This window comes from Drosophila santomea, unplaced genomic scaffold (genome assembly GCF_016746245.2).
Source record: "Drosophila santomea strain STO CAGO 1482 unplaced genomic scaffold, Prin_Dsan_1.1 Segkk10_quiver_pilon_scaf, whole genome shotgun sequence".
Lineage (NCBI taxonomy): Eukaryota > Metazoa > Arthropoda > Insecta > Diptera > Drosophilidae > Drosophila > Drosophila santomea.
Window position 1 is genome coordinate 340,799 of NW_025318941.1, and position 72,089 is coordinate 412,887.

The 72,089-nt window shown below is 39.9% G+C and overlaps 1 protein-coding gene and 3 long non-coding RNA genes across 4 annotated transcripts; 3 read left to right on the forward strand and 1 right to left on the reverse strand.

The window, feature by feature from the left end:
• Positions 1-3,643: 3,643 nt before the first annotated feature.
• Positions 3,644-4,302, reverse strand: LOC120457513. The gene is made up of 3 exons (XR_005616989.1): positions 4,086-4,302; positions 3,748-3,905; positions 3,644-3,681 (listed from the first exon to the last, which is right to left on the reverse strand). It is a non-coding gene; the product is annotated as an uncharacterized LOC120457513 (long non-coding RNA).
• Positions 4,303-14,544: 10,242 nt separating this feature from the next.
• Positions 14,545-14,957, forward strand: LOC120457512. Its single transcript, XR_005616988.1, has 3 exons — positions 14,545-14,604; positions 14,663-14,860; positions 14,922-14,957. It is a non-coding gene; the product is annotated as an uncharacterized LOC120457512 (long non-coding RNA).
• A 13,937-nt stretch (positions 14,958-28,894) lies between these two features.
• On the forward strand, positions 28,895-29,433 carry LOC120457511. Its single transcript, XR_005616987.1, has 3 exons — positions 28,895-28,953; positions 29,012-29,206; positions 29,268-29,433. It is a non-coding gene; the product is annotated as an uncharacterized LOC120457511 (long non-coding RNA).
• A 27,972-nt stretch (positions 29,434-57,405) lies between these two features.
• Positions 57,406-58,549, forward strand: LOC120457508. Its single transcript, XM_039645061.1, has 2 exons — positions 57,406-58,278; positions 58,334-58,549. The coding sequence occupies exons 1-2, from the start codon at positions 57,424-57,426 to the stop codon at positions 58,343-58,345; spliced, it is 867 nt and encodes a 288-aa protein (XP_039500995.1). The 5' UTR covers positions 57,406-57,423; the 3' UTR covers positions 58,346-58,549.
• Positions 58,550-72,089: the final 13,540 nt, after the last annotated feature.

Sequence of the window (72,089 nt, forward strand, 5' to 3'; positions counted from 1 at the left end):
ATGTTAGTCTTAATTACTTTATGTTTATTAAATTTAATGTTTAACGAAATCATGAGCAACTAAACATTTCCTTTACCGACTCTACTGATGACTCCACGGTCGTTAGGTTTCAAGGGATCATCGGAGCCATGCTCCTGCGGAAGATGATCATAGGTTGGGTGGGCCTCAAGCGAGCACAACAACATCCGTGTCCTCGCAAATGATAGTTTTCTCTCTGTCTTTTCCTCTATCTTTCGTCCTTTCTTCTAACTTTCATTTTCTAGAATTTATTTATTTATTTTTCTTCCTGTTTAGTTCTAGCTCCTATTTTTTGTCGCAAGCACGCTCAATTCTTGTCTTTATTAATAGTGATGTGTAGTCCGTGTTCGAGATCTGGGTGAGCAAGACCACCACCCCCAAAGCCGAAGAGCTAGAGCCGGAATCTAAAGCGTGCCCCGCAGCTCAGATCCTCGAAAGCCTGCCTAACGCGAGGAGTTATAATTCCTTCTTGTATTGAGAACAGTGGCGCACTACGTTACACACTACAAATAGATCTTTCCGCAACACGTTCATTTCTCAATGACACCGCAAAACCACGTTAATTCGCAAACGTATACTTATTCGTCACAGCCAAATTAACTCTCCGATTCCCCACGCTCATTTGGGACTCTGTAACGCAACAGCGGCATCGTTCGGCACATATTTACAGCCACACTATGATTTAAATCAATACAATACACATTCGTAACATCGTCAAAATATAACGAAAATCCATATACCGCGATTCCGCCAAACTTCTTATACAACCGCGGCCCAACGGTATCTGAAAAGCTTCAAGCTTCAAAGCGAACGGTCGTGTTTTTTTTCTGCGCTCCGAATTTATTTTTGTTCTGCTAAATCCAGCGGTGGAATTTAACAAATTCTTTAATAATTCAATTTCGTAATCCGTACTAGTTAAAGTGCCGTTCGCTTCGCGAGTGAATCTTTTGTGATATGTGCATTATTTTAATAAATTATTTCAATATGTTCTCTTTCTGTCTTTGCGTTTTGCTTACTCTCTGTTTCGTGCGTTGTCCGTAGTGCTGTTTGGTGTTGTTTTTGTAATTAACTGCACCACCCGCTCTCTCGCTCTCCCACACAAAATCTTAAAGTGCACACTGCGCTCTTGCGGTACATTTTCTGATTTTGTCTTTTGGTACAGTGGTCAAAACCCAATTAAACATGGAATCCAATGTTGTCTGCTTCCATAACAAATGCCGTCAGGTAATAAAGCCTGATCAGTCAAAAATGACCTGTTGGCTATGTGATAGAATGGTGCACACTAAGTGCGCTGGTTTTAACGGCCGAACAAGTGATGACCTAGCTAAAGGCCCTAATCTAAAATACTGTTGTGATACTTGCCTAGGAGTTGCGAATGAAATGCAACTCTTTATGCGCCAAACTAAAGGTGGCTTGAAAGGACTGATCAGCAGTTTTGGCGTGGCTAGAGATAGTTTTCGTCGAGCTGATGATCTTCTTTCTGCGCTTGATTCGCAATTTAATAGCCTTAAACTATTAGAAGAATCTCCAAAGCGCAAGAAAGCCGCTGGTGGTAGGCTGCCTAAGGGGAATGCCCCGCAATCTGCAGTGCCAAAACCCCTCTCGTTGGTTCCACTAAAGAAACAAATTTTTGTTTCCCGGCTTTCCCCTGATCAAACATCATCTGATGTACTTTCTTATATACAAGACAAAACAAAAGCCGACAACATAAAAGTGGAAAAATTTAACTTTTCTTATGCTAGGGACATCTCATCTTTCAAGATAACTGTCCCAAATGAGCTATTCTCAACCATATGTTCTGGTGATTTTTGGCCGGAAAGCATGATTGTGAAAGAGTTTGAAGCTAAGATTAAAAATAGAAAAAAGGGCCCGTGGGAATTAAACTTCCCACAAGTGGCCAGATCACTGCCCCATCCTCCTCTACTACTTCTACTTCTTTATCTTCAAAAAACTAAAATCTAGTCTCACTATCTGTTATCAAAATGTAAGAGGCTTGTGTAGTAAATTACTAATTTGTATTCTAATAGTCTTTCCTTTGCATCCCATATTATTGTGTTTACAGAGACTTGGTTAAAACCGGAGATACTTAACTCCGAAGTTTTCACAGGTATGTACACAGTATACAGGCATGATCGTCCCTCCAGGCGGGGAGGTGGAGTCCTAATTGCTGTTAGGTCTACCCTCACGTCAGTGGAGGTACTTTTTGACGAGTTCCGTAATTTAGAATTCTTATGCGTAAAGCTGTCATTTTCTGATAGCTATGTTTATATTACGTGCTCCGCCGTCTTCTGAATTTCCTGAATATATTAACCATTTGTCCGCTATCCAATCCGTTACAAACAGACTGTCCGATAGGGACCAACTAGTTGTCCTAGGTGACTTTAATATACCAGGCACTAAGTGGTCCACAGAGGAACAGTCGAATATTCTCCTGCCTATAGCACAGCATGACTTTATTGACGACTTGCTTGACATATCGTTGTTGCAAGTTAATTATATTCGAAATTCTCTTGGTCGTTTATTGGATCTATGTTTTGTTTCAAGTCCTGAAAGTGTGTTTCTGACTAGAGTAGCACCTTTTAGTCAACCTGAAGATCCATACCATCCAACTTTCGAGGTGACAATCGACACAGGTATCGTAATAAAAGAGAGGCCAGAAAAGTCAACCAAACGAATTCATTGTTTTCGTAAGGCAAACTTTCAGAGGCTAAATCTTTTTATATCTGGCTTTAATTGGTCCGATCTATATTCTTGCAACATAATGGCCGATGCCATAGATATTTTTTATAACAAACCTCCTTGGTTTAATAAAGAGTTGACACATCTAAGAAATGTTAAGTCCAGACTTTATATAAAATTTAAAAATACCGGTTCTCAATCTATATTTTCTAAATATGTAAGTGCTCGGTTAAATTTTACCGTGGTTAATGCTCAGTGTTATAAGAATTATTTAAACCGTTGTAAGTTCCAGTACGCACAGGATCCCAAACAGTTTTATAATTTCGTTAACACTAAGCGCAAAACAACTAGTTACCCTTCCTCGCTATTTTTTGAAAATACTTCGGTAACATCGGATCAGGCAATAGCCGATCTATTTGCCAAGTTTTTTCAAACCACATATTCTACACTCAAGGAAAAATTAACGCTTTTCGATATCAAATCAAGAACGAACCGCATCGAAAGTACGGTAAACTCGAATTTTTTTGATTCAAGGACAAAAATTTAAATTCAAGAACGAATAATTTGAGACCGAAATTATGAATTTGAGAACGAACGTTCTGGATCCAAGTACGATAAATGTACTGCTTTAAGTATGGGAAATACTTAAAATAAATATTAAAAATACTTGACCCAAACTCGTCAAATTTTAATATGTGCATTATAAATTCACGGTTTAAGTTGTACACATTTAAAACTGAAGTATGAGTATTTTTATTTTCAGAGCAAACACTTTTGTTTTAAGAACGAATCATATTTATTGTTTATTTACACGAATTTAAAAGTTTTGTTATTCTTATTTTATATATAGTAAATGTATACATAAAAACTTCCATAACTTTTTTCTTAAAAATTAAATTGTTACACTTTTCTTAAAGTTCTTACAGCTAAACATATTTAACGAAACGCGCTGTCAAGCAAAATAACAAATAGATTCCTGGGCATCTATAAAAACGAAGAAAGACAAATATAACAATAAGTAAATAGAAATTTTGTTATTAGTTACATTACCTTCATTTATTGCCGACTGTGCTTCGGTAAGATGTTGCCTGCTGAGATGGTTTTTAATCTTCCTATCGTAAAAAGGAAACACTGCGCTTCAGGTCGTCCTATTTAAAAACCAATGCATGCTCATTCTCTGGGCGTATTTCGCAGAAGTCAATTTTTAACTGTAAATATTACACATTAATTTATAGATTTATTTCTTTTAGAAGTAACATTTGGCAACACAAAAGTTTTATACACATACATGCATACGCATATACATATGCGTGCATGCAAACACGTGCATAGGCCACCGACTTTTTATGTATGTATATTACATACTTTATTTAAAGATTTCTACTTACCCTGCACACCGTGCCCATTTTCACATTATTCTTCAATTATTTCACTTAATTCATTTTGTACTTGTTACTCCAGGAACTTTTTGACACTAAATGAGCGACGTGTTGCAATCGATTATCGAAAAAACATATGTTTCTTCAACAACACAGAAATGTAATCGATATAAACAAGTGTAAGAAGTCGAATGGCTGAAGATTTTTCGATCGCATAAATTTTAGTTTAAACTTCTTATATTTTTTGTGTATATTCTTTTAAAATTGGCCGCATAAAATGATCAAGGAATATACATAAATGAGAAAAGATAAACCTTTGTTTTCCATTAGTATTAATAATATCGCTTTTGAAATGTGTAATTCGAGGACAACTAGTACTTATTCCAAGAACGGTTGTCTTAAAAATTTTAAGTACGACACAGTACATTTTTAAGAACGTTCGTTCTCAAATTATTCGTTCTTCAGTTTTCTGAGTGTACGTTACCTCATTCCGAACGACCTTACTCTTACGCGGTATCAAAGTCAAATTTAATATTCTGTCCTACTTTAAACGAAAGCTCACTGCTTTATGATCTTCAGCGAATTAAGCCTGTCTATTCGCCAGGTCCCGACGGAATTCCTGGCTGTGTGCTTAGATTCTGTGCGGAAGCCTTGTGCAAACCTCTACTAAAACTATTTAAATTATCTTTGGAATCTACTCAGTTCCCCCAAATATGGAAGGAGTCCTTTGTGATCCCTCTCCATAAAAAAGGTAGCAAATCGGATGCAAGCAATTACAGAGGAATCTCCAAATTGTCTGCTATCCCTAAGCTTTTTGAAAACGTTATCACTCCTCATTTGCAGCACCTTTGTAGGTCAATTATTTCACCATGTCAGCATGGGTTCATGAAACGCAGATCAACAACCACTAACCTTCTGGAGCTAACCTCCTTCGTAGTACAGGGTTTCAAAAATAATCTTCAAACAGATGTCATTTATACGGATTTCAGTAAAGCATTCGACTCTGTTAATCATTCACTTTTAATAAAAAAACTTGATTTATTAGGTTTCCCTGTTAATCTCCTAAATTGGATTCTAAGTTATCTGAATGGCAGGACGCAACGGGTCCTCTTTAAAAATTTTCTTTGTTGTACTCTCCGAGTCTCATCCGGCGTCCCACAATGGAGCCACCTAGGTCCGCTCCTTTTTACCATATTTATTAACGACCTTCCCTTAATAATAAATCATTCGCGTGTACTAATGTACGCTGATGATGTAAAATTATGCTTGCAATATAAGGACATTTCTCGCCATTTGGACTTACAATCTAGATTGCTTTCAAACCTGGTGCCGTGATAACGTATTAAACTTAAATGGCTCTAAGTGTAAAGTTATGACCTTTTGTCGTGCCAACTCAATGCACGCAACTTACACTTTAAGTGGCTGCTCTTTGGACAGAATAACACATGTTGATGATCTTGGTGTTCTTCTGGACCCTAAACTTAAATTTTCAGACCATATTTCGTCTATTGTCAATAAGGCCAGGGGTGTGCTTGGTTTTATAAAACGGTGGTCAAAGAAATTTGATGATCCTTACTTGACCAAAACATTATTTAATTCTCTAGTCCGTCCGATCCTCGAGTATGGATCACCTGTTTGGAGTCCACAATATGAAGTTTACTCGGACCGCATTGAATCGGTTCAAAAGAACTTCTTACTTTTTGCCTTACTGCGCCTTAATTGGGATGCAAACCGTAGATTACCTCCTTATTCGAATAGATTAATGTTAATTAACTTACCCTCCTTAGCTAACCGTAGAACGATGCTTGGAACAGTCTTTATTTTTAACCTTATTAGTGGTGAAGTGGAAAGTCCCGACTTGGTTAGTCGGCTAAACTTCACTGTTCCAAGCAGATTTACTAGAAATTACGTACCTCTAATTTTAAATCATTGTAGATCTAACTATGAGTTGCATGATCCCTACAGAGTATTATGTTCTGACTATAATAGATTCTATCCTATTATCTCTAATTCTGACTCTCTGCCGTTTTTAAAGCGATCAATACTAACGTACTTAACGAATTCTTAGATATTACTACTAGCATACATATATTTCCTCGTCCTTTACTGTCTTCTATATCGCGTCTATCTTCCCGCGATTCGAGCCGTACGATACACGGCAGCGCCCCTCGGTCGGTTGGGCGGGAGGTGTGGCCGTGGGACTCGCGCGAAAAAAAAAAAAAACAAGAGAGAACGCTATAGTCGAGTTCCCCGACTATCTGATACCCGTTACTCAGCTAGTGTAAGAGCGAAGGACAGTTTTTGGCGGTTTGTGGGCGTTAGAGTGGGCGTGGCCAAAAGTTTTTAGGCAAATCGATAGAAATTTACAAGACCAATACAAAAATGAAAAAATATTAAAACATTTTTCAAAAATGTGGGCGTGGCAGTTTTGGGCGGTTTGTGGGCGTTAGAGTGGGCGTGGCAACCTAAATCGACAAACTTGCGCTGCGTCTATGTCCCTGGAGTCTGTATACTCAATCTCAACTTTCTAGCTTTTGTAGTTCCTGAGATCTCGACGTTCATACGGACAGACGGACAGACGGACAGACGGACAGACAGACGGACGGACAGACGGACATGTCCAGATCGACTCGGCTACTGATCCTGATCAAGAATATATATACTTTATATGGTCGGAAACGCTTCCTTCTGCCTGTTACATACTTTTCAACGAATCTAGTATACCCTTTTACTCTACGAGTAACGGGTATAAAAACATTAATAGTTCGTACGGAAATATAAGTGAAATGGTATTTCTTCTCCCGGAATTCAACCCATCATCCATCAAGTCCTTAGATTCGCAACACTTCATTAGACGCGTTGACTCCCTTCAAACCGCATATCGTTGGGATGATCGATATCTAATATTTGCAGTTAAACAAAAGATGCTTGGTTCTGCTTGGTATTGGGTAGACTCAACTGAAGAAGTCTTCCAAACATGGCCAGAGTTTAAGTCAAAGTTCCTCAACGATTTTCCATTTCTCAATAATTCCGAAGACGTTCACCTTAAAATGTCAAAAATTTGTCGAGATCTCAGAGAATCACCGCAAGACTATTTCTATAAAATGCTAGCTATTGGTAAAAAGGGTGAGTTAACCGATTCAGCAATATCAACACACATCATCAACGGGATTAATGATTACGATTTTAAAAGGAAGATATCTAATAATTATATATCTTGTAACGACCTGTTAAGAGATATTCTTGCCTATTTAGCGCATAACGAAATAAAGCATAATCACTTTAATATGTCTAGCAAACGTGATCCCAACGCTCAAAAACAAAATATACAAGCGTTTCCAAAAAATGTTAGTATGCCACGACCATTAGTTTGGGCGGTACCGAAAGGTGCTGGTGAGCATCGTTTGGCAGTAGTAGTGTATAAGCATTGTTTTTTATACTTCACAGAATATACTTCTTTATAATGACAATTTAAGTGTGGTATGCCAAAAAACAGTTTCTATTGTTATTGCAGCACATATGGGTTTTTTATTTAAGGCATTTGGTGTTGCATTTTTGAACTGTCTGCAACGTCCCCTTTCTCCAAAAACCACCCAATGTTCATAATTTTATCATAACTGTAGGATTGATCCGAAATTTGTACTTATTTGTTTGAAGAAACACTGTTTGAATATACTACTGAGCTTTCTCTTTCTGCATTTGTTGGTCGACCTCTCTTTTTTTTTTTTGCAATGGAGTTTATGAGCAATTTCCGATTGAAATTTTATAAAGGGAATATGTTTTTGCTTTGGGTTTAAAAAATTCTGATGTACCACTTTATTGATCGGTTCAAATTTTGTAGAGCTCTATTGCTCCTGCCAAATCTACTTCACCCACGTATAAAGCAGCAATAACTGGCCTTGAAATATCAATGTAAGCTTTTTCTTTTTGGCTCCAAGGTTTGCATATTCCAACAGGCTGATAACCTCCATATATTAGTTAAACAGGCGTATTATCAAACCGTTTTGCACACACAAGATAATGGTTAATTTCGCATTTCATATCAAAAGAACCAGTCCCGCGCTGTTTTAATTCCGCATCTGAGAGCAGTTGGCAATTTCTTATTAACGGTACCTGTTGCAAATATTCCTATATTCTTTAACGAAATCAGAAGGCTTACTGACGCAAGGATCAATTTTATCAAAGCCATTGTCAACAACATCGCAACAGTCAGGCTCACATCCTTCAATCACTGTATTTTCCCGAAGGGCAACCTCGATACTTTCTCCCTTTCAATAATTCCATCTAAACTCTTCTCCAGTACCTTAGAAACAGAATTATTAACATTTCTTCTTTTGCTTAAGCATATCGCTGTCATTCAAGATTTACTCAATCGAGAAAGGAAAAGAAGTGTTTATCCCCAACTCTGAATTTGCGAATAGGGGGAGTGTATCAAGATCACGTTATCGAAAAATTCTAACACTGAATCGGCAATATCCTAGTGTTACGATTTCATTTCCGGTGGTGAGGTACCCCCAGGTGTCGTAATTGAATACTTGTATCATGTCTTCAAAGAGATTAAAGAGAATCTCAATAAAAACTGGGTATCTTACAATGTTACTAGGATTACGTCGTCCTTTCATGGGCCTCTTCAGTTTAGGGCACCTTTGTGCGGCAGCTTCCATTGAGATGATTGAGCTTTGGTTTCCACTTCATAACCATAAACCCACGATTCGACACCACGACGCCACAGTCAACATTCGGAATGCATCCGCCCACTTAATTTTGTTTTTTACACAAAATTGGATACAGGTTCTTTGACCCATTTTTATGAATAGGTAATAATCAAAGACATAACGCCACAAAAAAATCAAAATTCGCGAAAATTCAAAAATTCGCGATACTTTGCGAAATTCGGGAAATAATATGTATTTATTCTAAATCTACTATTAATTAGTTTGCAGGGGCGCCAAGCGTGGGCGTGGTCGCATTTTTTCACAAATTATCAATGCTATAACAATAAAATGTGTGAAGTTTAAACCATGTAACTCAATTTTTCGACTTTATGCCCAAAAATCTAATTCTGGACCATAGTGCAGTGGTTGTACGTACTAAATAGGTATTAAATGTTTCGATACTTCTACATTGCAGCCTTAATTACAATGTAACCCTAGACAAGAGCAAGTTATCGATAGGAAGGGAGCGAGTGTAGAGTCGAGAGTCAAGTGGAAAAGTTGTCAAAAGCGGTTGTTACTAAATCTAAATTTCGTCGTCATAAGTCTATATAATTAAATGTTAAGCTATATTATTTGTTTAATTAAACCATATAAGCAAAGAACTTACCCTCGTCCTTGCAGTACTTCGATTAAATGTTGGTGACTACAAACAAAATTTTGTTCTTGTTAAAGATTTTCTATAAAAAACACATTTGGATTTAGAATTGACCCTTGACCAGATCTGCTGCGTCGTTGTCGTTCTTTTGCCTAAATTGGCAGTATGATTTAAGCGCATAATTAATGAAAAGAAATAACCGAAAAAGTATTGTCGAGACCAAAAAACGTTAAGAAAACGTATAACCTGTCAAGATTATTGGGAAATAATGACCCGGGAGAAGTTCTCTATTGGTTTTGGGCTCCAACAATTTTTCTTGAAGTTAAAGTTATGCTAACGAATCGGTCGGATGCGGAAATACAGACCTTGAGGGCGCGTTTCCATCCTGGACATTGCAACAAATGCCGCATGCATATACATTGCGCACAAGAACAATTCAGAGAACGGGGCTGGTTACAAGGCCAGAAAGGCAAGGAGACAACAGAGGGCCGAGGAAAGCCTCCCTGCTGGTTGCACAAGCAATCGGCGACAAACGCCTTGGAATGGCACGGTCTATTCTCTGACTAGAGCTTCAAATTACCGCAAGCCGATATTGACGACCCAGAGAAAGCAGCTAACGGCTCGATCGGCCATTTCAAATCCAGGCGTCATCGGTGCTGTCAATCCAATATAAAAATTTTCTTTAAGTAGCCTGGGAGGCGAGAAGAGGAAGTCAGCAAGATGGTAAAACCTAAGCCACCGCTATACTCCGCGCTGAGCCCTTGTGGTAAGTTTTTGGTGTGATGAATTTCGTCGGCAGTTATTTATGTAATATTTTTATTAGGATCGGCGATTGTTAAAAAGTTTAAAAGTTAAAAATTTTACTGAATCGAAGTTGCCAGAAGCAGTAACGTAGTGTAAAGCATCGTTCGGCGATGAATTCCCTACTTTCCTCATTGACATACACCTCTATCACGATGTTGTCGCAGAACTGAGGGACCTGCCGCTCCACATCATTGCAGTCTAGGGTGAAGCGATTGACCACGGCCCACTTGTCGGTGTTTAGGCCCGGGTTCTGCGACTCCTCACGTTCTCAGGAGGCCGAAGAACTCGATTAAGGGCTGGTCGGAGTGCGGCGGGCACATACCATAGACGGCCGAGATGACCCATTGGGCTGTTTCCTCATCCTCGCAGACTACTAGCATGCTGGAGTCGAACGTCTGCGGATAGATACTCGTAAGGCCCACAGTATTAAAAAATATGTATGTACCATGTACCATGTACCATGTAGGCTGATGTATGAAGCCTATGGTGGCAAACAGCAGCGCCAGATAAAATCCCGGTTATAAGTAAGAACTATATATTGGACTTACTCATAATTTAGCATTAAGGGATAAAACTGTACAGATTCCTTTCACGCATACATAGAGATATAGGAGAGCATAAGTAAAAGGCGAAGAAGAAAAGCGCGGCATTCTGTGGCGAGTTCTTGGTTAGACGAGTCGAATAAAGGAAAATAAGAAGTTTAACCTACGCATCGGCGTCGGTTGGCGTTCACAATTAGGGCAACGGTGTCCACACCGTCCGAGTACGAACTCTGGTTTGTTATCACCAGACCGTATCGCCGGTTCTCGGGCATTGTGTTCGCATACGGCGGCCAAGTATCCCTCTTTCTGCAATTCCTATTTTCCTATTTTTGCACTCCACCACTTGCTCCACTGCGCTGCAGCTGGTTCTCATCTCCGGCTTGCACGCCATTATTTTTGGGGGAATTGGTTCGAGTAAGAATACTCGCAGTGAACTGTGGTCCAGAAATCGATTTTTATACCCGTTTCTCGTAGAGTAAAAGCAAAGACATTAGAATAATTATTCTAATGTCTTTGGTAAAAGGGTATACTAGATTCGTTGAAAAGTATGTAACAGGAAGAAGGAAGCGTTTCCGACCATATAAAGTATATATTCTTGATCAGGATCAATACCCTAGTCGATCTGGCCATGTCCGTCTGTCCGTATTTACGTCGAGATCTCAGGAACTATAAAAGCTAGAAAGTGCACACTCCATATAGAGGCAGCGCAAGTTTGTTGACCCATGATCTCACGCCCACCCTAAAGCCCACAAACCGCTCAAAACTGCCACGCCCACGGTTTGTGGGCGTTAGAGTGGGCGTGGCAACATGAATCGACAAACTTGCGCTGCTTCTCTGTCTTGGGAGTCTGTATGCTTAATCTCAACTTTCTAGATTTTGTACTTCCTTAGATCTCGACGTTCATACGGACAGACAGACAGACGAACGGACAGACGGACATGGCCAGATCGACTCGGCTATTGATCCTGATCAAGAATATATATACTTTATATTGTCGGAAATGCTACCTTCTGCCTGTTACATACTTTTCAACGAATCTAGTATACCCTTTTACTCTACGAGTAACGGTTATAAAAATGTGTTGATATTTTTCAAATTTTTGTTAGTCTTGAAAATTTCCATCGATTTGCTTAAAATCGTTTGGCCACGCTCACCCTTACTCCCACAAATTTTAAAAAATGTTTTGATCATTTTCCAGTTTTGTATTGGTCTTGTAAATTTTTATCGATCTACAAAAAAACTTTTTGCCACGCCCACTCTAACGCCCACAAACCATCAAAATCTGTCAGTGTTGCAGACTCTCATTCGCACTTCCACTAGCTGAGTAACAGGTATCAGATAGTCGGGGAACTCGACTATAGCGTTCTCTCTTGTATTTTAAATGCAATTTTCTTCTTCATCCAAATCAATATTGTAAATATCTTCATCATCATCAGAATCGCACTGCAGATCGAAATACACGTAGGGATCCGAGAAATCTATAGCTCTATGAAATATATCAGTTGCGACAATTGAATGTGACAATCTATATTTCTTGTAAGCTATGTTGCATGCTTGAGAAGCCTATGTATCCTAGTAGAACCAAGCTCGAATTATTAATATGGTAATTGTGACCCAATATTTTATGAATTATTCCATATTTTGTTTTCAAAAGAGTCTATAATTTTTATGGGTATAACAGAAGTGACAAAAATTGAGTGATCTGAAAGCTGTTTGCCAGGTGTTTCGGTAGTAAACTTCTGCTTGTATATTGAATGACCCGTTGAACCATCAAATCCATAGCTGCATATTAGTTTCAGAACTGTTTGAGAACTGATTTAAAACATCAGCCTGCATTTTAATAATTCTGTACGCAGTATGATCCAAAAGGTTTTGTAATGATACTTGGGCACAGGTTTCGGTTACGTTTATATTTACAGGACGGCATTGTAATTTAGATTCCATTACTAGACTATAATAGTTTGGATAAATGTTACTGTGGCGACTTGTATTCATAAATCTAGTGTTCATGTATTGCCGGTTTGTAAGAGAATTTTCTAGAAGGAAAGCCAAAACTTCATCGGGAGCATGTAGAATGGGTTTTTGTATACCAAATTGCTTTCTCGATTCAGATGATTATTCGGGTGTTGTTATGGTTTTCTTAAGAATAAAAGCCGTTCCTTCCTGCTTTGTTTCTGCGCAGAGAGTGCTGTAGCATGTGCAAGAAGATTTGCACCACAGTTATTTTCATCTGCAGGCTCAGATGCAAATTTCCTTTTTAATCTTGTGCCCGCATTTGTATAAGACGTCCATTGCTGTGGTGTCTTGCAGGTTTCATCGAGTGTAATTGATATTTTAGACGCCATCCAGACATAAATCGTTCAAGCATGTAGTTATATTTGGAAAGATACTTACAAATGTAACTATTAAAATTACTGATTTTTTTTTGTCTATTTCCTTTAAGATCTTGGATTCCAAAGCATTTTTATTAATCTTGGTGTACAGGGTGGGCCATCTACTTGTGACCCGTGTGATTCGTAAATAAAATTGTTAAGGAAAAGACAATTTGTTAATTTTGCACAGGCATTTATTTTAATTCAAGGAGATTAATATTATTAACATTTAAAATATTATTTGGATCATGTGCTCGCCTTTTTCCCTGATGACGAAATTGGCTCTTTGTTCGGCATTTTTCATCACTTTCTCGAGCGTAGCTTTCGGTATGGCCGCTATTTCACGTTCGATGTCCGCCTTGAGTTGAGTTAAAGTCCTTGGCTTGTTGATGTACACTTTAGAGTTCAAAAATCCCCACAAATAAAAGTCGGGTGGCGTTAGATCGGGCCATCTTGTTGGAACCAGAAGTTATGCATTCGCTTTCTACGCACAATTGGCATCAAAAAATCGGTTATCATAGCTCGATATCGGTTGCCATTGACGGTAAGTGGCTTCGATTGATCGTTGGTGGAGTGTAGTTATCCATAGTTAATGACTACTTGAAATGAAGAATCAGATGTGGTATGACGTTGGTCGATTTGACAATGTATGTCAAAGTTATTAAGAGTTGTCGTGGGTCACATTTAGATGGCCCACCCTGTATATTCAGTCCAATACACATTGAATTTTTCGATTGTTTCTGCGCCATATTTCGAAAAGTTGCCTATATATTACCAAATAGTGAGAAAAGGGGGACAAATAGGGATGAGTTTTCGATTTGTGGCGAAAGACAACACTCACAAGTACAATCTGGACAAATTAGTTGCTTTCAGCATGGAACAGCTTATTAGTTATATTCCACGAAAAAACGGAGAACGCATGTTAGTATTCTAAAAAATAATACACATAATTTGGAAGATGACTTTTCATAATTAAGTTGAATTTTCTGGACCAATTTTACACGTGTGGCACAATATAAAGCAACTAAATATTTTATTTTATTTTATTTCTTTTCAGAAATCAGCTGTTCGCTAGCACAGTTTGAAAAGCTGTCAACAAGTTTTGGTGCCGCTTTTAAAGGTTTGAATTAAAATTTTTTATTAATGTATGATTTATTTACTTTAGAATTAAAATAGATATATTAACATCGAAAACTCGACTTTACGCCAAAAAAACCGATTTCTGGACCACAGTTCACTGCGAGTATTCTTACTCAAACCAATTCCCACACAAATAATGGCGTGCAAGTCGGAGCCGAGGACCAGCAGGAGCGCAGTGGAGCAAGTGGTGGAGTGCAAAAATAGGAAAATAGGAATTGCAGAAAGAGGGATACTTGGCCGCCGTATGCGAACACAATGCCCGAGAACCGGCGATACGGTCTGGTGATAACAAACCAGAGTTCGTACTCGGACGGTGTGGACACCGTTGCCCTAATTGTGAACGCCAACCGACGCCGATGCGTAGGTTAAACTTCTTATTTTCCTTTATTCGACTCGTCTAACCAAGAACTCGCCACAGAATGCCGCGCTTTTCTTCTTCGCCTTTTACTTATGCTCTCCTATATCTCTATGTATGTGTGAGAGGAATCTGTACATTTTTATCCCTTAATGCTAAATTATGAGTAAGTCCAATATATAGTTCTTACTTATAACCGGGATTTTATCTGGCGCTGCTGTTTGCCACCATATGCTTCATACCTCAACCTTAGCTAACATGGTGCATACATGGTACATACATACTTTTTAATACTGTGGGCCTTACGAGTATCTATCCGCAGACGTTCGACTCCAGCATGCTAGTAGTCTGCGAGGATGAGGAAACAGCCCAATGGGTCATCTCAGCCGTCTATGGTATGTGCCCGCCGCACTCCTGCCAGCCCTTAATCGAGTTCTTCGGCCTCCTGAGGACGTGAGGAGTCGCAGAACCCGGGCCTAAACACCGACAAGTGGGCCGTGGTCAATCGCTTCACCCTAGACTGCAATGATGTGGAGCGGCAGGTCCCTCAGTTCTGCGACAACATCGTGATCGAGCTGTATGTCAATGAGGAAAGTGGGGAATTCATCGCCGAACGATGCTTTAAACTACGTTACTGCTTCTGGCAACTTCGATTCAGTTTTGATTGCTAGGACGTTTTTGGGTTTTCCAAATTATTTGTTAATATTTTTTGGCTATTTACTCGAAATAGTAAAATTTTATGAAGTTAGAAAATTAAACGTGAATAAAAGTTATTAAAAAAAAATATGGCGTCTTCGCGGCAACTGCATTTCTGACCGAGTAATTTCTCTGGCATTGATTAAGTTTCTTGCACATGTAAGAGATAGGAACTTCGTCACCTTCGTCATTTATCTGCATAAGCACGCCACCAACGCCGGTGTGACTGGCGTCGCAGTGGATATAATACGTAACACTGGGACATTACAAAACTGCTTCTTTTAATTCTCAAAAGCTTCGTTAGCTGCCTTGCCCCAATTAAAACGTAGTTTTTCTTTCAACGCATCCGTTAAAGGTGCTGAGACAGAAGCATAATTACGAATAAATTTCTGGTACCACCCAGTCATACCCAGGAATCGTCGCAATTGCTTAATAGACTTAGGAACAGGATAATCTACGATAGCGCTTATTTTACCCATATCCATTGTGATTGCGCCATTGCCTACAATATGGCCTAAGTAGCTGACCTCCTTTCTACAAAATTTGCTTTTGTGAACATTGATGGTTAATCCAGCTTTTCTTAGACAAGATGATATTTCTTTCAGAACTAATACATGTCGTTCAAAGGTATCGGATACGATCAAAAGGTCGTCTAGATATATAAATACTTCGTTTTTTAAAGTGCATGGAATTATTCCGCCCATTAATTTGGACATGGTTGAGAGCGCGTTGGTAAGACCAAATGGCATTACGGTGAAGTGGTAGAGAGGTCTACCTGGTACCGTAAAAGCTGTTTTATCACGCGAACTTGTCCCTAGTGGGCAACCGGCTTTGGCAACCGGCTTAGGATGCCATCTATGATGGGCATTGGATAAGCATCCTTGCGTGTCACTTGGTTCCCCTTTCGGCTATCTATACATAATCGCACTTTTCCGAGTTTGCGGACCAATACGACAGGGGAAGACCACGCACTGGTCTACTCTTCAATAACCCCTAAAGCAAGCATGCGATCCAGTTCATCATACATAAGTTTTTCGATAGCTGGGGACACAGGATAATGTCGCTGCTTGATAGGTACGGAATCGCCAACGTTAATGGAGTGGGAAAGCATGGTCGTTCTTTCTATACCCTTTTCGGCAAAAGAAGGAAAGCATTAAACTACGGCGTCAAGTTGCTGTTTTTGTTCTTCAGTCAGAAAACGAACATCGTCTAGATCTACTGCTGAGAGATTACTTTCTGGACTAGGTTTCATTTTATCCTATGGTAATAGCTGATATTCTGTCCAAAAATCGAACCCTAAATAAAGTGATTGCTTTAACGAAGGTACGATGTAAAAAGTAATATCCTTGGTCATATTGTTGTACTGAATTTCTGTGCGAATCTTGCCCACGGTGTTTTGGGATTTTCCATCGGCAGTATGAACAATACTTTGAACAGGTTTATAAGGACACTTTTCTATCAGTATTTCTTCGGCTAGTTTTCCACCTATACAACTAAAAGAGGCACCAGTATCCATTAATCCAGATACCGATCGGCCAAGAACTTTTACGTCTGCGTATGTTCGTACATCAGAGGCAATAATTGCTGATAACAGAGCCGTATTTCGATTTTTATCTGATCAAAAAAATCTTTAATACGCTGTGCAGATCGCGAAGGCTGTCTCTGATGTTTATTGAGAGATTCGCCGGGTGGACCTAATTCGGTTAAAGGATAGTCTGGTTGTTGAGACAAATCAGGGAGAGAGGGTACAGAGCAGCTATTGGTTACTCCGTATTGGCGGCTTTCGTCAACACTTGTTTGTGTGCCCCTTTCAAAGGTGCACGGCCTCGGTAGTTTTTTGAGCGACAATTAGGGCATGAAGGAAGGTAGGTGTCTGTTTTGCCACGCCCATAGCAGAACACACGACGTTCGGCTAAGCAATCCTGATATCTGTGTCCGATTTTGCTACAATTCCAGGAGGATAAGTTAATTGCGGAAATTTCAACTGTGTCTGAATCCGACTCCACTGCACAAACCTATCAGGAGCAGGAAAAGGTTTTCGCAATCCTGGCTTGACAGTAAGCATGAACGTTTCCCTTTTGCGAATAATCTTCTTTAGCTAAGAAATGCTACTGATCTCTTTATATAAAAAAGCTCATGTTGAATTTCTGGGGTACACTTTGGTGGTAACGCCAATACCAATCGCTAGCAACACCTTCAAATAAAGTGTTGACATGGCTAGTTAGAAACACAAAATTACCTTATAATGTCTGTTTGGTAAGAGCTTCGACCCTAGTAAGAAAATAGATAAGAATTAGTTTTATCCGGGGTAGAGTGTAGTTTATTCACCCACAATTCTAGATCCAACCTGAAAAGGAAACAGGAAATATAAAAATGGTTACCTGTGTCACACTCCAATTAAAACTCAAACTGGTGGCATCCTTATAAGTCCCATATGTACACATTCGGTGTTGGAAAATATAAGAAGGGAATGCCATGAGAGAGTCGAGAGAGAACCAACAATAGAAGCGGACGTGATTGCAACGAGCGGCAAAAACTTTAACATCGATTAAAACTTATTTGATTAATTAATTAAAGTATACCTAATACTATAACGTTTCGATTCATTCACATAGTTAGTCGCGCTACCCAATCGCTTAATTCCTGACAAAACTAAAAGCTTACACACATAGGCATCGCGAATCATCTAATAAGAAAGATCCCTAGAAATAATATTACGGCTGAGTCACTTGCAGAACTATCATCAGATCACTCACCAGTTTTACTTGCTCTCAGGCATCGACCACATACAACTGAGCACACCTACAGGCTGACAGGCAACAGGACCAACTGGGTAAGGTACACGAAATACGTTTGTACTCACATGGTACCAACTCAAACAGTGTCTACCTATGAGGATATTGACCGCCTGATCGAATCGATGGAGGAAAATCTTGTTGCTGCAGCCAAGGCCTCTACCCCTCCAGATACACACAAAAAGACCTACAGGCTGACAGGCAACAGGACCAACTGGGTAAGTTACACGAAATACGTTTGTACTCAAATGGTACCAACTCAAACAGTGTCTACCTATGAGGATATTGACCGCCTGATCGAATCGATGGAGGAAAATCTTGTTGCTGCAGCCAATGCCTCTACCCCTCCAGATACACACAAAATGACAAATCATACCAAGACAACTTGCGAAATCGAACAGCTAGTACTTGAAAAACGAAGACTAAGAAGAGAATGACAGAATCACAGATCCCCAAAGGCTAAGGAACAGCTAAAAATAGCAACACGTAGACTAACCAGGGCACTTAAGCTTGAGGAAGCAAACGTCCAGCATCTATATATCGAACAGCTATATACCCAGCAGCAAGAAGAACCCTTTGTGGAAAGCACACAAAAATATTCAGCCACCAGCAGAAACAGTCGTTCCACTGCGAGGCCCCTCAGGAAGCTGGATACGCAGCGAACAAGATAGAGCAAGTGCATTCGCTGATCACCTTCAAGGCGTATTCCAACCAAATACTGCTAGCAACTCATTTGTCCTACCTGTAGCAATTAAAATCCAGCCACCAATAAATCCAATTACATTTAGTCAACGTGAGATAGCATCTATAATAAAAGATCTTGAGCCCAAAAAATCACCTGGACACGACTTGGTGACACCAAAAATGATCATAGAACTCCCACCGTGTGCGGTTCTGACCTTATGCAATCTCTTTAACGCTATTACGAAACTTGGATACTATCCCCAAAGGTGGAAAAAGGGGGTCATAGTGATGATTCCCAAACCAGGCAAAGACAAAACGCAACCCTCATCCTACAGACCAATCAGTCTCCTATCGTGTCTCTCGAAACTGTTTGAAAAGGCATTCTTAAAACACCTAGCTCCCTACTTAAGAATGCGAAACACAATACCATCCCATCAATTTGGTTTTCGCAAAAATCATGGAACGATCGAACAGGTCAATCGCATCACAAACGAAATTCGTACTGCTTTTGAGAGCCGGGAATACTGCTCAGCAATATTCTTAGATGTCGCACAAGCATTTGACCGAGTCTGGCTGGAAGGACTAATGTACAAGACAACAAAACTGCTTTCGCAGAATACCCACAAAGTGTTCGAATCTTATCTCTTCAAAAGAGTGTTCTCAATCAGGTGTAACAGTTCGACTTCACACGACCGCGTCATCAATGCTGGAGTTCCCCAAGGAAGTGTGCTGGGCCCCGTTCTTTACACTTTATATACAGCAGACATGCCTACAAACTATCAGCTCACAACCTCTACGTTTGCTGACGATACCGCAATACTCAGCCTATCCAAATGCCCATCAAAGGCAACAGAAAAACTTGACTGTCATCTTAAAACAGTGGAAAGATGGTTTGCGGACTGGCGCATTAAGATAAACGAGACCAAAAGCAGACATGTAACATTCAGACTGAATAGACAAACCTGCCCACCATGTACCCTAAACAATACACTCATCCCACAATCAGACGTAGTAACATAACTATCAAAACATAACATAACTAACAAAAACCAATCAATGCAGAAAAAAATTGCCGAATTAGTGAAACCATTGCGCGAACTTCAAGAGAGATCTTTTCATCCGAGCGGTATTATAGAGTGTAGTGTATGCCTAACACGTCTCAACAAGTCCTTTCGCGATCGATTGCGTCACAAGCTAAGGTTGCTACGTCACAGCAACACGATAATGTTGCTACGTCTCGGCAACACGCTAATGTTATCACGTCACAGCAACACGATAATATTGCTACGTCTCAGCAACAGTACAATATCGTTACGTCACAGCAACACGATAATGTTGCTACGTCTCGGCAGCACGTTAATGTTATCACGTCACTGCAACACGATAATGTCGCTGTCTTTTCGCAACATTCGATCTTTCCGCAACACGTTCATTTCTCAATGACACCGCAAATCCACGTTAATTCGCAAACGTATACTTATTCGTCACAGCCAAATTAATTCTCCGATTCCCCACGCTCATTTGGGACACTGTAACGCAACAAAGGCGCCGTTCGGCACATATTTACAGCCACACTATGATTTATATCATACAATACACATTCGTAACATCGTCAAAAAATAACGAAAATCCATATACCCCGATTCCGCCAAACTTCTTATACAACCGCGGCCCAGCGGTATCTGAAAACATTAATAGTTCGTACGGAAATATAAGTGAAATGGTATCTCTTCCTCAGGAATTCAACCCATCATCCATCAAGTCCTTAGATTCGCAACACTTCATTAGACGCGTTGACTCCCTTCAAACCGCATATCGTTGGGATGATCGAAATCTAATATTTGCAGTTCAACAAAAGATGCTAGGTTCTGCTCGGTATTGGATAGACTCAACTGAAGAAGTCTTCCAAACATGGCCAGAGTTTAAGTCAAAGTTCCTCAACGATTTTCCATGTCTCAGCAATTCCGCAGACGTTCACCTTAAAATGTCAAAAATTCGTCGAGATCTCAGAGAATCACCGCAAGACTATTTCTATAAAATGCTAGCTATTGGTAAAAAGGGTGAGTTAACCGATTCAGCAATATCAACACACATCATCAACGGGATTAATGATTACGATTTTAAAAGGAAGATATCTAATAATTATATATCTTGTAACGACCTGTTAAGAGATATTCTTGCCTATTCAGCGCATAACGAAATAAAGCATAATCACTTTAATATGTCTAGCAAACGTGATCCCAACGCTCAAAAACAAAATATACAAGCGTTTCCAAAAAATGTTAGTATGCCACGCCCATTAGCTTGGGCGTTACCGAAAGGTGCTGGTGAGCAACGTTTGGCAGTAGTAGTGTATAAGCATTGTTTTTTATACTTCACAGAATATGAGACCTTTTTCTTTATAATGACAATTTAAGTGTGGTATGCCAAAAAACAGTTTCTATTGTTATTGCAGCACATATGGGTTTTTTATTTAAGGCATTTGGTGTTGCATTTTTGCACTGTCTGCAACGTCCCCTTTCTCCAAAAACCACCCAATGTTCATAATGTTATCATAACTGTAGGATTGATCCGAAATTTGTACTTATTTGTTTGAAGAAACACTGTTTGAATATACTACTGAGCTTTCTCTTTCTGCATTTGTTGGTCGACCTCTCTTTTTATACCCGTTTCTCGTAGAGTAAAAGGGTATACTAGATTCGTTGAAAAGTATGTAACAGGCAGAAGGAAGCGTTTCCGACCATATAAAGTATATATATTCTTAATCAGGATCAATAGCCGAGTCGATTTGGCCATGTCCGTCTCTCCGTCCGTCTGTCCGTCCGTATGAACGTCGAGATCTTAGGAACTACAAAAGCTACAAAGTTGAGATTTAGCATACAGACTCCAGGGACATAGACGCAGCGCAAGTTTGTCGAATCATGCTGCCACGCCCATTTTAACGCCCACAAACCGCCCAAAACTGCCACGCCCACACTTTTGAAAAATTATTTAATATTTTTTCATTTTTGTATTGGTGTTGTAAATTTCTATCGATTTGCCAAAAAACTTTTTGCCACGCCCACTCTAACGCCCACAAACCGCCCAAAGCTGCCACGCCCACACTTTTGAAAAATGTTTTGATTATTTTTCATTTTTGTATTAGTCTTGTAAATTTCTATCGATTTGCCAAAAAACTTTTTGCCACGCCAACTATAACGCCCACAAACCGCCAAAAACTGTCAGTGTTGAAGACCTCCTTCGCACTTCCACTAGCTGAGTAACGGGTATCAGATAGTCGGGGAACTCGACTATAGCGTTCTCTCTTGTTTTTTTTTGCAAATGGAGTTTATGAGCAATTTCCGACTGAAATTTTATAAAGGGAATATGTTTTTGCTTTGGGTTTAAAAAATTCTGATGTACCACTTTATTGATCGGTGGCAAATTTTGTAGAGCTCCATTAGCATACCTGCCAAATCTACTTCACCCACGTATAAAGCAGCAATAATTGGCCTTGAAATATCAATGTAAGCTTTTTCTTTTTGGCTCCAACGTTTGCATATTCCAACAGGCTGATAACCTGCATATATTAGTTAAACAGGCGTATTATCAAACCGTTTTGCACACACAAGATAATGGTTAATTTCGCATTTCATATCAAAAGAACCAGTCCCGCGCTGTTTTAATTCCGCATCTGAGAGCAGTTGGCAATTTCTTAATAACGGTACCTGTTGCAAAGATTCATATTTTCTTTAACGAAATCAGAAGGCTTACTGACGTAAGGATCAATTTTATCAAAGCAATTGTCAACAACATCGCAAAAGTCAGGCTCGCAACCTTCAATCACTGTATTTTCCAGAAGGACAACCTCGATACTTTCTCCCTTTCAATAATTCCATCTAAACTCCTCTCCAGTACCATAGAAACAGAATAATTAACATTTCTTCTACTGCTTAAGCATATCGCTGTCATTCAAGATTTACTCAATCGAGGAAGAAAAATAATTGTTTATCCCCAACTCTGAACTTGCGAACTCAGCTTCCATTGAGATGATTGAGCTTTGGTTTCCACTTCATAACCATAAACCCACGATTCGTCACCACGACGCCACAGTCAACATTCGGAATGCATCCGCCCACTTAATTTTGTTTTTTACACAAAATTGGATACAGGTTCTTTGACACATTTTTTTGAATAGGTAATAATCGAAGACGATCCAAAACACGTGCATGCAAATCAGCTGTCAACAATTAAGTGTACATTCAAAATGGCCCAGCTTGTCGGCATAAGTGACAGACATGAGTACCAACATAACGCCACAAAAAAATCAAAATTCGCGAAAATTCAAAAATTCGCGATACTTTGCGAAATTCGGGAAATAATATGTATTTATTCTAAATCTACTATTAATTAGTTTGCAGGGGCGCCAAGCGTGGGCGTGGTCGCATTTTTTCACAAATTATCAATGCTATAACGCTAAAATGTGTGAAGTTTAAACCATGTAACTCAATTTTTCGACTTTATGCCCAAAAATCTAATTCTGGACCATAGTGCAGTGGTTGTACGTACTAAATAGGTATTAAATGTTTCGATACTTCTACATTGCAGCCCTAATTACAATGTAACCCTAGACAAGAGCAAGTTATCGATAGGATGGGAGCGAGTGTAGAGTCGAGAGTCAAGTGGAAAAGTTGTCAAAAGCGGTTGTTACTAAATCTAAATTTCGTCGTCATAAGTCTATATAATTAAATGTTAAGCTATATTATTTGTTTAATTAAACCATATAAGCGGAGAACTTACCCTCGTCCTTGCAGTACTTCGATTAAATGTTGGTGACTACAAACAAAATTTTGTTCTTTTTAAAGATTTTCTATAAAAAACACATTTGGATTTAGAATTGACCCTTGAGCAGATCTGCTGCGTCGTTGTCGTTCTTTTGCCTAAATTGGCAGTATGATTTAAGCGCAGAATTAATGAAAAGAAATAACCGAAAAAGTATTGTCGAGACCAAAAAACGTTAAGAAAACGTATTACCTGTCAAGATTATTGGGAAATAATGACCCGGGAGAAGTTCTCTATTGGTTTTGGGCTCCAACAATTTTTCTTGAAGTAAAGTTATGCTAACGAATCGGCCGGATGCGGAAATATAGACCTTGAGGTCGCGTTTCCACTCTTCAATAATGCAATAATGCTCGCTCATTATTCCATCCTGGGCATTGCAACAAATGCTGCATGCATATACATTGCGCACAAGAACAATTCAGAGAACAGGGCTGGATACAAGCCCAGAAAGGCAAGGAGACAAAAGAGGGCCGAGGAAAGCCTCCCTGCTGGTTGCACAAGCAATCGGCGACAAACGCCTTGGAATGGCACGGTCTATTCTCTGACTAGAGCTTCAAATTACCGCAAGCCGATATTGACGACCCAGAGAAAGCAGCTAACGGCTCGATCGGCCATTTCAAATCCAGGCGTCATCGGTGCTGTCAATCCAATATAAAAATTGTCTTTAAGTAGCCTGGGAGGCGAGAAGAGGAAGTCAGCAGGATGGTAAAACCTAAGCCACCGCTATACGCCGCGCTGAGCCCTAGTGGTAAGTTTTTGGTGTGATGAATTTCGTCGGCAGTTATTTATGTAATATTTTTGTTAGGCTCGGCGATTGATAAAAAGTTTAAAAGTTTAAAATTTTACTGAATCGAAGTTGCCAGAAGCAGTAACGTAGTGTAAAGCATCGTTCGGCGATGAATTCCCTACTTTCCTCATTGACATACAGCTCTATCACGATGTTGTCGCAGAACTGTGGGACCTGCCGCTCCACATCATTGCAGTCTAGGGTGAAGCGATTGACCACGGCCCACTTGTCGGTGTTTAGGCCCGGGTTCTGCGACTCCTCACGTCCTCAGGAGGCCGAAGAACTCGATTAAGGGCTGGCAGGAGTGCGGCGGGCACATACCATAGACGGCTGACATGACCCATTGGGCGGTTTCCTCATCCTCGCAGACCACTAGCATGCTGGAGTCGAACGTCTGCGGATAGATACTCGTAAGGCCCACAGTATTATGTATGTATGTACAATCCCGGTTATAAGTAAGAACTATATATATACTTACTCATAATTTAGCATTAAGGGATAAAAATGTACAGATTCCTCTCACGCATACATAGAGATATAGGAGAGCATAAGTAAAAGGCGAAGAAGAAAAGCGCGGCATTCTGTGGCGAGTTCTTGGTTAGACGAGTCGAATAAAGGAAAATAAGAAGTTTAACCTACGCATCGGCGTCGGTTGGCGTTCACAATTAGGGCAACGGTGTCCACACCGTCCGCGTCCGAACTCTGGTCTGTTATCACCAGACCGTATCGCCGGTTCTCGGGCATTGTGTTCGCATACGGCGGCCAAGTATCCATCTTTCCCTCTTATTTTTGGGGGAATTGGTTCGAGTAAGAATACTCGCAGTGAACTGTGGTCCAGAAATCGATTTTTATACCCGTTTCTCGTAGAGTAAAAGGGTATACTAGATTCGTTGAAAAGTATGTAACAGGCAGAAGGAAGCGTTTCCGACCATATAAAGTATATATATTCTTGATCAGGATCAATACCCGAGTTGATCTGGCCATGTCTGTCTGTCCGTATGAACGTCGAGATCTCAGGAACTATAAAAGCTAGAAAGTGCACACTCCATATAGAGGCAGCGCAAGTTTGTTGACCCATGTTCTCACGCCCACCCTAAAGCCCACAAACCGCTCAAAACTGCCACGCCCACACTTTTAAACAAGAGAGAACGCTACAGTCGAGTTCCCCGACTATCTGATACCCGTTACTCAGATGGTGGAAGTGCGGGAAAGAGTTTTCAACGCTGACAGTTTTTGGCGGTTTGTGGGCGTTAGAGTGGGCTTGGCAAAAAGTTTTTTGCAAATCGATAGAAATTTACAAGACTAATACAAAAATGAAAAAATATCAAAACATTTTTCAAAAGTGTGGACGTGGCAGCTTTGGGCGGTTTGTGGGCGTAAGAGTGGGCGTGGCAAAAAGTTTTTTGGCAAATCGATAGAAATTTACAAGACCAATACAAAAATGAAAAAATATCAAAAAAATTTTAAAAGTGTGGGCGTGGCAGTTTTGGGCGGTTTGTGGGTGTTAGAGTGGGCGTGGCAAAATGAATCGACAAACTTGCGCTGCTTCTATGTCTTGGGAGTCTGTATGCTTAATCTCAACTTTCTAGATTTTGTAGTTCCTTAGATCTCGACGTTCATACGGACAGACAGACAGACGAACGGACAGACGGACATGGCCAGATCGACTCGGCTATTGTTCCTGATCAAGAATATATATACTTTATATTGTCGGAAATGCTACCTTCTGCCTGTTACATACTTTTCAACGAATCTAGTATACCCTTTTACTCTACGAGTAACGGTTATAAAAATGTGTTGATATTTTTCAAATTTTTATTAGTCTTGAAAATTTCCATCGATTTGCTTAAAATCGTTTGGCCACGCTCACCCTTACTCCCACAAATTTTAAAAAATGTTTTGATATTTTTCCAGTTTTGTATTGGTCTTGTAAATTTCTATCGATCTACAAAAAAACTTTTTGCCACGCCCACTCTAACGCCCACAAGACTCTCCTTCGCACTTCCACTAGATGAGTAACGGGTATCAGATAGTCGGGGAACTCGACTATAGCGTTCTCTCTTGTATTTTAAATGCAATTTTCTTCTTCATCCAAATCAATATTGTAAATATCCTCATCGTCTTCAGAATCGCACTGCAGATCGTAATACACGTAATTCCTCTTTTGAGAAATACTAGACAACAATAGATCCGAGAAATCTATAGCTCTATGAAATATATCAGCTGCGACAATTGAATGTGACAATCTATATTTCTTGTAAGCTATGTTGCATGCTTAAGAAGCCTATGTATCCTAGTAGAACCAAGCTCGAATTATCAATCTGGTAATTGTGAACCAATATTTTATGAATTTTTCCATATTTTGTTTTCAAAAGAGTCTATAATTTTTATGGGTATAACAGAAGTGACAAAAATTGAGTGATCTGAAAGCTGTTTGCCAGGTGTTTCGGTAGTAAACTTCTGCTTGTATATTGAATGACCCGATGAACCATCAAATCCATAGCTGCATATTAGTTTCAGAACTGATTTAAAACATCATAACATAAAACATCAGCCTGCATTTTAATAATTCTGTACGCAGTATGATCCAAAAGGTTTTGTAATGATACTTGGGCACAGGTTCTGTTAAGTTTATATTTACAGGACGGCATTGTAATTTAGATTCCATTACTAGACAATAATAGTTTGGATAAATGTTACTGTGGCTACTTGTATTCATAAATCTAGTGTTCATGTATTGCTGTTTTGTAAGAGAATTTTCTAGAAGGAAAGCCAAAACTTCATCGGGAGCAAGTAGAATGGGTTTTTGTATACCAAATTGCTTTCTCGATTCAGATGATTATTCGGGTGTTGTTATGGTTTTCTTAAGAATAAAAGCCGTTCCTTCCTGCTTTGTTTCTGTGCAGAGAGTGCTGCAGCATGTGCAAGAAGATCATCAGCATCACAAGCATCTCAATTATTTTCATCTGCAAGCTCAAATGCCAACTTCCTTTTTAATCTTGTGCCCGCATTTGTATAAGACGTCCCATTGCTGTGGTGTCTTGCTTTTAGACGCCAGCCAGACATAAATCGTTCAAGCATGTAGTTATTTGGAAAGATACTTACAAATGTAACTATTAAAATTACTTATTTTTTTTTGTCTATTTCCTTTAAGATCTTGGATTCCAAAGCATTTTTATTAATCTTGGTGTACAGGGTGGGCTATCTACTTGTGACCCGTGTGATTCGTAAATAAAATTGTTAAGGAAAAGACAATTTGTTAATTTTGCACAGGCATTTATTTTAGTTCAAGGAGATTAATATTATTAACATTTAAAATATTATTTGGATCATGTGCTCGCCTTTTTCCCTGATGACGAAATTGGCTCTTTGTTCGGCATTTTTCATCAATTTCTCAAGCGTAGCTTTAGGTATGGCCGCTATTTCACGTTCGATGTTCGCCTTGAGTTGAGTTAAAGTCCTTGGCTTGAGAGTTCAAAAATCCCCACAAATAAAAGTCGGGTGGCGTTAGATCGGGCCATCTTGTTGGAACCAGAAGTTATGCATTCGCTTTCTACGCACAATTGGCATCAAAAAATCGGTTATCATGGCTCGATATCGGTTGCCATTGACGGTAAGTGGCTTCGATTGATCGTTGGTGGAGTGTAGTTATCCATAGTTAATGACTACTTGAAATGAAGAATCAGATGTGGCATGACGTTGGTCGATTTGACAATGTATGTCAAAGTTATTAAGAGTTGTCGTGGGTCACATTTAGATGGCCCACCCTGTATATCCAGTCCAATACACATTGAATTTTTCGATTGTTTCTGCGCCATATTTCGAAAAGTTGCCTATATATTACCAAATAGTGAGAAAAGGGGGACAAATAGGGATGAGTTTTCGATTTGTGGCGAAAGACAACACTCACAAGTACAATCTGGACAAATTAGTTGCTTTCAGCATGGAACAGCTTATTAGTTATATTCCACGAAAAAACGGAGAACGCATGTTAGTATTCTAAAAAATAATACACATAATTTGGAAGATGACTTTTCATAATTAAGTTGAATTTTCTGGACCAATTTTACACGTGTGGCACAATATAAAGCAACTAAATATTTTATTTTATTTTATTTCTTTTCAGAAATCAGCTGTTCGCTAGCACAGTTTGAAAAGCTGTCAACAAGTTTTGGTGCCGCTTTTAAAGGTTTGAATTAAAATTTTTTATTAATGTATGATTTATTTACTTTAGAATTAAAATAGATATATTAACATCGAAAACTCGACTTTACGCCAAAAAAAAATCGATTTCTGGACCACAGTTCACTGCGAGTATTCTTACTCAAACCAATTCCCACACAAATAATGGCGTGCAAGTCGGAGCCGAGAACCAGCAGCAGCGCAGTGGAGCAAGTGGTGGAGTGCAAAAATAGGAAAATAGGAATTGCAGAAAGAGGGATACTTGGCCGCCGTATGCGAACACAATGCCCGAGAACCGGCGATACGGTCTGGTGATAACAAACCAGAGTTCGGACTCGGACGGTGTGGACACCGTTGCCCTAATTGTGAACGCCAACCGACGCCGATGCGTAGGTTAAACTTCTTATTTTCCTTTATTCGACTCGTCTAACCAAGAACTCGCCACAGAATGCCGCGCTTTTCTTTGCCTTTTACTTATGCTCTCCTATATCTCTATGTATGTGTGAGAGGAATCTGTACATTTTTATCCCTTAATGCTAAATTATGAGTAAGTCCAATATATAGTTCTTACTTATAACCGGGATTTTATCTGGCGCTGCTGTTTGCCACCATATGCTTCATACCTCAACCTTAGCTAACATGGTGCATACATGGTACATACATACTTTTTAATACTGTGGGCCTTACGAGTATCTATCCGCAGACGTTCGACTCCAGCATGCTAGTAGTCTGCGAGGATAAGGAAACAGCCCAATGGGTCATCTCAGCCGTCTATGGTATGTGCCCGCCGCACTCCTGCCAGCCCTTAATCGAGTTCTTCGGCCTCCTGAGGACGTGAGGAGTCGCAGAACCCGGGCCTAAACACCGACAAGTGGGCCGTGGTCAATCGCTTCACCCTAGACTGCAATGATGTGGAGCGGCAGGTCCCTCAGTTCTGCGACAACATCGTGATAGAGCTGTATGTCAATGAGGAAAGTGGGGAATTCATCGCCGAACGATGCTTTAAACTACGTTACTGCTTCTGGCAACTTCGATTCAGTTTTGATTGCTAGGACGTTTTTGGGTTTTCCAAATTATTTGTTAATATTTTTTGGCTATTTACTCGAAATAGTAAAATTTTATGAAGTTAGAAAATTAAACGTGAATAAAAGTTATTAAAAAAAAATATGGCGTCTTCGCGGCAACTGCATTTCTGACCGAGTAATTTCTCTGGCATTGATTAAGTTTCTTGCACATGTAAGAGATAGGAACTTCGTCACCTTCGTCATTTATCTGCATAAGCACGCCACCAACGCCGGTGTGACTGGCGTCGCAGTGGATATAATACGGCCGTTGAAAATATGGGGTACGTAACACTGGGACATTACAAAGCTGCTTTTTATACCCGTTACTCGTAGAGTAAAAGGGTATACTAGATTCGTTGAAAAGTATGTAACAGGCAAAAGGAAGCGTTTCCGACCATATAAAGTATATATATTCTTGATCAGGATCAATAGCCGAGTCGATCTGGCCATGTCCGTCTGTCCGTCCGTCTGTCCGTCTGTCCGTCCGTATGAACGTCGAGATCTCGGGAACAACAAAAGCTAGAAAGTTGAAATTAGGTATACAGACTCCAGGGACATAGACGCAGCGCAAGTTTGTCGATTCAGGTTGCCACGCCCACTCTAACGCCCACAAACTGCCCAAAACTGCCACGCCCACATTTTTGAAAAATGTTTTAATATTTTTTCATTTTTGTATTGGTCTTGTAAATTTCTATCGATTTGCAAAAAAACTTTTTGCCGCGCCCACTCTAACGCCCACAAAACGCCCAAAGCTGCCGCGCCCACACTTTTGAAAAATGTTTTGATATTTTTTCATTTTTGTATTAGTCTTGTAAATTTCCATCTATTTGCCAAAAAACTTTTGGCCACGCCCACTCTAACGCCCACAAACCGCCAAAAACTGTCCTTCGCACTTACACTAGCTGAGTAACGGGTATCAGATAGTCGGGGAACTCGACTATAGCGTTCTCTCTTGTTTAAATTCTCAAAAGCTTCGTTAGCTGCCTTGGACCAATTAAAACGCATCCGTTAAAGGTTCTGAGACAGAAGCATAATTTCGAATAAATTTCTGGTACCACCCAGTCATACCCAGGAATCGTCGCAATTGCTTAATAGACTTAGGAACAGGATAATCTACGATAGCGCTAATTTTATCCATATCCATTGTGATTGCGCCATTGCCTACAATATGGCCTAAGTAGCTGACCTCCTTTCTACAAAATTTGCTTTTGTGAACATTGATGGTTAATCCAGCTTTTCTTAGACAAGATGCTATTTCTTTCAGAACTAATACATGTCGTTCAAAGGTATCGGAAACGATAAAAAGGTCGTCTAGATATAAAGCTGTTTTATCACGCAAACCTGTCTCTAGTGGGCAACCGGCTTAGGATGCCATCTATGATGGGCATTGGATAAGCATCCTTGCGTGTCACTTGGTTCACCTTTCGGCTATCTATACATAATCGCACTTTTCCGAGTTGGCGGACCAATACGACAGGGGAAGACCACGCACTGGTCTACTCTTCAATAACCTCTAAAGCAAGCATGCGATCCAGTTCATCATACATAAGTTTTTCGATAGCTGGGGACACAGGATAGGTACGGAATCGTTAACGTCAATGGAGTGGAAAAGCATGGTCGTTTTCCCTATACCCTTTTCGGCAAAAGAAGGAAAGCATTAAACTACGGCGTCAAGTTGCTGTTTTTGTTCTTCAGTCAGAAAACGAACATCGTCTAGATCTACTGCTGAGAGATTACTTTCTGGACTAGGTTTCATTTTAGCATACGGTAATAGCTGATATTCTATCCAAAAATCGAACCCTAAATAAAGTGATTGCTTTAACGAAGGTACGATGTAAAAAGTAATATCCTTGGTCATATTGTTGTACTGAATTTCTGTGTGAATCTTGCCCACGGTGTTTTGGGATTTTCCATCGGCAGTATGAACAATACTTTGAACAGGTTTATAAGGACACTTTTCTATCAGTATTTCTTCGTCTAGTTTTCCACATATACAACTAAAAGAGGCACCAGTATCCATTAATCCAGATACTGATCGGCCAAGAACTTTTACGTCTGCGTATGGTCGTACATCAGAGGCAATAATTGCTGATAACAAAAACCGTTTTTCGATTTTTATCTGATCAAAAGGCTGTCTCTGATGTTTATTGAGAGATTCGCCGGGTGGACCTAATTTGGTTAAAGGATAGTCTGGTTGTTGAGACAAATCAGGGAGAGGGTACAGAGCAGCTATATGTTATTGGCGGCTTTCGTCACCACTTGTTTGTGTGCCCCTTTCAAAGGTGCACGGCCTCGGTAGTTTTTTGAACGACAATGAGGGCATGAAGGAAGGTAGGTGTCTGTTTTGCCACGCCCATAGCAGAACACACGACGTTCTAAAAACGTTCTTCGGAAATTTCAACTGTGTCTGAATCCGACTCCACTTCGGTCTCAAGAATTGCCTCCTGCACAAACCTATCAGGAGCAGGAAGAGGTTTTCGCAATCCTGGCTTGACAGTAAGCACGAACGTTTCCCTTTTGCGAATAATCTTCTTTAGCTAAGAAATGCTACTGATCTCTTTGTATAAAAAAGCTCATGTTGAATTTCTGGAGTACACTTTGGTGGTAACGCCAATACCAATCGCTAGCAACACCTTCAAATGAAGTGTTGACATGGCTAGTTAGAAACATAAAACAAGAGAGAACGCTATAGTCGAGTTCCCCGACTATCTGATACCCGTTACTCAGCTAGTGTAGTGCGAGGCCAGTTTTGGCGGTTTGTGGGCGTTATGTGACGACAGACGGACAGACGGACGGACAGACGGACAGACGGACGGACATGCCAGATCGACTCGGCTATGATCCTGATTAAGAATATATACTTATATGGTCGAACATTCCTTCTGCTGTTACATACTTTCAACGAATCTAGTATACCCTTTACTCTACGAGTACGGTATAATTACCTTCTAATGTCTGTTTGTAAGAGCTTCGACCCTAGTAAGAAAATAGATAAGAATTAGTTTTATCCGGGGTAGAGTGTAGTTTATTCACCCACAATTCTAGATCCAACCTGAAAAGGAAACAGGAAATATAAAAATGGTAACCTGTGTCACACTCCAATTAAAACTCAAACTGGTGGCATCCTTATAAGTCCCATATGTACACATTCGGTGTTGGAAAATATAAGAAGGGAATGCCATGAGAGAGTCGAGAGAGAACCAACAATAGAAGCGGACGTGATTGCAACGAGCGGCAAAAACATTAACATCGATTAAAACTTATTTGATTAATTAATTAAAGTATACCTAATACTATAACGTTTCGATTCATTCACATAGTTAGTCGCGCTACCCAATCGCTTAATTCCTGACAAAACTAAAAGCTTACACACATAGGCATCGCGAATCATCTAATAAGAAAGATCCCTAGAAATAATATTACGGCTGAGTCACTTGCAGAACTATCATCAGATCACTCACCAGTTTTACTTGCTCTCAGGCATCGACCACATACAACTAAGCACACCTACAGGCTGACAGGCAACAGGACCAACTGGGTAAGGTACACGAAATACGTTTGTACTCACATGGTACCAACTCAAACAGTGTCTACCTATGAGGATATTGACCGCCTGATCGAATCGATGGAGGAAAATCTTGTTGCTGCAGCCAAGGCCTCTACCCCTCCAGATACACACAAAAAGACCTACAGGCTGACAGGCAACAGGACCAACTGGGTAAGTTACACGAAATACGTTTGTACTCACATGGTACCAACTCAAACAGTGTCTACCTATGAGGATATTGACCGCCTGATCGAATCGATGGAGGAAAATCTTGTTGCTGCAGCCAATGCCTCTACCCCTCCAGATACACACAAAATGACAAATCATACCAAGACAACTTGCGAAATCGAACAGCTAGTACTTGAAAAACGAAGACTAAGAAGAGAATGACAGAATCACAGATCCCCAAAGGCTAAGGAACAGCTAAAAATAGCAACACGTAGACTAACCAGGGCACTTAAGCTTGAGGAAGCAAACGCCCAGCATCTATATATCGAACAGCTATATACCCAGCAGCAAGAAGAACCCTTTGTGGAAAGCACACAAAAATATTCAGCCACCAGCAGAAACAGTCGTTCCACTGCGAGGCCCCTCAGGAAGCTGGATACGCAGCGAACAAGATAGAGCAAGTGCATTCGCTGATCACCAACCAAATACTGCTAGCAACTCATTTGTCCTACCTGTAGCAATTAAAATCCAGCCACCAATAAATCCAATAACATTTAGTCAACGTGAGATAGCATCTATAATAAAAGATCTTGAGCCCAAAAAATCACCTGGACACGACTTGGTGACACCAAAAATGATCATAGAACTCCCACCGTGTGCGGTTCTGACCTTATGCAATCTCTTTAACGCTATTACGAAACTTGGATACTATCCCCAAAGGTGGAAAAAGGGTGTCATAATGATGATTCCCAAACCAGGCAAAGACAAAACGCAACCCTCATCCTACAGACCAATCAGTCTCCTATCGTGTCTCTCGAAACTGTTTGAAAAGGCATTCTTAAAACACCTAGCTCCCTACTTAAGAATGCGAAACACAATACCATCCCATCAATTTGGTTTTCGCAAAAATCATGGAACGATCGAACAGGTCAATCGCATCACAAACGAAATTCGTACTGCTTTTGAGCACCGGGAATACTGCTCAGCAATATTCTTAGATGTCGCACAAGCACTTGACCGAGTCTGGCTGGAAGGACTAATGTACAAGATAACAAAACTGCTTCCGCAGAATACCTACAAAGTGTTCGTTATCTTCAAAAGAGTGTTCAGGTGTAACAGTTCGACTTCACACGACCGCGTCATCAATGCTGGAGTTCCCCAAGGAAGTGTGCTGGGCCCCGTTCTTTACACTTTATATACAGCAGACATGCCTACAAACTATCAGCTCACAACCTCTACATTTGCTGACGATACCGCAATACTCAGCCGATCCAAATGCCCATCAAAGGCAACAGAAAAACTTGACTGTCATCTTAAAACAGTGAAAAGATGGTTTGCGGACTGGCGCATTAAGATAAACGAGACCAAAAGCAGACATGTAACATTCACACTGAATAGACAAACCTGCCCACCATGTACCCTAAACAATACACTCATCCCAAAATCAGACGTAGTAACATAACTATCAAAACATAACATAACTAACAAAAACCAATCAATGCAGAAAAAAATTGCCGAATTAGTGAAACCATTGCGCGAACTTCAAGAGAGATCTTTTCATCCGAGCGGTATCTCCTCTCCAATCGAAAACGCTCGAAACGCAAACGAAATTATAGAGTGTAGTGTATGCCTAACACGTCTCAACAAGTCCTTTCGCGATCGATTGCGTCACAAGCTAAGGTTGCTACGTCACAGCAACACGATAATGTTGCTACGTCTCGGCAACACGCTAATGTTATCACGTCACAGCAACACGATAATATTGCTACGTCTCAGCAACATTACAATATCGTTACGTCACAGCAACACGATAATGTTGCTACGTCTCGGCAGCACGTTAATGTTATCACGTCACAGCAACACGATAATGTCGCTGTCTTTCCGCAACATTCGATCTTTCCGCAACACGTTCATTTCTCAATGACACCGCAAAACCACGTTAATTCGCAAACGTATACTTATTCGTCACAGCCAAATTAATTCTCCGATTCCCCACGCTCATTTGGGACACTGTAACGCGACAAAGGCGCCGTTCGGCACATATTTACAGCCACACTATGATTTATATCATACAATACACATTCGTAACATCGTCAAAAAATAACTTGTAACGACCTGTTAAGAGATATTCTTGCCTATTCAGCGCATAACGAAATAAAGCATAATCACTTTAATATGTCTAGCAAACGTGATCCCAACGCTCAAAAACAAAATATACAAGCGTTTCCAAAAAATGTTAGTATGCCAAGCCCATTAGCTTGGGCGTTACCGAAAGGTGCTGGTGAGCAACGTTTGGCAGTAGTAGTGTATAAGCATTGTTTTTTATACTTCACAGAATATGAGACCTTTTTCTTTATAATGACAATTTAAGTGTGGTATGCCAAAAAACAGTTTCTATTGTTATTGCAGCACATATGGGTTTTTTATTTAAGGCATTTGGTGTTGCATTTACCACTTTATTGATCGGTGGCAAATTTTGTAGAGCTCCATTAGCATACCTGCCAAATCTACTTCACCCACGTATAAAGCAGCAATAACTGGCCTTGAAATATCAATGTAAGCTTATTTTTTTTGGCTCCAACGTTTGCATATTCCAACAGGCTGATAACCTGCATATATTAGTTAAACAGGCGTATTATCAAACCGTTTTGCACACACAAGATAATGGTTAATTTCGCATTTCATATCAAAAGAACCAGTCCCGCGCTGTTTTAATTCCGCATCTGAGAACAGTTGGCAATTTCTTAATAACGGTACCTGTTGCAAAGATTCATATTTTCTTTAACAAAATCAGAAGGCTTACTGACGTAAGGATCAATTTTATCAAAGCAATTGTCAACAACATCGCAAAAGTCAGGCTCGCAACCTTCAATCACTGTATTTTCCAGAAGGACAACCTCGATACTTTCTCCCTTTCAATAATTCCATCTAAACTCCTCTCCAGTACCATAGAAACAGAATAATAAACATTTCTTCTACTGCTTAAGCATATCGCTGTCATTCAAGATTTACTCAATCGAGGAAGAAAAATAATTGTTTATCCCCAACTCTGAACTTGCGAACTCAGCTTCCATTGAGATGATTGAGCTTTGGTTTCCACTTCATAACCATAAACCCACGATTCGTTACCACGACGCCACAGTCAACATTCGGAATGCATCCGCCCACTTAATTTTGTTTTTTACACAAAATTGGACACAGGTTCTTTGACCCATTTTTTTGAATAGGTAATAATCGAAGACGATCCAAAACACGTGCATGCAAATCAGCTGTCAACAATTAAGTGTACATTCAAAATGGCCCAGCTTGTCGGCATAAGTGACAGACATGAGTACCAACATAACGCCACAAAAAAATCAAAATTCGCGAAAATTCAAAAATTCGCGATACTTTGCGAAACTTGGGAAATAATATGTATTTATTCTAAATCTACTATTAATTAGTTTGCAGGGGCGCCTAGCGTGGGCGTGGTCGCATTTTTTTTCACAAATTATCAATGCTATAACAATAAAATGTGTGAAGTTTAAACCATGTAACTCAATTTTTCGACTTTATGCCCAAAAATCTAATTCTGGACCATAGTGCAGTGGTTGTACGTACTAAATAGGTATTAAATGTTTCGATACTTCTACATTGCAGCCCTAATTACAATGTAACCCTAGACAAGAGCAAGTTATCGATAGGATGGGAGCGAGTGTAGAGTCGAGAGTCAAGTGGAAAAGTTGTCAAAAGCGGATGTTACTAAATCTAAATTTCGTCGTCATAAGTCTATATAATTAAATGTTAAGCTATATTATTTGTTTAATTAAACCATATAAGCGGAGAACTTACCCTCCGAGTGTAGAGTCGAGAGTCAAGTGGAAAAGTTGTCAAAAGCGGTTGTTACTAAATCTAAATTTCGTCGTCATAAGTCTATATAATTAAATGTTAAGCTATATTATTTGTTTAATTAAACCATATAAGCGGAGAACTTACCCTCATCCTTGCAGTACTTCGATTAAATGCTGGTGACTACAAACATAATTTTGTTCTTGTTAAAGATTTTCTATAAAAAACACATTTGGATTTAGAATTGACCCTTGACCAGATCTGCTGCGTCGTTGTCGTTCTTTTGCCTAAATTGGCAGTATGATTTAAGCGCAGAATTAATGAAAAGAAATAACCGAAAAAGTATTGTCGAGACCAAAAAACGTTAAGAAAACGTATTACCCGTCAAGATTATTGGGAAATAATGACCCGGGAGAAGTTCTCTACTGGTTTTGGGCTCCAACAATTTTTCTTGAAGTTAAAGTTATGCTAACGAATCGGCCGGATGCGGAAATATAGACCTTGAGGTCGCGTTTCCACTCTTCAATAATGCAATAATGCTCGCTCATGATTCCATCCTGGACATTGCAACAAATGCCGCATGCATATACATTGCGCACAAGAACAATTCAGAGAACGGGGCTGGTTACAAGCCCAGAAAGGCAAGGAGACAACAGAGGGCCGAGGAAAGCCTCCCTGCTGGTTGCACAAGCAATCGGCGACAAACGCCTTGGAATGGCACGGTCTATTCTCTGACTACAGCTTCAAATTACCGCAAGCCGATATTGACGACCCAGAGAAAGCAGCTAACGGCTCGATCGGCCATTTCAAATCCAGGCGTCATCGGTGCTGTCAATCCAATATAAAAATTGTCTTTAAGTAGCCTGGGAGGCGAGAAGAGGAAGTCAGCAGGATGGTAAAACCTAAGCCACCGCTATACGCCGCGCTGAGCCCTAGTGGTAAGTTTTTGGTGTGATGAATTTCGTCGGCAGTTATTTATATAATATTTTTGTTAGGCTCGGCGATTGATAAAAAGTTTAAAAGTTAAAAATTTTACTGAATCGAAGTTGCCAGAAGCAGTAACGTAGTGTAAAGCATCGTTCGGCGATGAATTCCCTACTTTCCTCATTGACATACAGCTCTATCACGATGTTGTCGCAGAACTGAGGGACCTGCCGCTCCACATCATTGCAGTCTAGGGTGGAGCGATTGACCACGGCCCACTTGTCGGTGTTTAGGCCCGGGTTCTGCGACTCCTCACGTCCTCAGGAGGCCGAAGAACTCGATTAAGGGCTGGCAGGAGTGCGGCGGGCACATACCATAGACGGCTGACATGACCCATTGGGCGGTTTCCTCATCCTCGCAGACCACTAGCATGCTGGAGTCGAACGTCTGCGGATAGATACTCGTAAGGCCAACAGTATGTATAGATTTTGTAGTTCCTGAGATCTCGACGTTCATACGGACAGACAGACAGACGGACATGGCCAGATCGACTCGGCTATTGATCCTGATCATGAATATATATACTTTATATTGTCGGAAACGCTTCCTTCTGCCTGTTACATACTTTTCAACGAATCTAGTATACCCTTTTACTCTACGAGTAACGGCCACAAACCATCAAAATCTGTCAGTGTTGCAGACTCTCCTTCGCACTTCCACTAGCTGAGTAACGGGTATCAGATAGTCGGGGAACTCGACTATAGCGTTCTCTCTTGTATTTTAAATGCAATTTTCTTCTTCATCCAAATCGATATTGTAAATATCCTCATCGTCATCAGAATCGCACTGCAGATCGTACTACACGTACGAGAAATACTAGACAATAATGGATCCGAGAAATCTATAGCTCTATGAAATATATCAGTTGCGACAATTGAATGTGACAATCTATCTTTCTTGTAAGCTATGTTGCATGCTTGAGAAGCCTATGTATCCTAGTAGAACCACGCTCGAATTATTAATCTGGTAATTGTGAACCAATATTTTATGAATTATTACATATTTTGTTTTCAAAAGAGTCTATAATTTTTATGGGTAGAACAGAAGTGACAAAAATTGAGTGATCTGAAAGCTGTTTGCCAGGTGTTTCGGTAGTAAACTTCTGCTGTATATTGAATGACCCGTTGAACCATCAAATCCATAGGCATATTAGTTTCAGAACTGATTTAAACATGATATAAAACATCAGCCTGCATTTTAATAATTCTGTACGCAGTATGATCCAAAAGGTTTTTTAATGATACTTGGGCACAGGTTTCTGTTACGTTTATATTTACAGGACGGTATTGTAATTTAGATTCCATTACAAGACTATAATAGTTTGGATAAATGTTACTGTGGCGACTTGTATTCTTAAATCTAGTGTTCATGTATTGCCGTTTTGTAAGAGAATTTTCTAGAAGGAAAGCCAAAACTTCATCGGGAGCAAGTAGAATGGGTTTTTGTATACCAAATTGCTTTCTCGATTCAGATGATTATTCGGGTGTTGTTATGGTTTTCTTAAGAATAAAAGCCGTTCCTTCCTGCTTTGTTTCTGCGCAGAGAGTGCTGTAGCATGTGCAAGAAGATTTGCACCACAGTTATTTTCATCTGCAGGCTCAGATGCAAATTTCCTTTTTAATCTTGTGCCCGCATTTGTATAAGACGTCCATTGCTGTGGTGTCTTGCAGGTTTCATCGAGTGTAATTGATATTTTAGACGCCATCCAGACATAAATAGTTCAAGCATGTAGTTATATTTGGAAAGATACTTACAAATGTAACTATTAAAATTACTGATTTTTTGTTGTCTATTTCCTTAAAGATCTTGGATTCCAAAGCATTTTTATTAATCTTGGTGTACAGGGTGGGCCATCTACTTGTGACCCGTGTGATTCGTAAATAAAATTGTTAAGGAAAAGACCATTTGTTAATTTTGCACAGGCATTTATTTTAATTCAAGGAGGTTAATATTATTAACATTTAAAATATTATTTGGATCATGTGCTCGCCTTTTTCCCTGATGACGAAATTTGCTCTTTGTTCGGCATTTTTCATCACTTTCTCGAGCGTAGCTTAAGGTATGGCCGCTATTTCACGTTCGATGTTCGCCTTGAGTTGAGTTAAAGTCCTTGGCTTGATAGAGTTCAAAAATCCCCACAAATAAAAGTCGGGTGGCGTTAGATCGGGCCATCTTGTTGGAACCAGAAGTTATGCATTCGCTTTCTACGCACAATTGGCATCAAAAAATCGGTTATCATGGCTCGAAATCTGTTGCCATTGACAGTAAGTGGCTTCGATTGAACGTTGGTGGAGTGTAGTTATCCATAGTTAATGTCTACTTAAAATGAAGAATCAGATGTGGTATGACGTTGGTCGATTTGACAATGTATGTCAAAGTTATTAAGAGTTGTCGTGGGTCACATTTAGATGGCCCACCCTGTATATCCAGTCCAATACACATTGAATTTTTCGATTGTTTCTGCGCCATATTTCGAAAAGTTGCCTATATTACCAAATAGTGAGAAAAGGGGGACAAATAAGGATGAGTTTTCGATTTGTGGCTAAAGACAACACTCACAAGTACAATCTGGACAAATTAGTTGCTTTCAGCATGGAACAGCTTATTAGTTATATTCCACGAAAAAACGGAGAACGCATGTTAGTATTCTAAAAAATAATACACATAATTTGGAAGATGACTTTTCATAATTAAGTTGAATTTTCTGGACCAATTTTACACGTGTGGCACAATATAAAGCAACTAAATATTTTATTTTATTTTATTTCTTTTCAGAAATCAGCTGCTCGCTAGCACAGTTTCAAAAGCTGTCAACAAGTTTTGGTGCCGCTTTTAAAGGTTTGAATTAAAATTTTTTATTAATGTATGATTTATTTACTTTAGAATTAAAATAGATATATTAACATCGAAAACTCGACTTTACGCCAAAAAAAATCGATTTCTGGACCACAGTTCACTGCGAGTATTCTTACTCGAACCAATTCCCACACAAATAATGGCGTGCAAGTCGGAGCCGAGGACCAGCAGCAGCGCAGTGGAGCAAGTGGTGGAGTGCAAAAATAGGAAAATAGGAATTGCAGAAAGAGGGATACTTGGCCGCCGTATGCGAACACAATGCCCGAGAACCGGCGATACGGTCTGGTGATAACAAACCAGAGTTCGGACGCGGACGGTGTGGACACCGTTGCCGTAATTGTGAACGCCAACCGACGCCGATGCGTATGTTAAACTTCTTATTTTCCTTTATTCGACTCGTCTAACCAAGAACTCGCCACAGAATGCCGCGCTTTTCTTCTTGCCTTTTACTTATGCTCTCCTATATCTATTATGTGTGAGAGAATCTGTAATTTTATCCTTAATGCTAATTATGAGTAAGTCCAATATATAGTTCTTACTTATAACCGGGATTTTATCTGGCGCTGCTGTTTGCCACCATATGCTTCATACCTCAACCTTAGCTAACATGGTGCATACATGGTACATACATACTTTTTAATACTGTGGGCCTTACGAGTATCTATCCGCAGACGTTCGACTCCAGCATGCTAGTAGTCTGCGAGGATAAGGAAACAGCCCAATGGGTCATCTCAGCCGTCTATGGTATGTGCCCGCCGCACTCCTGCCAGCCCTTAATCGAGTTCTTCGGCCTCCTGAGGACGTGAGGAGTCGCAGAACCCGGGCCTAAACACCGACAAGTGGGCCGTGTTCAATCGCTCCACCCTAGACTGCAATGATGTGGAGCGGCAGGTCCCTCAGTTCTGCGACAACATCGTGATAGAGCTGTATGTCAATGAGGAAAGTGGGGAATTCATCGCCGAACGATGCTTTAAACTACGTTACTGCTTCTGGCAACTTCGATTCAGTTTTGATTGCTAGGACGTTTTTGGGTTTTCCAAATTATTTGTTAATATTTTTTGGCTATTTACTCGAAATAGTAAAATTTTATGAAGTTAGAAAATTAAACGTGAATAAAAGTTATTAAAAAAAAATATGGCGTCTTCGCGGCAACTGCATTTCTGACCGAGTAATTTCTCTGGCATTGATTAAGTTTCTTGCACATGTAAGAGATAGGAACTTCGTCACCTTCGTCATTTATCTGCATAAGCACGCCACCAACGCCGGTGTGACTGGCGTCGCAGTGGATATAATACGTAACACTGGGACATTACAAAACTGCTTCTTTTAATTCTCAAAAGCTTCGTTAGCTGCCTTGCCCCAATTAAAACGTAGTTTTTCTTTCAACGCATCCGTTTAAGGTGCTGAGACAGAAGCATAATTTCGAATAAATTTCTGGTACCACCCAGTCATACCCAGGAATCGTCGCAATTGCTTAATAGACTTAGGAACAGGATAATCTACGATAGCGCTAATTTTATCCATATCCATTGTGATTGCGCCATTGCCTACTATATGGCCTAAGTAGCTGACCTCCTTTCTACAAAATTTGCTTTTGTGAACATTGATGGTTAATCCAGCTTTTCTTAGACAAGATGCTATTTCTTTCAGAACTAATACATGTCGTTCAAAGGTATCGGAAACGATAAAAAGGTCGTCTAGATATAAAGCTGTTTTATCACGCAAACCTGTCTCTAGTGGGCAACCGGCTTAGGATGCCATCTATGATGGGCATTGGATAAGCATCCTTGCGTGTCACTTGGTTCACCTTTCGGCTATCTATACATAATCGCACTTTTCCGAGTTTGCGGACCAATACGACAGGGGAAGACCACGCACTGGTCTACTCTTCAATAACCCCTAAAGCAAGCATGTGATCCAGTTCATCATACATAAGTTTTTCGATAGCTGGGGACACAGGATAATGTCGCTGCTTGATAGGTACGGAATCGCCAACGTCAATGGAGTGGGAAAGCATGGTCGTTCTTCCTATACCCTTTTCGGCAACAGAAGGAAAGCATTAAACTACGGCGTCATGTTGCTGTTTTTGTTCTTCAGTCAGAAAACGAACATCGTCTAGATCTACTGCTGAGAGATTACTTTCTGGACTAGGTTTCATTTTATCCTATGGTAATAGCTGATATTCTGTCCAAAAATCGAACCCTAAATAAAGTGATTGCTTTAACGAAGGTACGATGTAAAAAGTAATATCCTTGGTCATATTATTGTACTGAATTTCTGTGCGAATCTTGCCCACGGTGTTTTGGGATTTTCCATCGGCAGTATGAACAATACTTTGAACAGGTTTATAAGGACACTTTTCTATCAGTATTTCTTCGGCTAGTTTTCCACCTATACAACTAAAAGAGGCACCAGTATCCATTAATCCAGATACCGATCGGCCAAGAATTTTTACGTTTGCGTATGGTCGTACATCAGAGGCAATAATTGCTGATAACAAAAACCGTATTTCGATTTTTATCTGATCAAAAAAATTTTTAATACGCTGTGCAGATCGCGAAGGCTGTCTCTGATGTTTATTGAGAGATTCGCCGGGTGGACCTAATTCGGTTAAAGGATAGTCTGGTTGTTGAGACAAATCAAGGAGAGAGGGTACAGAGCAGCTATTGGTTACTCCGTATTGGCGGCTTTCGCCACCACTTGTTTGTGTGCCCCTTTCAAAGGTGCACGGCCTCGGTAGTTTTTTGAGCGACAATGAGGGCATGAAGGAAGGTAGGTGTCTGTTTTGCCACGCCCATAGCAGAACACACGACGTTCGGCTAAGCAATCCTGATATCTGTGTCCGATTTGGCTACAATTCCAACAGGATAAGTTAATTGCGAAATTTCAACTGTGTCTGAATCCGACTCCACTTCGGTCTCAGGACATACCTCCTGCACAAACCTATGAGGAGCAGGAAGAGGTTTTCGCCATCCTGGCTTGACAGTAAGCATGAACGTTTCCCTTTTGCGAATAATCTTCCTTAGCTGAGAAATGCTACTGATCTCCTTAAATAAAAGCTCATGCTAAATTTCTGGCAATAAGTTTGACCTAATGGATTCTAACACTGATAATTCTGAGAATGGCTCAGATAACTTATCAGTTAATGGGATGATACTTTCGTAAAAGTCATCGAAGGACTCCCCTTCCTTTTGTTTACGACGATAAAGATCTGCTTTAATGCTAATCTGGACGTTTTCCTTAAATTGATGCGGCAAGGCTTTGCATAAGGATTGCCATTCAACTTGGGGTACACTTTGGTGGTAACGCCAATACCAATCGCTAACAACACCTTCAAATAAAGTGTTGACATGGCTAGTTAGAAGCATAAAATTACTTTCTAATGTCTGTTTGGTAAGAGCTTCGACCCTAGTAAGAAAATATATAAGAATGAGTTTTATCAGGGATAGAGTGTAGTTTATTCACCCACAATTCTAGATCCAACCTGAAAAGGAAACAGGAAATATAAAAATGGTAACCTGTGTCACACTCCAATTAAAACTCAACCTGGTGGCATCCTTATAAGTCAAATATGTACACATTCGGTGTTGGAAAATATAAGAAGGGAATGCCATGAGAGAGTCGAGAGAGAACCAACAATAGAAGCGGACGTGATTGCAACGAGCGGCAAAAACATTAACATCGATCAAAACTTATTTGATTAATTAATTAAAGTATACCTAACACTATAACGTTTCGATTCTTTCACATAGTTAGTCGCGCTACCCACTCGCTTAATTCCTGACAAAACTGAAAGCTTACACACATAGGCATCGCGAATCATATTTCTTGGTGCTTATGTGGGATAAGATAGTGCGCAATAAGTGAAAACGTGCGAAAAATGAGAGTATAAAAAAAGCAAAGAAACGAAGCAACGAACATGCCTCCGATTACGTAAGCAAGAAGACCTGCAACATAAATGCAGAGAAGCAGGACTCTCAACGTCAGGAAATCGTGAAGACTTATTGAAGAGACTAAATGCCCATAACAGTGACGACGAGTACGCGAGTGCAGGAAACCAATAAATGCAGAAAAAAATTGCCGAATTAGAGAAACCATTGCGCGAACTTCAAGAGAGATCTCAGCAACACGATAATGTCGCTGTCTTTCCGCAACATTCTGTAGTGGCGACTGAAGAGCCGCTAAATAAATTTTAGATAAACAATAAAAGATATAAACATTTTCTGCCTAGAAGTATGCACTAAATTATGTGATACTCTGAGCCTGGGAATAACGTCGATGCATTTCAGTAAAAGCTTTACGTAGTTTAAGCTGAGCTTTAATGCACATGCATTTTTACTTAGCTAGCTGCATTTCTGCCAGAACAGAGTTTTGGACACAAATACCAGATAGCTCATGGATGCGCCAGGGAAGATCTGGAAAGCTTTAGTCTGATTAGGAAATTTTATGCTGTAGCAGAGAAAAGTGCTAAACGATTCCATCCGTTTCCGTGCTAAATTCTATTCCTTTTGAGATCCGGTAGAGTGCAAATCGTTGCAGTTGCCGATAAGATATATAATAATCACATAGTGCCAGTGTCCACGCGGATTGTAAAAATCTGGTGGCGGAAAAAAAATTATTCGGCGAAAGCTTAACCAAACTCAAATGAGTAAAGATGCATAACCTTTTGTTGCCCAGGTCACGGAAAGAGTGTCCACGGAGGCAATCAGGCGGCGGACTGACAGCCAGTGCCATAGGGCGGTCTGGAAAACCCTTATATTTCATCGGGGCTCAACCAGCGAATCTAGCCCAGCAAGCCGAGTTTGCGTCCTGTCCCGAGGAGCACCCCGTGAGGGGGGATGATGGACTACTAAGGGAGCAGCAGCAGAAGCAGTAGGAGAATGATCGGCAAATAACCTCAAGTGCAGTTTAATTGGCCAACAGCGCGCATGCGCAATAGCCTACAGTGGCCAGCTTTGGCGTTTTATGGAACATTTAATGGAAATTAGCAGTGCCAAAAGTGACCCAATAATTTTGACCCCAGTTGACCCCAGCACCCATGTGGGATTAACCTAAAGAGATTCAGAAAAGTGAACCTAACCCCAAGGGGTAGTGTAGATCCGACCATCCGATGTCCGACTATAAATTTTCTTGTGCATTAAATCAAAACCATTAAATGGGTTTTAACCCAGTTCTGCCGAATTAAAATTTCTTGTCATTTTCCCCACAAATTGGTCATAACCTGTATCGAATAACCTAACTTTTACGACACTCATATGAAATGAATTTGATTCTGGTAATAGAAGCCATGAATAGTTGATGAAAAGCCCCTGAAAAATTAGAATACATTTATTTTTATAATTTAAGTAAAGTTAGTAAAAATCTAAGAAAATTTCTCTTGTTGCGAAGTGAAACGAATTGTGTAGACTCTTTTGTTTAAACTAATGCCTTAAAACCCAAAGTGGCCTGCCAAAGCCATACGATTTTCAGCACACCTTCGAGGGAGATCGATCTTTCGCCGATGGATAAGATGCGTGAGTTTATATAACCTTGTTTTTAAGTGCTAACCCAAAACTTAAGAGAAATTTATTAAATGGCAATGATATAAAAGAAGTTAAGAAACGAATTAGATGCCGCAAAAACCGAAATTTGCTATCGCTGTAATAAATTAAATATTTTTTTAAAATTTGTCGTGAATAAAAATGAAGTTTAATTGAATTTAATTAAAAGAAATTTCACAATGGAGTTAAACGAGAAGTTGTCTACCAATGACTTAAAGTAGATAATCGAAACTATTTCTTATTAATTTAATTCTTATCACAATTAACATTTATATCTAAATCCCCACATTTTTACTACATATTATTAAATCAGGCGATACATAAATATTCTTATAACTATCTAAGCTTATAATAAAACTACCTATATACGATGTTAGTCTTAATTACTTTATGTTTATTAAATTTAATGTTTAACGAAATCATGAGCAACTTAACATTTCCTTTACCGACTCTACTGATGACTCCACGGTCGTAAGGTTTCAAGGGATCATCGGAGCCATGCTCCTGCGGAAGATGATCATAGGTTGGGTGGGCCTCAAGCGAGCACAACAACATCCGTGTCCTCGCAAATGATAGTTTTCTCTCTGTCTTTTCCTCTATCTTTCGTCCTTTCTTCTAACTTTCATTTTCTAGAATTTATTTATTTTTTTTCTGGTTTCCTATTTTTTGTCGCAAGCACGCTCAATTCTTGTCTTTATTAATAGTGATGTGTAGTCCGTGTTCGAGATCTGGGTGAGCAAGACCACCACCCCCAAAGCCGAAGAGCTAGAGCCGGAATCTAAAGCGTGCCCCGCAGCTCAGATCCTCGAAAGCCTGCCTAACGCGAGGAGTTATAATTCCTTCTTGTATTGAGAACAGTGGCGCACTACGTTACACACTACAAATAGATCTTTCCGCAACACGTTCATTTCTCAATGACACCGCAAAACCACGTTAATTCGCAAACGTATACTTATTCGTCACAGCCAAATTAACTCTCCGATTCCCCACGCTCATTTGGGACACTGTAACGCAACAGCGGCACCGTTTGGCACATATTTACAGCCACACTATGATTTAAATCAATACAATCCATATAAAAATCCATATACCCCGATTCCGCCAAACTTCTTATACAACCGCGGCCCAACGGTATCTGAAAACATTAATAGTTCGTACGGAAATATAAGTGAAATGGTATCTCTTCTCCCGGAATTCAACCCATCATCCATCAAGTCCTTAGATTCGCAACACTTCATTAGACGCGTTGACTCCCTTCAAACCGCATATCGTTGGGATGATCGAAATCTAATATTTGCAGTTCAACAAAAGATGCTAGGTTCTGCTTGGTATTGGATAGACTCAACTGAAGAAGTCTTCCAAACATGACCACAGTTTAAGTCAAAGTTCCTCAACGATTTTCCATGTCTCAGTAATTCCGAATACGTTCACCTTAAAATGTCAAAAATTCGTCGAGATCTCAGAGAATCACCGCAAGACTATTTCTATAAAATGCTAGCTATTGGTAAAAAGGGTGAGTTAACCGATTCAGCAATATCAACACACATCATCAACGGGATTAATGATTACGATTTTAAAAGGAAGATATCTAATAATTATATATCTTGTAACGACCTGTTAAGAGATATTCTTGCCTATTCAGCGCATAACGAAATAAAGCATAATCACTTTAATATGTCTAGCAAACGTGATCCCAACGCTCAAAAACAAAATATACAAGCGTTTCCAAAAAATGTTAGTATGCCACGACCATTAGTTTGGGCGGTACCGAAAGGTGCTGGTGAGCATCGTTTGGCAGTAGTAGTGTATAAGCATTGTTTTTTATACTTCACAGAATATGAGACCTTTTTCTTTATAATGACAATTTAAGTGTGGTATGCCAAAAAACAGTTTCTATTGTTATTGCAGCACATATGGGTTTTTTATTTAAGGCATTTGGTGTTGCATTTTTGCACTGTCTGCAACGTCCCCTTTCTCCAAAAACCACCCAATGTTCATAATGTTATCATAACTGTAGGATTGATCCGAAATTTGTACTTATTTGTTTGAAGAAACACTGTTTGAATATACTACTGAGCTTTCTCTTTCTGCATTTGTTGGTCGACCTCTCTTTTTTTTTTTGCAAATGGAGTTTATGAGCAATTTCCGATTGAAATTTTATAAAGGGAATATGTTTTTGCTTTGGGTTTAAAAAATTCTGATGTACCACTTTATTGATCGGTGGCAAATTTTGTAGAGCTCCATTAGCATACCTGCCAAATCTACTTTACCCACGTATAAAGCAGCAATAACTGGCCTTGAAATATTAATGTAAGCTTTTTCTTTTTGGCTCCAACGTTTGCATATTCCAACAGGCTGATAACCTGCATATATTAGTTAAACAGGCGTATTATCAAACCGTTTTGCACACACAAGATAATGGTTAATTTCGCATTTCATATCAAAAGAACCAGTCCCGCGCTGTTTTAATTCCGCATCTGAGAGCAGTTGGCAATTTCTTATTAACGGAACCTGTTGCAAAGATTTCTATTTTCTTTAACGAAATCAGAAGGCTTACTGACGCAAGGATCAATTTTATCAAAGCAATTGTCAACAACATCGCAACAGTCAGGCTCACATCCTTCAATCACTGTATTTTCCAGAAGGGCAACCTCGATACTTTCTCCCTTTCAATAATTCCATCTAAACTCTTCTCCAGTACCATAGAAACAGAATTATTAACATTTCTTCTTTTGCTTAAGCATATCGCTGGATATGCTGTATCAAGATCACGTTATCAAAAAATTCTAACACTGAATCGACAATATCCTGGTGTTACGATTTCATTTCCGGTGGTAAGGTACGCCCAGGTGTCGTAATTGAATACTTGTATCATGTCTTCAAAGAGATTAAAGAGAATCTCAATAAAAACTGGGTATCTTACAATGTTACTAGGATTACGTTGTCCTTTCATGGGCTTCTTCAGTTTAGGGCACCTTTGTGCGGCAGCTTCCATTGAGATGATTGAGCTTTGGTTTCCACTTCATAACCATAAACCCACGATTCGTCACCACGACGCCACAGTCAACATTCGGAATGCATCCGCCCACTTAATTTTGTTTTTAACACAAAATTGGATACAGGTTTTTGACCCATTTTTTTTAATAGGTAATAATCGAAGACGATCCAAAACACGATCCAAAATTCAAAAATTCGCGATACTTTGCGAAATTCGGGAAATAATATGTATTTATTCTAAATCTACTATTAATTAGTTTGCAGGGGCGCCAAGCGTGGGCGTGGTCGCATTTTTTCACAAATAATGCTATAACAATAAAATGTGTGAAGTTTAAACCATGTAACTCAATTTTTCGACTTTATGCCCAAAAATCTAATTCTGGACCATAGTGCAGTGGTTGTACGTACTAAATAGGTATTAAATGTTTCGATACTTCTACATTGCAGCCCTAATTACAATGTAACCCTAGACAAGAGCAAGTTATCGATAGGAAGGGAGCGAGTCGAGAGTCAAGTGGAAAAGTTGTCAAAAGCGGTTGTTACTAAATCTAAATTTCGTCATAAGTCTATATAATTAAATGTTAAGCTATATTATTTGTTTAATTAAACCATATAAGCGGAGAACTTACCCTCGTCCTTGCAGTACTTCGATTAAATGTTGGTGACTACAAACAAAATTTTGTTCTTGTTAAAGATTTTCTATAAAAAACACATTTGGATTTAGAATTGACCCTTGACCAGATCTGCTGCGTCGTTGTCGTTCTTTTGCCTAAATTGGCAGTATGATTTAAGCGCATAATTAATGAAAAGAAATAACCGAAAAAGTATTGTCGAGACCAAAAAACGTTAAGAAAACGTATTACCTGTCAAGATTATTGGGAAATAATGACCCGGGAGAAGTTTTCTATTGGTTTTGGGCTCCAACAATTTTTCTTGAAGTTAAAGTTATGCTAACGAATCGGCCGGATGCGGAAATACAGACCTTGAGGGAGCGTTTCCATCCTGGACATTGCAACAAATGCCGCATGCATATACATTGTGCACAAGAACAATTCAGAGAACGGGGCTGGTTACAAGCCCAGAAAGGCAAGGAGACAACAGAGGGCCGAGGAAAGCCTCCCTGCTGGTTGCACAAGCAATCGGCGACAAACGCCTTGGAATGGCACGGTCTATTCTCTGACTAGAGCTTCAAATTACCGAAGCCGATATTGACGACCCAGAGAAAGCAGCTAACGGCTCGATCGGCCATTTCAAATCCAGGCGTCATCGGTGCTGTCAATCCAATATAAAAATTGTCTTTAAGTAGGCTGGGAGGCGAGAAGAGGAAGTCAGCAGGATGGTAAAACCTAAGCCATCGCTATACGCCGCGCTGAGCCCTAGTGGTAATTTTTGGTGTGATGAATTTCGTCGGCAGTTATTTATGTAATATTTTTGTTAGGCTCGGCGATTGATAAAAAGTTTAAAAGTTTAAATTTTACTGAATCGAAGTTGCCAGAAGCAGTAACGTAGTGTAAAGCATCGTTCGGCTATGAATTCCCCACTTTCCTTATTGACAAACAGTTCTATCACGATGTTTTCGCAGAACTGAGGGACCTGCCGCTCCACATCATTGCAGTCTAGGGTGGAGCGATTGACCACGGCCCACTTGTCGGTGTTTAGGCCCGGGTTCTGCGACTCCTCACGTCCTCAGGAGGCCGAAGAACTCGATTAAGGGCTGGCAGGAGTGCGGCGGGCACATACCATAGACGGCTGAATGACCCATTGGGCGGTTTCCTCATCCTCGCAGACCACTAGCATGCTGGAGTCGAACGTCTGCGGATAGATACTCGTAAGGCCAACAGTATGTATAGATTTTGTAGTTCCTGAGATCTCGACGTTAATACGGACAGACAGACAGACGGACATGGCCAGATCGACTCGGCTATTGATCCTGATCATGAATATATATACATTATATTGTCGGAAACGCTTCCTTCTGCCTGTTACATACTTTTCAACGAATCTAGTATACCCTTTTACTCTACGAGTAACGGGTATAAAAATGTGTTGATATTTTTCAAATTTTTGTTAGTCTTGAAAATTTCCATCGATTTGCTTAAAATCGTTTGGCCACGCTCACCCTTACTCCCACAAATTTTAAAAAATGTTTTGATATTTTTCCAGTTTTGTATTGGTCTTGTAAATTTTTATCGATCTACAAAAAAACTTTTTGCCACGCCCACTCTAACGCCCACAAACCATCAAAATCTGTCAGTGTTGAAGACTCTCCTTCGCACTTCCACTAGCTGAGTAACGGGTATCAGATAGTCGGGGAACTCGACTATAGCGTTCTCTCTTGTATTTTAAATGCAATTTTCTTCTTCATCCAAATCGATATTGTAAATATCCTCATCGTCATCAGAATCGCACTGCAGATCGTACTACACGTACGAGAAATACTAGACAATAATGGATCCGAGAAATCTATAGCTCTATGAAATATATCAGTTGCGACAATTGAATGTGACAATCTATCTTTCTTGTAAGCTATGTTACAAGCTTGAGAATCCTATGTATCCTAGTAGAACCAAGCTCGAATCATTAATCTGGTAATTGTGACCCAATATTTTATGAATTATTACATATTTTGTTTTCAAAAGAGTCTATAATTTTTATGGGTATAACAGAAGTGACAAAAATTGAGTGATCTGAAAGCTGTTTGCCAGGTGTTTCGGTAGTAAACTTCTGCTGGTATCAAATCCATAGCATATTAGTTTCAGAACTGTTTGAGAACTGATTTAAAACATCAGCCTGCATTTTAATAATTCTGTACGCAGTATGATCCAAAAGGTTTTTTAATGATACTTGGGCACAGGTTTCTGTTACGTTTATATTTACAGGACGGTATTGTAATTTAGATTCCATTACAAGACTATAATAGTTTGGATAAATGTTACTGTGGCGACTTGTATTCTTAAATCTAGTGTTCATGTATTGCCGTTTTGTAAGAGAATTTTCTAGAAGGAAAGCCAAAACTTCATCGGGAGCAAGTAGAATGGGTTTTTGTATACCAAATTGCTTTCTCGATTCAGATGATTATTCGGGTGTTGTTATGGTTTTCTTAAGAATAAAAGCCGTTCCTTCCTGCTTTGTTTCTGTGCAGAGAGTGCTGCAGCATGTGCAAGAAGATTTGCATCACAATTATTTTCATCTGCAAGCTCAAATGCCAACTTCCTTTTTAATCTTGTGCCCGCATTTGTATAAGACGTCCCACTGCTGTGGTGTCTTGCAGGTTTCATCGAGTGTAATTGATATTTTAGACGCCATACAGACATAAATCGTTCAAGCATGTAGTTATATTTGGAAAGATACTTATAAATGTAACTATTAAAATTACTGATTTTTTTTTGTCTATTTCCTTTAAGATCTTGGCCATCTACTTGTGACCCGTGTGATTCGAAATTAAAATTGTTAAGGAAAAGACAATTTGTTAATTTTGCACAGGCATTTATTTTAATTCAAGGAGATTAATATTATTAACATTTAAAATATTATTTGGATCATGTGCTCGCCTTTTTCCCTGATGACGAAATTGGCTCTTTGTTCGGCATTTTTCATCACTTTCTCGAGCGTAGGTATGGCCGCTATTTCACGTTCGATGTTCGCCTTGAGTTGAGTTAAAGTCCTTGGCTTGTTGATGTACACTTTAGAGTTCAAAAATCCCCACAAATAAATTTTTTATTAATGTATGATTTATTTGATTTAGAATTAAAATAGATATATTAACATCGAAAACTCGACTTTACGCCAAAAAAATCGATTTCTGGACCACAGTTCACTGCGAGTATTCTTACTCGAACCAATTCCCACACAAATAATGGCGTGCAGGTCGGAGCCGAGGACCAGCAGCAGCGCAGTGGAGCAAGTGGTGGCAAAAATAGGAAAATAGGAATTGCAGGAAGAGGGATACTTGGCCGCCGTATGCGAACACAATGCCCGACAACCGGCGATACGGTCTGGTGATAACAAACCAGAGTTCGGACGCGGACGGTGTGGACACCGTTGCCGTAATTGTGAACGCCAACCGACGCCGATGCGTAGGTTAAACTTCTTATTTTCCTTTATTCGACTCGTCTAACCAAGAACTCGTCACAGAATGCCGCGCTGAACTTCTTACTTATAACGGGGATTTCATCTGGCGCTGCTTTTTTGCAACCATAGGCTTCATACTTCAGCCTTAGCTAACATGGTGCATACATGGTACATACATATTTTTTAATACTGTGGGCCTTACGAGTATCTATCCGCAGACGTTCGACTCCAGCATGCTAGTGGTCTGCGAGGATGAGGAAACCGCCCAATGGGTCATGTCAGCCGTCTATGGTATGTGCCCGCCGCACTCCTGCCAGCCCTTAATCGAGTTCTTCGGCCTCCTGAGGACGTGAGGAGTCGCAGAACCCGGGCCTAAACACCGACAAGTGGGCCGTGTTCAATCGCTCCACCCTAGACTGCAATGATGTGGAGCGGCAGGTCCCTCAGTTCTGCGACAACATCGTGATAGAGCTGTATGTCAATGAGGAAAGTGGGGAATTCATCGCCGAACGATGCTTTAAACTACGTTACTGCTTCTGGCAACTTCGATTCAGTTTTGATTGCTAGGACGTTTTTGGGTTTTCCAAATTATTTGTTAATATTTTTTGGCTATTTACTCAAAATAGTAAAATTTTATGAAGTTAGAAAATTAAACGTGAATAAAAGTTATTAAAAAAAAAATATTTCTGACCGAGTAATTTCTCTGGCATTGATTAAGTTTCTTGCACATGTAAGAGAAAGGAACTTCGTCACCTTCGTCATTTATCTGCATAAGCACGCCACCAACGCCGGTGTGACTGGCGTCGCAGTGGATATAATACGGCCGTTGAAAATATGGGGTACGTAACACTGGGACATTACATAGCTGCTTTTTTTAATTCTCAAAAGCTTCGTTAGCTGCCTTGCCCCAATTAAAACGCAGTTTTTCTTTCAACGCATCCGTTAAAGGTGCTGAGACAGAAGCATAATTTCGAATAAATTTCTGGTACCACCCAGTCATACCCAGGAATCGTCGCAATTGCTTAATAGACTTAGGAACAGGATAATCTACGATAGCGCTAATTTTATCCATATCCATTGTGATTGCGCCATTGCCTACAATATGGCCTAAGTAGCTGACCTCCTTTCTACAAAATTTGATTTTGTGAACATTGATGGTTAATCCAGCTTTTCTTAGACAAGATGATATTTCTTTCAGAACTAATACATGTCGTTCAAAGGTATCGACTACGATCAAAAGGTCGTCTAGATATATAAATACTTCGTTTTTTAAAGTGCATGGAATTATTCGGCCCATTAATTTGGACATGGTTGAGAGCGCGTTGGTAAGACCAAATGGCATTACGGTGAAGTGGTAGAGAGGTCTACCTGGTACCGTAAAAGCTGTTTTATCACGCGAACTTGTCTCTAGTGGGCAACCGGCTTTGGCAACCGGCTTAGGATGCCATCTATGATGGGCATTGGATAAGCATCCTTGCGTGTCACTTGGTTCACCTTTCGGCTATCTATACATAATCGCACTTTTCCGAGTTGGCGGACCAATACGACAGGGGAAGACCACGCACTGGTATACTCTTCAATAACCTCTAAAGCAAGCATCCGATCCAGTTCATCATACATAAGTTTTTCGATAGCTGGGGACACAGGATAATGTCGCTGCTTGATAGGTACGGAATCGCCAACGTCAATGGAGTGGAAAAGCATGGTCGTTTTCCCTATACCCTTTTCGGCAAAAGAAGGAAAGCATTAAACTACGGCGTCAAGTTGCTGTTTTTGTTCTTCAGTCAGAAAACGAACATCGTCTAGATCTACTGCTGAGAGATTACTTTCTGGACTAGGTTTCATTTTAGCATATGGTAATAGCTGATATTCTGTCCAAAAATCGAACCCTAAATAAAGTGATTGCTTTAACGAAGGTACGATGTAAAAAGTAATATCCTTGGTCATATTGTTGTACTGAATTTCTGTGCGAATCTTGCCCACGGTGTTTTGGGATTTTCCATCGTCTAGTTTTCCACCTATATAACTAAAAGAGGCACCAGTATCCATTAATCCAGATACTGATCGGCCAAGAATTTTTACGTCTGCGTATGGTCGTACATCAGAGGCAATAATTGCTGATAACAAAAACCGTTTTTCGATTTTTATCTGATCAAAAAAATCTTTAATACGCTGTGCAGAAGGCTGTCTCTGATGTTTATTGAGAGATTCGCCGGGTGTACCTAATTCGGTTAAAGGATAGTCTGGTTGTTGAGACAAATCAGGGAGAGAAGGTACAGAGCAGCTATTGGTTACTCCGTATTGGCGGCTTTCGTCACCACTTGTTTGTGTGCCCCTTTCAAAGGTGCACGGCCTCGGTAGTTTTTTGAGCGACAATGAGGGCATGAAGGAAGGTAGGTGTCTGTTTTGCCACGCCCATAGCAGAACACACGACGTTCGGGTAAGCAATCCTGATATCTGTGTCCGATTTTGCTACAATTCCAGGAGGATAAGTTAATTGCGGAAATTTCAACTGTGTCTGAATCCGACTCCACTTCGGTCTCAAGAATTGCCTCCTGCACAAACCTATCAGGAGCAGGAAGAGGTTTTCGCAATCCTGGCTTGACAGTAAGCATGAACGTTTCCCTTTGCGAATAATGCTACTGATCTCCTTATATAAAAAAGCTCATGCTGAATTTCTGGGGTACACTTTGGTGGTAATGCCAATACCAATCGCTAGCAACACCTTTAAATAAAGTGTTGACATGGCTAGTTACATAAAAATAACATAAAATTACCTTCTAATGTCTGTTTGGTAAGAGCTTCGACCCTAGTAAGAAAATAGATAAGAATGAGTTTTATCCGGGGTAGAGTGTAGTTTATTCACCCACAATTCTAGATCCAACCTGAAAAGGAAACAGGAAATATAAAAATGGTAACCTGTGTCACACTCCAATTAAAACTCAAACTGGTGGCATCCTTATAAGTCCCATATTGTAGTAGGATAGATACCCTTTAGGCCCACAGTACCATGTATGTATCATGTAGTAGTTTAGGTTAACGTATGAAGCCCATGGTGGCAGAGAGAAGTATGCGATCATATCCCCGTTATAAGTAAGGACAATACTGTTGTCCCGCTCTTACTTATAAGTTAGCTTTAAGAGATAACAATGTACATACACCTAGCTCTCACGCATGAGAGAGCATAAGAAAAACGAAGAAGCAAAGCGCGGCATTCGGTCGCTGGTTCTTGAAGAATAAAGTCGCTAATAAAGAAGAACTGAACTAAGCAAATCGTCGCACCGGAGGTAGTTCGAGCGTTTACAACATCAGAAGTGGTCATTACTCACTATGCCTGACACCATATTAAATCAATTCTCGGTGCAACAACTAAAAAAATGGTTGGGAGCCCTTGGACGCCAAACTTCCGGCACTAAAGCGGAGTTGATAGGGCGTCTCCAAGCCATTTCTCCGGAAAAACGTGGCGATCCACCGTCAAACAACGGATCAGCAACGGAAGCAACGGATGGAGCTGCATCGCAGCTAGCACAACGAGAGCTGCAAGAGGGAGACACACCAGCGACCCCGTTAGACGCGCAATCGGCGGCGTCAGAGACCCTAGAAAGTCTGGATTTGGAGCAGTTATCGCTAGTGGATGCCGAAAAAGCCACCCTGCAGAAAATTCGTGACGAAATAGATGCAAACATGGCCGTGTTGCAGAGCATTTACACAGAAATCGACGAGGCGAACAAGAACAAGTCCGTTCATGCTGGGCAAGCCCATGACGTCATCGAAAATAACATTGAAAATGATGGCAATGTTAACATGTGCGCTAACAGCACCAATGTTAAAGCTAACAGCACCAAAGTGACCATCACTGCCGATAACATGATCGGGGGAGATACCAGTGTTGGAAAGGAGACCGCTAGCAGTGATGATCAACGCCAGAGTACAAATGTAAACAAACTCTTGGAATCGCCAGCAGCAGCGCTTGCCTTGGCAAAAGAGGTCACCATGGAGTACGACGGCAGCGTGTGTGTGCGTAATTGGGTCACACAGTTCCAGAACATCGGCAAGATCTACAATTTGGACGACGGCTGCTTGCATATGCTTCTAATTGCCAAGCTGAAAGGGAGTGCACAACGTTGGCTGCACGCAAACACCACGCGAATTCTGGAGTCAACCGATCAGCTGTGTAAGCAGTTAATTGTGTCATTTGGGGTCAAAATGTCCAAAGGAGAATTGAGGAGCGCATTCCAAAAGCGCGAATGGCGTTCAGAGGAGAAATTTGCGGCTTATTTCGAGGACAAGATGATGCTGGCCAACGATATCAACATCGATCTGGAGGAACTCCTGGAAAACATTATCGAAGGAATTCCGGCACCAGCGCTACGCAATCAGGCCCGCATACAGTGCTTTTCCGAACCGATGCAGGTTTTGAGAGCCTTCTCGGAAGTACGTCTGCCAAAGCACAAGCCGGATAATAGTTCGCCAAAACGCTTCTATGAAGGAGGCCCAGCTAAGAAGGATCTGCGTTGCGCCAACTGCAACTCAAAAGGACACTTCGCCAAGGAGTGCCTGAAGCCGAAGAGAGAGCCCGGATCCTGCTACGCTTGTGGAGCGTTCGGACACTTCGTCGGACAATGCCCGGAGCGCAAGAGCGCCAATATCAACAATTATGTAAGGCAGGTTAAGATTTTTTTTCACAGTAGCTATAAAACCCCACTAACTACAGAATGCCTCATAGACACCGGGAGCCCAATATCATTTGCAAAACTAAGCAGTATATCCAGTGAAGTCAATTTAGAGTCTGCTGCTGAAAACTATTTCGGGCTAAATAAAAGCCAACTAATAATACTCGGAAAAACCTTATGTTACATTACAAAAGAAAGAATAAAATGTTATTTTGATTTATACGTAGTTCCAGACGGGTCTATGAGTCATAATGTAATCCTTGGACGAAATTTTATGGAAGCTTGCCAGCTTAAACTGGATCCAGATACTTTGGGAAGGATTACGGTTAACTCATTAAATGAGGAAACAGTTAGTACCTTAGACAATGATACAGTTAGTAATACAGTTAGTGAGACAGTTAGTGATACAGTTAGTAATACAGTTAGTGAGACAGTTAGTGATACAGTTAGTAATACAGTTAGTGAGACAGTTAGTGATACAGTTAGTAATACAGTTAGTGAGACAGTTAGTGATACAGTTAGTGATACAGTTAGTAATACAGTTAGTGAAACAGTTAGTAAAACAGTTAGTGAAACAGATTATGGAACAGTTAGTATAGCAGATATCGAAACGAGTAGTAAAACAGTTAACCCTGCAGTTATTAAAACACTGAACGAAACAGTTATTCCTTTAGGCAGCGTTACAACGGATTCCGCACTTAGTCAGAAATTTTATAATACAGTTAGGCCCAGTTATGAAAAAGCAGTTAGAGAAATTTTTAGCATTGATTACCAAGAGGATGAGCAAATGAATTACATATGCGGCGCAGAAAATGACCGAGCCTTAAACTGTCAATTGAAAGAGATTATCAAAAGCAACTACTTAAATGTTAGAAAGCCTACCGAACCTCTAGTCAGATGTGAAATAAAACTATGTTTAGAAACGTCAAAACCATTTAGCTGCTCACCAAGAAGACTTGCCTACTCAGAAAAGGAGAAATTACAAAAATTGTTAGATGAATATATGAAAGAAGGGATTATACGACCTAGTGAATCCGAATATGCTTCGCCAATAGTTTTAGTTAAAAAGAAAACGGGAGACATACGACTATGCATAGACTTTAGAAAACTAAACAAGATATTAATCAAGGACAATTACCCGATACCGCTTATCGATGACCTCTTAGACAAACTAGTTAACAAGAAAATTTTTTCGAAACTTGATTTAAAAAACGGTTATTTTCATGTATTTGTTAATAAGGATTCGGTTAAATACACCTCATTTGTTACACCGTTAGGTCAATTCGAGTTTCTCAGGATGCCAATGGGGCTAAAAACTGCATCGGCAGTGTTTCAAAGATTTGTAAACAAAATTTTCGAGGATCTCATTAGGGACAACAAAGTAATTGTATACATGGACGACATCATGATCGCCAGCAAGGACACGGAGGAACACTTAAGAACCTTAAAGGAAGTGTTTCTCAGATTAGCTCAAAATAAATTAGAATTAAGAATGGATAAATGTGAGTTTCTTCAAACAAATATTAAGTATTTAGGATTCATTATAAACGGCGAAGGCATTAGGGCAGATGATAAAGGTATAGATGCCATACAACATTTTCCAATTCCAGACAAGATGCAATCCGTTCAAAGTTTCCTAGGTTTATGTTCATACTTTCGTAGATTCATAAAAGATTTTTCAACATTAGCGAAACCGTTATACGACCTCTTGAGAAAAGACGAGAAATTTAAATTTGGAGAAAAAGAAATGAGCTGTTTTTCTACGCTCAAGGAAAAGTTAGTGCAGGCGCCGGTTTTAGCCATTTATAATTTCAAAGACGAGATAGAGCTGCACTGTGATGCAAGCGCTCTTGGCTTCGGTGCCGTATTATGTCAAAAGAAAGAGGATGAAAAATTGCACCCCATATTTTATTTCTCAAAACGTACAACAGTCGCTGAGGCAAAATATCACAGTTTCGAACTGGAGACGATGGCAATTATTCACGCACTGAGACGATTTAGAATATACTTGTATGGAAAACGCTTTAAAATTATTACTGATTGTAATTCACTTACTTTAACACTGAATAAGATTGAACTTAATCCACGAATAGCTAGATGGGCGTTAGAGCTCCAGAACTACGACTATGAACTTATACATAGAGAAGGTAAAAGGATGCAGCATGTAGATGCTCTTAGTAGATGTACGAATATCATGATAGTAGAATCGAATACGTTTGAAGACAATTTAGTAATTTGCCAAGCCAAAGATCAAAAAATTCAAGAAATTAGAAAACTGTTAGAGGAAAATGAACATAAGTTATACGAAATGAGAAACGGAATAATTTATAGAAAATGTAACGACGGCAGACTATTATTTTATGTTCCCACAGACATGGAAGATCATATTCTATTTAAATATCACAATGAGATCGGACACATAGGTAGAGACAAAATGTTAGATATAATTTTGAAATCTTATTGGTTTCCCAATGCCAAAGACAAATGTTTAAGCCATATAGAAAATTGTTTAAAATGTGTTGCGTTCTCCCCTAAGACGGGTAAGGAGGGATTTCTGCACTGCATTCCAAAAGGTAGTCAACCGTTTGAACTAATACATATCGATCATTACGGCCCAGTCGACTCGGGTAGATCCAAAAAACATATTTTTGTTGTCATCGACGGTTTTACTAAGTTCGTACGTTTATACACTACAAAGACCACCAATACAAGAGAAGTCATAACAGCTTTAAAAGACTATTTTAGAGCATACAGCAAGCCTAGATGCATTATTTCAGACAGGGGAAGTTGTTTTACATCCAAGGAGTTTGATGATTTTATGTTAGAGTTTGATGTTAAGCATATGAAGATTGCGACTGGATCACCACAGGCGAACGGACAGGTTGAAAGAGTCAACAGAAGTTTAGGTCCAATGATAGCGAAACTGGTAGAACCAGAGAAAGGTATATATTGGGATACAGTAATAGATAAGGTGGAGCACGTTCTAAATAATACACAACACCGCAGTATCAAGCAAACTCCAAGCAAAGTTCTTTTTGGTTTAGAGCAGAGAGGAAAAATAGTAGACGAATTGAAAGAAAAACTAGAAGAATTAGATAACACTCCAGAAGATAGGGATTTAGAGAAGATTAGGAGCGAAGCAGAAAATAATCAAGGAAAAGCTCAAGAGTATAACAAAACACAATATGACAAGTCCGCCAGAAAACCTTCTGAATACAAAATAGGAGATTATGTAATGGTAAAAAATTTCGACAGCACAGCAGGTATTTCTAGAAAATTGATTCCAAAATGTAAAGGTCCATATATGATTTCCAAAATATTGAGAAATGACAGATTCTTATTAAAAGACGTAGAAGGTTTCCAGGTATCCCGTAACCCGTACCAAGGTGTCTGGAGCATTCAAAACATTAAACATTGGATAGGCAATAAGAAAAATAAACGAACACACAATTAAACACTGTTAACAAGGTCAACAAACATATATAGTACGTGCAATTACATAAATATTTAAGATACAAAATCATTATAACTACAAACAAAAAAAATGTAAACCATGATCAGGGGATCAGCTAGTCAGGACGGCCGAGTTGTAGTAGGATAGATACCCTTTAGGCCCACAGTACCATGTATGTATCATGTAGTAGTTTAGGTTAACGTATGAAGCCCATGGTGGCAGAGAGAAGTATGCGATCATATCCCCGTTATAAGTAAGGACAATACTGTTGTCCCGCTCTTACTTATAAGTTAGCTTTAAGAGATAACAATGTACATACACCTAGCTCTCACGCATGAGAGAGCATAAGAAAAACGAAGAAGCAAAGCGCGGCATTCGGTCGCTGGTTCTTGAAGAATAAAGTCGCTAATAAAGAAGAACTGAACTAAGCAAATCGTCGCACCGGAGGTAGTTCGAGCGTTTACAATATGTACACATTCGGTGTTGGAAAATATAAGAAGGGAATGCCATGAGAGAGTCGAGAGAGAACCAACAATAGAAGCGGACGTGATTGCAACGAGCGGCAAAAACATTAACATCGATCAAAACTTATGTAGGGATAATACAAATTAAGTTTATTATTTTGGGTATTGTTCACAAAGTTTGAAATTAATAATTATAAAAATGAAAAGAACTACGACTCTCGCACTAATGAACGCATTGACTGACTTCGTTAAAAATTCTGCAGCGACTGAATTACTTCAGAGACACAATGGGAGAGAGAGACTGTTGGCAATGCTGTTAGGATCTGGCTGATGAAATACTTGGCGGTTCTGGTGAAATAGGAAACAGTGTGTGCACTCCCAAACATCTAGGCTGCATGATAATGCCAACTTACTCCAATCCCACAATCGGCCATCCTGAATATTCATTCGCCCCTGAATGAACTCCATTTTTTTATATATTCGGCTGCAGTCGTTGTTACCGACCGTGGTTTAGTTTTTTTGTACTTTTATACGGACCGAAAAATTTTGGCCGAAGTTTCATTCCTGTTCCATACTGTGTTCTCTTAATGGCTACCAAATCACCTTCTTCATATTCATTTTCAATCTTTCTTTTCTCATTAAAGTTTTTCCTATTCTCTTGCTGCACTTTTTCTATGTTTTCCTGTGCTTTCTTTCGAATCTCTTCCCTCTCATCGTTCAATTCTTCTAGTTCTAAGTCATCTATTAGGTCTTTTATATCATTCAACTTAAGTCTCATATTCAATCCTGTCAAAATTCTAAATGGACTATACTTAGTGGTTCGAGGTGGAGTATTGTTTATGATTTGTTGAACTCTGTCTACGTGGCGATACCAATTTACTGGGTTTTCTTGACACATTTTGCCGAGCATCGGGATGACAATTTTGTGTATTCGTTCGACTTGTCCATTGCCTCTGGGCATACCTGTCGCAATGTGGAGTAGTTGAATGCTTTCGCGATTGCAATATTCAGTAAAGGATCCTGAAGTGAATGCGGTTCCTCTGTCCGTAACTATTCTGCGAGGGTTCCCAAAAACTGCTGCTTGCTTCTCGAGTTTTCCTATAACCTCATCTGTTCCTGTTGACCGATAGTAATCCCTCCTTTTTTCCGCGCTTAGAGTCAATGATCAGGCACTCTACACATGCTCTAACCACTCTTTCTACTTTAGGCAGAATTCCTGGAATGTAATAGGACTTCTCCAAAATGTCTCTGGTTTTTTTAATTCCGAAGTGACCCTCTTTGTGTGCTGTAGCAATGATTTCATCTACCATCGAGTCGGGAACAACTATCAGTTCATTTACTGGATCCTTGCAAAGGATATTATTTTTTATATAAAAATCTTCGTGCTCCTTATTACTTGCCAATATAACTTTGACGGCTTTTATCCAGTTGTCCCTGTTCTGTGCTTCGATCAAGCGTGATTTTGTGGAATCCGCTATAAGAAAGCACGACAAACGGCTGAGTGCATCTACGTGTCTCATCTTCGTTCCGGCTCGGTGCTCCACTTTATACTCGAATTCCTGCAATGACATTGCCCATCTTGCAACTCTAGGAGGCAGATCGTCTTTTTTGATGGTCATTGCAAAAGCGTTGCAGTCTGTGACCACTGTGAACGGCTTTCCCAACAAGTACACTCTCCATTTTTTCAACGCATTCACAATGGCTAAAACCTCGAGCTCATAGGAACTGTATTTCTCCTCACAATTGTTTGTTTTGCGGCTCATAAATTCAATCGGGTGAAATTGCTGATCATCTGGGTCCTTCTGCATCAGAACGCCGCCAAAGCCATATTTACTCGCATCTGTGTGTACTTCTGTAACAGCTAAAGGGTCAAATAGTTTCAGTACTGGTGCTGATACCAATAGTTGTTTTAAGTGGTTGAAGGAAGCGATACCCAACTCAGTCATCACGAGGTTCCTATCGTTCTTCTGATTGTCTTCCTTTCGAAGCATGTCACTCAAAGGCTTTGCTGCCAAGGCATAGTCTTTGATAAAGCGTCGCATGTATGACGTTAAACCCAAGTACCTCTGCAAAGCTTGCCTGCTTTGAGGGATTGGAAAGTTAACAACAGCTTTGATTTTCTCGTCAGTTGGGGATATGGTTCCATTCTCAATCGTAAAGCCTAAGAAGTTAATTCTGCTTTTCAAAATCTGTGCTTTCTCCCACTTAATTCGCAAACCTGCCTTCGACGCTGCGCTCAATACGATTTCCAAAGCCTTGATTCCATCGTTCTCGTCCTTGCTTGGTACGATTATATCGTCCATGTATACTACGATTGTCTGATTTTGAATGAGTTCTCGCAAGACTGCTGAAACATAACGACAAAACACAGCCGGGGAATTTGAGATGCCAAATGGAACATGCGTAAATTCATACTGTCCGTTGTGAGTCACGAATGCTGTGAACTTCCTTGAATCTTCGTCGATCGGCACGTGGAAAAATCCGTTCATCAAGTCGAGAGGGGTAAAGATTTTCGACCCCTGCAATCTATCCAGAACATCGTCTATCAGGCTCATCGGAAAGTTGTCCTTCTTGATTTTCTGGTTAAGTTTCCGATAGTCACAACAAAATCTCTTCGATCCATCCTTTTTTGAGACTAGTACCACAGGCGATGCATACTCTGAGCAACTTGGTACGATAATTCCCTCTGAAAGCCAGTCTTGCACTTGCTTGTCTATGAAACATTTGTTCTCGTACGAAGTTCGTCGTGGTCGCTGATAAACGGGTACATCGTCTTCCAATATGATCTTCATATTAACTGGAGACGCCAATGACTTTACTGGTTTATAGTCTTTAACTAGATTTTCTACCTTTAGCTTCTGACTCTTTTCCAGGTGAGATAGATCGATTTTGTTGAGCACGGAGGACTCATCGATGATCTCAGTGACACGCATTCCTTTGAATGCCGTAGCGAAATCCTTTTCTTTTTCTTTAAATAAGACCCCCTTCGAACTGAACACGACATCGATACATTGGAGCACATCATTTCCAATAATGGCTGCGTACTCCAATTCATTCTGTTTTACTACGTGAAAAGTTGAGGTAAAGCATACGCCATCCGCCTGAAGGTTAATATCAAAGCATCCTATTGTCCTTAGCTCACCTTTGCCAATGCCTCTCAGATGTTTAAATACAGGCTTCAGCCTTAAATCTTCATAGCTTCTGAAAATATCCTCCCTCATCAAGCACAAGTCGCATCCCGAATCGATCATCGCTACGAATGTCAAACCATTTGCTACTATCATTTTATATATTGACCCTTTTTCAACATTGACTTCCAGGACATTCGCTTTCTCATTCTTGACGACAACATTATTTTTCTTTTCCGCGCAGTTCTTCGATATGTGCCCTTTCTGGTTGCAATGAAAGCAAACTATGTCGCCTTTACAATCTCTGGCAATGTGGCCTTCACTGTTGCACTTAAAGCATTTTCTCTGGCCATTACTCTGTCCTTGTTTCGCTGCCACCTCTTTTTTAACAATTTCCTTATTAATTCCTTTTCCCTTTATCTTTTCGTAAATAGAAATTTCGTCCTTTAGCTCTCTGATAGTTTTTGCGCGATACAGCCCAGCCTTATTTATCCTGCCATCCGGTATGCCTTCTACAACATACGAAACTAAGCTCTCCTCATCAAGACTTATCGATTTGCTGATCTCCATCATGCTGTACAAAAACTCAATGCATGTCTCTTTTGGTTGTTTTTGCCTTTGCCGCAGAAGCTTATGAATCTCAGCCGAGCATAATTTTTTGCCGAACTCATCTTTTAACGCGCGCTGTAACTCGACCCACCCTCTAATTCGGTTTGTGCTTTTGATATAAAGCTTGGCGGCTCCGGTCAAAAGTTGTTTAGCATAGATAAATCTTTGCAAATTGTCCCAGCCTACGGTTACTGCAACGTCTTCGAACTCAGACAACCAATGATTGACGTCTTCGTGGTCTGAGCCAGAAAATGATGAAATGCTGTCTTGGACATCGCGTAGAGTAAATCTCGAGCCTACGTGGTGACTAACATCTTGATAATTAGATGAACCCGAAACACTTACTGCATCCTCATCCTCACCGCCCGCATCAATGCCATAGTGTTCAAATAATCTGTCCTGCAAAGCGCTCTTTCGCCCATTGGTATCCAAACCCAATTCCGTTAATTTTGCTTTTAAAAAAGGCACGGTCAATTCGAGAATTTGTCTAGCATCCATGTTAGTGCGTGAGCCGTTTACAAATGAATTTAAATGTTAAACAATGAATTCAAAAATATTAAACAATGATAAACAAATTTTAAAACCAATTTGTTAAATGCGCAGCCTCTCGCTCACCCAACCAGTTGTTACGGCTCTCTTCCGCCGCACTTCTCGTCTCTTCAATGTCGTCGTATTTAAGTTCTTCTGCGTTGCGAAATTCGTCTTCGCCGTAACCTCGCTCCGTTTGCGTTACGGATCACGTCGTCGTTTGCTCTTACGTCGCCGTCGCTGCTCCTGCTCTTCGTTATTTCGTCGTTTTGTTCAAAAATATGTACTCATATACTCGTCGCTGTGCAAAACTAGTTGTTGCAATATTGCCAGCTCCAAGTCTTGCCTCTATTTGCGTCTCTGCTGCTGTTTTTACTTCTTCGTCGTTCCCGTCGATATGCACGTATTTTGTTGCACGCTTGTCCTACTCACGCCGTCGATGCTTCTCTTGTTTTTGCGTCGTATGATCTCCTCTACTCGTTTACTGTTTCCTTCTTTATTTGGTTTGTCGTTGTCGTTGTCGTTGTCCTCTCGTTGTCGTTATCCTGTCGTTGTCGTTATCCTCTCTTTGTCGTTGCTACGAAATTCGTCGTTTCTTACGCCAGCTCTATCCGCTCTTCAATACGGAATTTCACCACGAAAAATTCTTGTTTCGACACGTCTTCAAAATGCCCAAGAACTTTCATGTGCACGTCGAAAGACTTTCTACTAGTCTTACCGTTGCTCTTGCGTCGTCGTTGCAACCGTCGCTTAGATATTCTTTCAAAGGGTCTCTTCTTTGTCGAGAAAAGATCCAGAATTTGCTCCAGTTTTGCTTCGTCGAATTGTCGCACGCCAGTTTCTCTTCTCCTTCGTTCTCTCAAATTCGTTAGTGTTAATGCACTTTTATTAATTTTTTTCTTTGAACGATCCCGGTTGAGCCCCCAATAATTTGTAGGGATAATACAAATTAAGTTTATTATTTTGGGTATTGTTCACAAAGTTTGAAATTAATAATTATAAAAATGAAAAGAACTACGACTCTCGCACTAATGAACGCATTGACTGACTTCGTTAAAAATTCTGCAGCGACTGAATTACTTCAGAGACACAATGGGAGAGAGAGACTGTTGGCAATGCTGTTAGGATCTGGCTGATGAAATACTTGGCGGTTCTGGTGAAATAGGAAACAGTGTGTGCACTCCCAAACATCTAGGCTGCATGATAATGCCAACTTACTCCAATCCCACACTTATTTGATTAATTAATTAAAGTATACCTAACACTATAACGTTTCGATTCTTTCACATAGTTAGTCGCGCTACCCACTCGCTTAATTCCTGACAAAACTGAAAGCTTACACACATAGGCATCGCGAATCATATTTCTTGGTGTTTATGTGGGATAAGATAGTGCGCAATAAGTGAAAACGTGCGAAAAATGAGAGTATAAAAAAAGCAAAGAAACGAAGCAACAAACATGCCTCCGAAGAAAGATTACGTATGCAAGAAGACCTGCAACATAAATGCAGAGAAGCAGGACTCTCAACGTCAGGAAATCGTGAAGACTTATTGAAGAGACTAAATGCCCATAACAGTGACGACGAGTACGCGAGTGCAGGAAACCAATCAATGCAAAAAAAATTGCCGAATTAGAGAAACCATTGCGCGAACTTCAAGAGAGATCTTTTCATCCGAGCAGTATCTCCTCTCCAATCGAAAACGGTCAAAACGCAAACGAAATAATAGAGTGTAGTGTATGCCTAACACGTCTCAACAAATCCTTTCGCGATTGATTGCGTCACAAGCTAAGGTTGCTACGTCACAGCAACACGATAATGTTGATACGTCTCCGCAACACGCTAATGTTATCACGTCACAGCAACACGATAATATTGTTACGTCTCAGCAACAGTACAATATCGTTACGTCACAGCAACACGATAATGTTGCTGCGTCTCGGCAGCACGTTAATGTTATCACGTCACAGCAACACGATAATGTCGCTGTCTTTCCCCAACATTCGATCTTTCCGCAACTTGTTAATTTCTCTATGACACCGCAAAACCACGTTAATTCGCAAGCGTATACTTATTCGTCACAGCCAAATTAATTCTCCGATTCCCCACGCTCATTTGGGACACTGTAACGCAACAGCGGCACCGTTCGGCACATATTTACAGCCACACTATGATTTATATCATACAATACACATTCGTAACATCGTCAAAAGATAACGAAAATCCATATACCCCGATTCCGCCAAACTTCTTATACAACCGCGGCTCAACGGTATCTGAAAACATTAATAGTTCGTACGGAAATATAAGTGAAATGGTATCTCTTCTCCCGGAATTCAACCCATCATCCATCAAGTCCTTAGATTCGCAACACTTCATTAGACGCGTTGACTCCCTTCAAACCGCATATCGTTGGGATGATCGATATCTAATATTTGCAGTTGAACAAAAGATGCTTGGTTCTGCTTGGTATTGGGTAGACTCAACTGAAGAAGTCTTCCAAGCATGGCCAGAGTTTAAGTCAAAGTTCCTCAACGATTTTCCATGTCTCAGTAATTCCGAAGACGTTCACCTTAAAATGTCAAAAATTCGTCGAGATCTCAGAGAATCACCGCAAGACTATTTCTATAAAATGCTAGCTATTGGTAAAAAGGGTGAGTTAACCGATTCAGCAATATCAACACACATCATCAACGGGATTAATGATTACGATTTTAAAAGGAAGATATCTAATAATTATATATCTTGTAACGACCTGTTAAGAGATATTCTTGCCTATTCAGCGCATAACGAAATAAAGCATAATCACTTTAATATGTCTAGCAAACGTGATCCCAACGCTCAAAAACAAAATATACAAGCGTTTCCAAAAAATGTTAGTATGCCACGCCCATTAGCTTGGGCGTTACCGAAAGGTGCTGGTGAGCAACGTTTGGCAGTAGTAGTGTATAAGCATTGTTTTTTATACTTCACAGAATATGAGACCTTTTTCTTTATAATGACAATTTAAGTGTGGTATGCCAAAAAACAGTTTCTATTGTTATTGCAGCACATATGGGTTTTTTATTTAAGGCATTTGGTGTTGCATTTACCACTTTATTGATCGGTGGCAAATTTTGTAGAGCTCCATTAGCATACCTGCCAAATCTACTTCACCCACGTATAAAGCAGCAATAACTGGCCTTGAAATATCAATGTAAGCTTATTTTTTTGGCTCCAACGTGTGAATATTCCAACAGGCTGATAACCTGCATATATTAGTTAAACAGGCGTATTATCAAACCGTTTTGCACACACAAGATAATGGTTAAATTCGCATTTCATATCAAAAGAACCAGTCCCGCGCTGTTTTAATTCCGCATCTGAGAGCAGTTGGAAATTTCTTAATAACGGTACCTGTTGCAAAGATTCATATTTTCTTTAACGAAATCAGAAGGCTTACTGACGTAAGGATCAATTTTATCAAAGCAATTGTCAACAACATCGCAAAAGTCAGGCTCGCAACCTTCAATCACTGTATTTTCCAGAAGGACAACCTCGATACTTTCTCCCTTTCAATAATTCCATCTAAACTCCTCTCCAGTACCATAGAAACAGAATAATTAACATTTCTTCTACTGCTTAAGCATATCGCTGTCATTCAAGATTTACTCAATCGAGGAAGAAAAATAATTGTTTATCCCCAACTCTGAACTTGCGAACTCAGCTTCCATTGAGATGATTAAGCTTTGGTTTCCACTTCATAACCATAAACCCACGATTCGTCACCACGACGCCACAGTCAACATTCGGAATGCATCCGCCCACTTAATTTTGTTTTTTACACAAAATTGGACACAGGTTCTTTGACCCATTTTTTTGAATAGGTAATAATCGAAGACGATCCAAAACACGTGCATGCAAATCAGCTGTCAACAATTAAGTGTACATTCAAAATGGCCCAGCTTGTCGGCATAAGTGACAGACATGAGTACCAACATAACGCCACAAAAAAATCAAAATTCGCGAAAATTCAAAAATTCGCGATACTTTGCGAAATTCGGGAAATAATATGTATTTATTCTAAATCTACTATTAATTAGTTTGCAGGGGCGCCAAGCGTGGGCGTGGTCGCATTTTTTCACAAATTATCAATGCTATAACAATAAAATGTGTGAAGTTTAAACCATGTAACTCAATTTTTCGACTTTATGCCAAAAATCTAATTCTGGACCATAGTGCAGTGGTTGTACGTACTAAATAGGTATTAAATGTTTCGATACTTCTACATTGCAGCCCTAATTACAATGTAACCCTAGACAAGAGCAAGTTATCGATAGGATGGGAGCGAGTGTAGAGTCGAGAGTCAAGTGGAAAAGTTGTCAAAAGCGGTTGTTACTAAATCTAAATTTCGTCGTCATAAGTCTATATAATTAAATGTTAAGCTATATTATTTGTTTAATTAAACCATATAAGCGGAGAACTTACCCTCGTCCTTGCAGTACTTCGATTAAATGTTGGTGACTACAAACAAAATTTTGTTCTTGTTAAAGATTTTCTATAAAAAACACATTTGGATTTAGAATTGACCCTTGAGCAGATCTGCTGCGTCGTTGTCGTTCTTTTGCCTAAATTGGCAGTATGATTTAAGCGCAGAATTAATGAAAAGAAATAACCGAAAAAGTATTGTCGAGACCAAAAAACGTTAAGAAAACGTATAACCTGTCAAGATTATTGGGAAATAATGACCCGGGAGAAGTTCTCTATTGGTTTTGGGCTCCAACAATTTTTCTTGAAATAAATCGGCCGGATGCGGAAATATAGACCTTGCGGTCGCGTTTTCACTCTTCAATAATGCAATAATGCTCGCTCATTATTCCATCCTGGACATTGCAACAAATCACAGCAACACGATAATGTTGATACGTCTCCGCAACACGCTAATGTTATCACGTCACAGCAACACGATAATATTGTTACGTCTCAGCAACAGTACAATATCGTTACGTCACAGCAACACGATAATGTTGCTGCGTCTCGGCAGCACGTTAATGTTATCACGTCACAGCAACACGATAATGTCGCTGTCTTTCCCCAACATTCGATCTTTCCGCAACTTGTTAATTTCTCTATGACACCGCAAAACCACGTTAATTCGCAAGCGTATACTTATTCGTCACAGCCAAATTAATTCTCCGATTCCCCACGCTCATTTGGGACACTGTAACGCAACAGCGGCACCGTTCGGCACATATTTACAGTCACCCTATGATTTATATCATACAATACACATTCGTAACATCGTCAAAAAATAACGAAAATCCATATACCCCGATTCCGCCAAACTTCTTATACAACCGCGGCTCAACGGTATCTGAAAACATTAATAGTTCGTACGGAAATATAAGTGAAATGGTATCTCTTCTCCCGGAATTCAACCCATCATCCATCAAGTCCTTAGATTCGCAACACTTCATTAGACGCGTTGACTCCCTTCAAACCGCATATCGTTGGGATGATCGATATCTAATATTTGCAGTTGAACAAAAGATGCTTGGTTCTGCTTGGTATTGGGTAGACTCAACTGAAGAAGTCTTCCAAGCATGGCCAGAGTTTAAGTCAAAGTTCCTCAACGAT

Coding starts and splice junctions, on each gene's coding strand:
- LOC120457508 (XM_039645061.1), top strand. CDS start 57,424: ATGTGCGCTAACAGCACCAATGTTAAAGCTAACAGCACCAAAGTGACC.